The sequence below is a fragment of the Lissotriton helveticus genome, chromosome 1_1, assembly GCF_964261635.1.
Source record: "Lissotriton helveticus chromosome 1_1, aLisHel1.1, whole genome shotgun sequence".
Classification (NCBI taxonomy): domain Eukaryota; kingdom Metazoa; phylum Chordata; class Amphibia; order Caudata; family Salamandridae; genus Lissotriton; species Lissotriton helveticus.
In genome coordinates this window covers 1,399,398,120-1,399,470,208 of record NC_136057.1, presented here as the reverse complement: position 1 = coordinate 1,399,470,208, position 72,089 = coordinate 1,399,398,120, and the positions used below count along the sequence as shown (strand labels likewise).

Here is a 72,089-nt window from a genome sequence, read left to right as displayed (position 1 = left end):
AATATCAGCAAGCCAAGGACTGTAGCATTTCTTCTGAACCACCTGAGTTATATGCATACTTGAACAGAGGGTATGCAGACAATCCCATTTGGGTTCTTCTGTAAACCAAACAGGCCAGGTCGTCTAAATGTTGTCAACGAGTCAGCTTGAGAGAGGGCTAAATTTGGAGTTTTTAATCCTCACATATAAAATGATTTCGAGGTCCTAAACTCTGCTGAAGATCTGGACTGACTGAAGCCTAATAGGGATACTGGGGAGACCCATACCCCAATTATGCTAGATGAAAATTGTGGCCATGTTGGAATTCCCCATATAGATGACGTAGATACTAATACTAACCCCAGGGTGGGTCCTGCTGTGGGAGGTGGTGTTTCTTTCCTCTCTGAATATTGCTGGCGTGCACACCAAGCTTAACAATCCAGACTGCCTAAACTTAGTGAATAACTATGATTTAATATGCCTTCAGAAAACCTGGCTGCCGGCCCCCTTTGCTATGGATAGGTTTCATAAGTATTGCAATCCTGCTATACCATCTGCAGCTGGGTGAGCTCAGGGGCGTAGTAGCTTGGTCAGTAAGATTAAAGGGGTGAGAGCTTCATATTTCCAGACATCACTCTGACATATAATGTTAAAATACATTATATGACAAGCAGGGTGCATGAGAGGGACTTAAGAGGCAGTGAAGAGGGAGAGGAATGCGGATTGGTAGGAGTACAATGTGAGAGACACACAATATTTCGTAAACTAACATTTTTTAAGGCTTTCTAAACAGAAATGAGAGTGTGTGTTTGTGTGTTTTTGTCAGTGTGTGCATGCAAAGATCCCAGATGAAACTGACAGACGCCTCATCACACCTGACTGCCAGTTCCTGTACCCAAGTATTCATCAGAAAATACATTTATTAGCAGGGTGTGACACCCCAAACACGCCCCTGAAGCTACGCCCCTTGTTGCGCTAGAGGGGGGTTGGCAGTGAGGACGTCCGTGAAACTGACCTTCTTGAAGATCAAGAAAAAACATTACTCCACATGGTTTCAGATTTTACAAGTAACTTTTGTGAATTTGCTGCTGATTAATTTTTACTACAGTATCTGTGATCTTTGAGGCACTGAGGTTGTTGATGTGAACTCGACGAGCCCCTCACTTTTCTCTCCTTAAATTTGAATTGCCAGATTTAAATAGTGTGTGCAGGAGATTTTATTATCAAAGTTTCTAAATTCCGTGGATAGTCGGTCTGCGGTTATGAGATTATATCACTCACTTTAGGCATAGCCCCTATGGGGAAGCTCTTAATAGGATTCACATTAAAAATCATTTGTAATTTATAAAGGACTTGGGGCCAGATGTAGGTAAATGTCATTTACCGATTCTAAAATACCGAATTTTACCGAATCGGTATTCAAGAATCGGTAAATGATATGTAGGGAAAAAATCTGTATTTTTTACCGATTCGGTAAAAATCGGTATCGGATTTTCGGAATTTACCGAATCGGTATTTACCGATTCGGTAATTACCGAATCGGTATTTCCCATTCATCCCTATGGGCCAAAAGGCCCATAGGAATGCATTGAAATTACCGATTCGGTAAATACCGAATCGGTAAATACCGATTCGGTAAATTCCGAATCGGAAAGCAAGCAAAAGTGAAACTAATGAAAATAGCCAATCAGGTGCTACCACCCTCCCCCTCCCTACCAGGAAGTGGCTACCCAGGCAGCTGCAACTCATTAGAAGGTTCTGGAGAGGCAGTCAGAGCTGAGCAGAGACACAGAGCAGCAGGGAGAGTTTTTTGGGTGTTTTCCACAAGAAAAATGGCAAGCAGCAGTGAGAGCCAGAAGGCAGAGAGGAAAAAAAAAATTAAGTTCAGCAGCATGGAGCTGCAGGTACTGGTGGAGGAGGTTGTGAGAGTCCACAAGCAACTATTTGGCAGGCACTCCCTCACTGTACCTGAGTCTGCAAAACGGAAAATGTGGCTAGCGATTGGAGAAAAGGTCAATGCAGTGGGAGTCACAAGCAGGAACATTGAGGACCTGAAGAAACGCTTTTATGACATCAGGAGCCTCACAAAAAAGAAGATGGCAGAAATCCATAAGCAGGCTGGTGTCACCGGTGGAGGCAGGAACCCAGCGCCCCCCCCGACTGACCTTGAGGAGTTGGTGGCCTCTACCATCGAGCCAGACAGTGTTGTGGGACTTGGAGATGTGGATAGCTCAGCCAGAGCTGCAAGAAAAGGTAAGACGCATGCGCAGCATGACACCCCATAGCAACCTGCTTCCCTTTAGCCTCTGTGTACAGGCCAAGCCCAGTCCAGTACTGCTAGCACTATACAGGAGCAATGCATTATGGGAAATGTAGTCAGCTAATGTAAGACCATGTGTAACTGCACAGACATCAGCAAGGCACTGAAAGTAAATCAGAAAAATGAAAGTTAAATGTGTAAAGCATTTATTGTAGTGACTGTGACACAGTAGCACTCAGTTGACGTACGCTTATTTATACCTAGGGGCAACATCAGGCAGTCGAGCCACAGCAACAGAAGTAGTAGTAGTAAGTAAGCTTTATTCGATTTTCAGATAAAATCATAAAAGCACTACAAAAACATTTATATATACAACAAATAAAAGTATCATGTACATAGTTGATACAAAATAGACGCTTACTTTATCATTTAGAAAAAGTTCATTAAAAAAAACCAGAATAAAACACCAAATTATGAGCAATTCAATATTAGCAGAAAGCGATGTGCCAAGAGATAAACAAATTTTAACACAAAGTTTTTCTATACATTATTACCGTTTTTAAGAAACATGAGACGGCAAAAATAACATGGTCACCTTCTAGCTGTAACATTTTTAAGTAAGCTGGCCTACATTTTCGTAGCCCCCATCGTTTTAGAAGCGGCTTCAAAAATTGTTGTCTGGGATTTGTGTATAGTTTGCAAAAAAACATAATATGTATGTTCGATTGCACCGAGATATTATCACAAGGGCAAATTATTTTACTAGAGGACCAGTCATTGATGTTAGGTAAAGTAACCATACGGAAGAAAAACCCCAGGCGCAAACGGAGCACCAGCATTCGAAGATATGGACTATGTACCACAGCCAGGTAAGTTTGCAGACCCTCATTAGGTGTAATTTCCTGGTAATTTAAAACTGTGTGCCTTGATTTTTCATGGGTCCATCTAGCAGTTTCTAGATGGATGGTAATCATTTTTTTAAAGCTGATCTTGAGATGCCATCCAGGATTCTAGGGTTATCAAAGTACTCTGGGTGACCCAGATCAATAAACATAGATCTCACATACGATAACCATCTAAAATTGACCGCCCCATCTAATGCCAAACAATCTTCGATGAGATCTCTATTAAACCTAGCTTCATGTGTAACCCACACTTTATGCCAAAGCAAAATAGGGGACATCTTAATGATGTCATTAAGATATTTAACTCCTACCTCGATATGTGACATAAACGTGGAGGTACTTTTGGCCACTCCCAATAGATAACAGATAAATTGGTTTTCACAGCCCTGTAGGGAGTGGTCTTTCTCAGTACCCCATATGCCTGCACCATAGGTGGCTGTTGAAACGCATTTAGCCCGATAGATCTGGATCAGCTCCTTGATTGGCTTGCCGCCAGTTCTATCAGAGAAAACGCGCAAAGCGCCTATTGTGCGGCTATAGGCCAGCTTTCTAGCAGCTATCGCTGCCTGCCAGTGGCACCGTCTGTCGAACAGTACTCCTAGATAACAAAATTTATCTGTGGTTACAATTTTTTGTATATCTAGAAATACGGAGCAAGGGGCTCTATTGAGCTTTCGGGTACATGGCATAGTAAATGTTTTCAAGATGTTAACTCTGAGACCTCTGTCTCTCATGTAACATGCAAAATTGGTTACCGCCCTTTGTAGCCCAACTTGGGTCTGGGACATTATGGCCGCGTCATCGGCATATAATAAAATAGGAACTGGTATGCCTTTGACGGTTGGGTAGTCATTTGGTAGGGTCGAAAGATCCTGTCCAATTGAATTGATATAATATGTAAAAAGCCGCGGCGCCAAGATACAGCCTTGTCTCACCCCTCTAGTAATTGGGAATTTCTCAGTGCATTCCCCCTGTTTACCAAACCTCACTCTTGCCCCTGCATCTTTATAGAGCTCTTTGATAAAAATGATGATACGGTTATCAATGCCCAATTCACCCAGTGTTACCCACAACAGTGGATGGTCGACACAGTCGAAAGCGGAGCTTAGATCGATAAAAGTTATAAAAAGGGCTCCGCTCTTGACATGAGTATACTTAGAAATAAGGAGGGACAAATTTAGGCACTGTTCAATTGTCCCTATTCCTTTTCTAAACCCATACTGTAAATGGGAGACAACATTATGGTCTTCCTCCCAGAGTTGTATTCGCTTTAAGATAATTCTTCCTGCCACTTTCATTAGGCCATCCAATAGGGATATCGGCCTATAGCAGGTAGGGTCGTCCCTGTTACCCTTTTTAAATATAGGGACCACAATGGCATCCGTCCAGGTTTCAATGAACCCACTTTGGTTTCCCTTATTTAAAACATTTGTAAGCAGGGGGGCCCAGAAATCCGGCTCTGCTTTATATACATCTACCGGCATACAATCTGGTCCTGCGGCTTTGCCTGGTGCACTTTCCCTTATGGCATCATGAACTTCCTCAATGGTGAAAACTAGATCTATAGGGAATGGATGAATTGAGGGATGTTCGGGGCCACTATTGTATGCTCCATTTTCTGGGAGTGGGCACCCTCCTATTGGTGTTATAGTGTCCCTATTCATTGTGTGATTATACAATTGTCTGAAATGGGTTAACCATCTTTCACCTGTTATAGCTAGATCCATGGTGTTAACACTGTCCCTTTGCTGGTATAAAGATTTTACCGCCCTCCAGAAGAAAGAACTATTCTTCTGCCTAGAGGCCACCATCAGTGAATCCCATGCTTCCTTTTTCAAAATCAGCTTTCTTTCTTTAATAGCTGATTTGTATAGTCTTCTAGTCTCACGTATTAAGGGTGGGTTTTTCGGTTTTAAGGACAAGGCTCTTTTTAGATCTTTCAGTGCCTTAGTACACTTTCCGTTGAACCACCCTTCAGACCTTGTTATGTTTCCTTTAGGCACTCGAACCAGCATATTTTTAATGTAACACTGTATGTTTGAAAAGGCGGACATAACGTTCCTAGGAGCGCCATGTTCCTCCAGACAAACACCAACATCAACAGCACATTGAGTAAGCACATTCTGTAGGAACAGTTCGGGCACGATTTTTTCCCATTTAACAACGTATCCGTTGGTTCTAGTTAGATTGACCTTGTATGGATAAGTACATGCAGTCCCCTCAGAAGGGACTGCACCAGCGAGGGAGGAGAGTGAGGAGGCAGGGCCAAGCCATGTAGAAGCCTCGCAGGAGGAAGAAGACACGACTGCCATCACCCAGGAAGATGAGACAGTACAGACCCCCGTGTTTCCGCACTCCCCACACCTTTCACAATCCCCTCCATTGGTTTTCTCACCAGACACCTCCTCATCACTGTCCCTGTCTGTACCTGCAACCTCCCCAGCCAGAAGGAGAGTCGTGGCCCCACTGCCAGTAATGGAGGCAGCAGAGGGTGAGGCTCAAGCCACTGCACATGTGACTCCTGCTGCACTGCAGTCCACCAATGAGTCATTCACCTCACGCAGACGCCAACGCAGACCCAGCAGTGCAGGTGGACCTGGAGATGGCACTGTGTTCCGTGGGCTGGAGGGGAGCATGGTGCGCATACAACGGATGCAAGGTAAATCCATACAGGCCTGCCACCGCCAATTTCGGGTACTAAATGAACAAATAGGAGACATGGGGAAGGGGATTAGAGACATTGTAGAAACTAATAGGGAGGTAGCAAAAACAAATGCTGACCTTGCAGCAGGAATGCAGCAAATGAGCAATTCCATCACCCAGCTCTGCTCTAAACTGGACAGCCTGGAACACACAAGGCGCAGGGACGCCCGTGTCCACAATAGGGCCATGAATCGTCTGGCCACTGCCACATCCCAGCTAAGCCGTAGAGGCATTAATATGCAGGAGAGCCTCACACAGAACACGGCCGAGGTCACCAGGGGCATGGCCAGGATCACTAGTGCCCTAGAGGCTATGATCATATCACACACTGCACTGAATCCTGCCCTGGATGTGGCAGAGGGAGACGACAGCAGTAGCCGCAGCAGCTTGGCAAGCGCTGTAGTTGAGCCACGTAGGAGCAGCAGGCGCCCATCTGAGGCTGCAGGCCATGCGGAAAGCAGTGACCAACATCCCAGTGGCTCTGGGAAGCGTGGGTGCAAGTGACATTGCCGGTGTGGGTGAAGTAACCCGGGACATGCAGTCCCCACGTTTATTATGTTTAATTTGTTGCACTTCAGTGCATGAACATTGTGGCAACATTAAATTACGTTCTTCTCATTCACAACCTGTCTGTGTCTCATTACTTACTCAGAAATAGTTGCGTGTAATCTCCTCACGTCTGTATCTGCCATCACTTGGTGTTGTCACTCCAGCAGGTTGTGTTTCAGGCACAGCAATGTCGTCGTCATGATCCTCGTAGTCAGACAACTCCACCTCAGTACCCTTCGTAACAGCAAGGTTGTGCAACATGGCACAGGCAGCAATTGTCTTACAGCAGGTGATGGGGGTATACTGCCTTGCACCTCCACTCTTGTGCAAGCATCTGAATCTGCTTTTCCAGATACCAAAGGTCCGTTCAACAACATTCCGTGTGCTTTTGTGGGCCCGGTTATATCTCCTTTGGCTGGGTGTTGAGGGGTTGAGGTAGGGGGTGAGTATAAATGAGCGGAGGGCATATGCACTGTCTCCTAAAAGGAAAAGGGAATACATTACTCACATGCATACATGTACTTCTTACTGCAATAGGTATTATGGGGGTCAGACACTGTGTCTTACCCAGTTGGTATCCTTCACCAAATTCCCCTGCAGTCAGCCGTGCATAGATGCCGCTGTTTTGAAAAATATAGGAGTCGTGGGTACTCCCAGGGAATTTTGCCACAATGTCAGTGAGGGCGCACTTTGAATTGCAAATCACCTGCACATTGATGGTGTGGGTTGACTTCCTATTCCTGTAGATATATTCTGTGGCAGCAGGGGGACAAATGGGAATGTGTGTGCCATCTATGCAGCCAATTATATTGGGAAATCGAGACATCTGGTAAAAGTCAGATTTTGTTTGCACCAGTTCAGCATGGGTAGGAGGAAAATATATGTAATGCTCCATCCTGTGTAACATGGCATCAAGGAATTTGTGGAAAAACCTTGACAGGCTGCTCTGTGTCACCCCACCTACCACAGCAACCACGCTCTGGTAGCTCCCAGACGCAAGCAGGTGGAGGCTGCACAGCACCTGCACATGTGGTGGAATTGCATGTGCCCTTGGGGTAGTGTGCTGCAACAGTGGTTGGATTTCCCTGATGAGCTCCAAGATGGTGTCTGGGGCCAACCTGTACCTCTGCAGTATCTCTGCCTCTGTGAGCATGAACAAGGTGACCCTCTGCCTGTAGACCTACTCCTCTCTCTGCCATTCCCTCTCTCCTTCCTCCTGTAGCCGTAGCCGTCTTGCAATGACATAAAATGCCGCCATTGTGCAAACAGAATTGCATTTTGGGTCCATTTTTATAGGTTGCACCTGGTTACCACTTGATTCCAATCCATGGTAAATACCGACTCTTAAATACCGAATTTCAAGCAAATTCGGTATTTCAGAGCTTCCCTACATCTCAATATCCATTTTACCACTTCTTATTTACTGATTCGGTATTTTACCGAATCGGTAAATTTACCGATTTGGTAAATTTACCGAATCGCAAACCGTTGCGATTCAGTAAATTTACCGATTCGGTATTATTTCCGATTCGGTATTTTACCGATTCAGTAAATTTACCGAATCGGACGATTTTCGGTCTCCTACATCCCGAAAGCTCAATACCGGTCGGTAACGGCCGAAAATACCGATTTTCGGCCGTTACCGACCGGTAAAGGGCTTCCTACATCTGGCCCTTAATCCCTATGCACATTTCACTATTTCCAACTCCATCCATCAAACAAGTGTACAACAGAGGCACATTTAAATGTACAAAAACAATTAATTGCTACATAAACACAGCAAAAGAAGATCATAATATTGCACATTTTTAGTGCCAATATATCTTACCCTCAAGGGCCACCTCTCCCCACCAGTTGCTGACAGGTCTGGTGTCCCTGGCACTGAGCACGGCCCGGGCCCAAGCAGGTGACTCTTGAGAGGCCTGTGTGCCCAGACCAAGGGAACATAATGCTTGAATGAGGGTTATATGCATTGTCGACCGGTGCAGCTATACAGCATTGCTCACTGCTTCCATGACTGAGTGAGGCCACATCACAGTTACGGCTGCCCCCTTTCTTTAAAAAAACATACCATCCATTTGTTTACCTTTCGTTATTCCGGAACTGGCAAAGCTGGTAGTGGAAAATACTTGAATTTAATTGTTAGGAGTCTTTTGTAATATGGCAATCGTCCTTCTTTTTGCTCTAATCATTATTCTGAAATGATTTAGACAGCTCTCAATACTTTTTAAATTATTTCTTTTCTGTTTTACATTTCTATTTTAAAGGCAAAAAATACCGCAATTTCCAATTTTTTCCAAATCTTTTTTTAACAGGCTAAGACTTAAAACTACAGTTCAGGACAGTAAAAAACTGAACAGGTGGCATCCCTAGTCACAGTGAGCCATCTTTGATTAAGGCAGGCGAGTGTGAGAGCGACAATACATATTGAACACTGATCTGAACTCACAGCCGCACCGCTTGACCCTGATTGAGTTAGGCCACCTAATCTAAACTTTTTGAGTGCACACACATTGTTGGATCAAGCTCCATGTATCAAATGTATACTACTGTATAATAACTTAGTGTTTGCCTTTCAAGAACAATTGTCTATATTAAAGTTCAAGGCAAAAACGTAGTATACAAAAATGAAGACTTTAAAGGTTGTGACACAAATGTTGTGATGTGCCAGTATATTAATTAGAAATAATAAAATGTAGAGATAAAACATTTGAAATTTACCTCCTAAACTTCATGACTCCAATTTAGCCCTTACCTTGACCCCTCACAGTAACTTAAACCTTACCCCTTATTTGAGGCAGTAGTTTCCGGTGCTCAGCCCAGGCACTTAATTGCCAGCACTGGAACTTAATTGCCGGAACCTGCACTTATGACAGCTGCCACGAGGTGGTGCTGTTTGTGCAATTTAATGATGAGCAGAAAAACAGTTGTTTGGTAATTCAATATACATTAAAAAACAACTAACACCTGTCGCCCCAGCCATTCTTAAAGCTTTGGCTGCCTCGAACTGCCTGTATTGTCAACTCACAGCAGTGTTATGTTTAGCAGTTGTGTAAGTACAGTGGCAATGTGTGGTGCCAACTGTGATGGTCTCCTGATGAGGACCCCAGCACTTATTATTTTACAAATTAAGCACTGCCCGTACATGTATGTCCACACAGTAAATCGCAAGCTACCAGCAGCTCACAATAACCTTCCAAGTAGCTCCCTGCCTTGAGTTCATTTTTAAAAAAGAACTGCAATAAGTGTTGCAAAAGGCTATGTTTATTTTACGTTATTATCAAGCTGCAGATGGCAGAGCCTGATAACGAGCAGTGCTCCACTCAGGATTATGACCCAGGTGGGTCACAGAGGTTCAGAACTGAAGCACTGAGGTATTTAACTCTTAAATGAAAGTCTTTCTTAACTCAATATTGGAGCATGAGAACAAAATGATATTTCTGAATGCTTTTAAATGAGAGAAAATTAAAATGAAGACTTTAATTAATGATTAATTTTAATTGTGTAGATACTTAGAGGATGCCCCAAAAAATGAGAATGGGTTTGGGGAAAGTGGAACGACTTCAGAGGTAACATATGTGCAATACCGACTGGTGATTCCTTAATGGAGAATAGTGAATGAACTGTGAAATGTGCAATGACCTTAATTGTAACAACTTTTTTCTATCTAATATGGAAGAGCTGCCTTGTAGCCAGAGTTACAACTGTAACAAATGTGTAACAATGGTCTCAATGCTCAATGAAAACGATAATGCTATGCACCAAGTAAAACGAGTTTAAAAGAAAATAATTAAATTAACTTTTTTGCCCTTTTCAAGGTGTCACTTTTAAAAACAGCAGTCATCTTACTCCCACTGTCATATTTATAACTGAAAAATAGTCATTTTCTTTTAAATGGGAGAAATGTAAAGTGAAGAAACATTTTTCTATGAAACGTCTTAATGTCGTTCCCTACTTTAATTAAGCAAATTAAGTCCTAATGCTTTATGAAGCATGTTTCTTCATTTTATTAGACTCACATTTTAAAGAAATGGCTGTCTTTTTCTGTTATAAATATGTCACCATGCCTACCTACAGGCCACTGGGAGTAATATGCCTGCTGTTTGTAAAGACACTTAGACATGGGAGAACATTAAAATGATAAGTTTTATGTAATGCATATAAACATAAAGTTAACTTGTCAGTTGCATTTTCTCCCATTTCAAAGTGTCGCATTTACACACAGCAGGCATCTTTCTCCCAGTGGCTGTTAGACACGCTGCCATATTTATAGCTGAAAAATACAGCCTTTTTTTATATGGCCGAAATTTAAAGTGCAGAAAAATGTTCCTTGTTATGAACATTTTTGCAGAACCTTTTTCTGCACTTTAGATTTCGCCCATTTAAAAACAAAAATGGTCGTACATATAGGTGGCACTTATGGTGAAAGGTATAACCTGTGCCACAAGTACATACACAGAAGGAACAAATGATAAACGGAATGCTGAACAATGCAAACATTCACCCCCAGTCACAAAGATCTGGGTGTAATCCATCATGCTTTTTGCTCACCAAGCCACCCCACTTTGGACCCAGCCAAATGCAAAACAGCCTTGGGCTTTGCCGCATTGGTGCAGTCCAGCCTGAACTGCCAAGCCAGCTCCTTCCTAGACTGGAAACAAGAATCCTGTGACCAGTTTCGGGGCATCACCCGTTACCAGCCAGGCTAGCTTGAATCCTGTGGCGCAGTGAGCACGGGACCCACGTCTGGGCATGCCCTTCTCACTTAGGGCAACGAAAGCAAAAGGAACAAATAATGGACGGAATGCTTAACAATGCAAACATTCACCCCAGTCACAAAGATCTGGGTTTAATCCAACATTCTTTTGCTCACCACGCCACCCCCATTTGGACCCAGCCATATGCAAATCAGTCTTGACCCTATGCCTCATGGGAACAGTCCAGCCCGAACTGCCAAGCCAGGTCCTCCCTGGACCAGAAACAAGAATCCTGGGACAGGTTTTGGGGTATCACCCCTTATCAGCCAGGCTAGCTTGAAGCCAGTGGCGCAGTGAGCACAGGACGCACATCTGTGCATACCCTTCCCACTTAGGGCGACAAAAGCAAAAGTAACAAATGATGGACAGAATGCTTGTTTCCTGTCCAGGGAGAACCTGGCCTGGCAGTTTGGGCTGGACTGTTTCCATTGGGAGAAGTGTCAAGACTTATTTGCATATGGCTGGGTTTAAAATGGAATGGCATGGGCAACAAAACAACGGATTTAGGCCCAGAGCTCTGTACAGGGGTGAATGTTTGACATTGTTCAACATTCTGTTCATCAATTGTTCTTTTTGCATTTGTCACCCCCAAGTGGGACGGGTATTCTGAGACATGGTTCCGGTGCTCTCCGTGCCACTGGAGTCAAGCTGGCCTGGCCGATGAGGGGTGAAACCCTGAAACTGGTCCTAGGATGCTTGTTTCTGGTCCAGGGAGGAAGTGGCCTGGTAGTTCGGGCTGGACTGTTCCCATTTAGAGCAGGGTCAAGACTTATTTGCATATGGCTGGGTTTAAACTGGAATGGCATGGGGAGTAAAAAAACTATAATTTTAGGCCCGAATCTCTGTACTGGGGGGATTGACATTGTTCAACATTCTGTCCACCAATTGCTCTTTTTGCATTTGTCACCCAGAGTGGGACGGGTTGCTCAGACGTGGGTCCCATGCTCTCCATGCCACTGAAGTCAAGCTAGCCTGCTGATAAGGGGTGAAACCGATCCTTGTTTCTGATCCAGGGAGGACCTGGCCTGGCATTTTGGGCTGGGCTGTTTCCACTGGGAGAAGGGTCAAGACTGATTTGCATATGGCTGAGTTTAAACTGGAATGGCACGAAGAGCAAAAAACCAATGGATTTAGGCCCAGATCTCTGTACTGTGGTGAATGTTTGGCATTGTTCAACATTCTGTTCATCTTTTTGCATTTGTCACCCCGAGTGGGACTGGTATGCCCAGACGCAGATCCTGGGCTCTCCAGGCCACTGGAGTCAAGCTAGCCTTGTTGATGAGAGGTGAACCCCTGAATCCGGTCCTAGGATGCTTGTTTCCGGTCCAGTGAGGACCTGGCCTGGCAGTTCGGACTGGACTGTTATCATTCGGAGCAGGGTCAAGACTGATTTGCTATGGCTGGGTTTAAACTTGAATGGCATGGGGAGCAAACCTAAACGATGGATTTAGGCCCCGATCTCCGTACTGGGGTGAATATTTGACATTGTTCAACATTCTGTCCATCAATTGTTCTATTTGCACAAGTACATATACGACACAAGCTCTCAGTCACCCATACACATATAACCCATTCATTCATATACATGTTCAACATCCCCACAGACCATGCATTCACTCATGCACATGGCAGCCCTATCATAGAACCCCTACTCACAGTATTTTATTCAAACCATAGCATTGGGCTCTATAAACTAATCTGGGCGAGGTTGTGTCTGGTAACAATGTGCTAGTTACTTGGCCTTTAGAAGCTCATGAAGATTTTCACTGATCAGAAGTAGCTCTCAATACAGAAAAGGTTGGAGACCCCTGCCTTGCGCACCCCTAAATGTAACTAAGCCCTAGCTCTAAATATAAACCCCAGTCTATCCCATCCCTTAACATAGACTAACTCCATACCTCAACCTAACCTATTGCCTCACCTCAACCCTAAAGCCATTTATTAATCTCATTATCTACCCTAGTTCTAATGCTTACTCTAATCCTAATTTAGTACACATAACTAATAGACTATTTTATTTTGTATTTTATTTAAAATGCTGAAAAACATATAGAAAATAAGCCAGTCAGTCAAGTAATCTTTATTTCGGTCGGAGACAATAAAAGATACACAATAGCCATACATAACATGATAAAAAACTTAAACACGTGATAATAGTTATAAAAAATATAAATACATTAAAAAATACAGCTTGCATACTTTATAAATTCATGGATATGTACAACAGACTAGAAACAATTACTACAAAAAAGATCTTCTCCTGCGCCACATAGCATCAATAAAGCGAGAAACTGAGAATACAACCGGGGTGGAAGTATTACTTTTCAGAATTTTAAGAGCCTCTGAATGAAGTCTGAACCCCATGTTTTTGCAAAGTTGGATAAGCCAACGTTGCCGTATGTTTTTATAAGTAGGGCAGAAAAAAAGAACATGGGACTCGGACTCTTCTTTGGCGCCACACGCCGGGCAGTTAATTAGCTTAGTAGCGGACCATTTGTGGTAGAAGATCCTGAGAGGAAGTGTACCATATCTAAATTGTAGATAAAGTTTCCTCGCTGTGGAAGGTAAAATCTCGTCAAGAAAAGGCTCAATTATGTATTCATATTTTAGATTAAAAATCTTGACAGTAAGTGGGCCTAAGGTGGAATTACCAAGGATGGCCGAGATCCTGGACCGATGGTCTAGATTGACTAGCTCTCTACGCGACAACTGTGCGCAGACCACGGCTGGATTAGACCATAGACCGGGTATGTCCACTCTCTTACTTTCCCTTTTTAAAAAGGCGAACCAAGGCAATTTCTCAGACCCAGGGAGGCCCAATACCTCTTCCAATTCTTGTCTAAAACATGATAGTTCGGGGGTTACCCATAATCTGCGCCAGAAGATGACAGGGTGTAGTGCGACTACCTCTTGTATGGGTGTAATACCAAGGTCCATTCTCATAGGGATCAGGGGGGTACTAGGTGGGAGTGCCAGCAATGATCTTAGAAATTGGTTTTCGACTTTGCTAATGCCATCAACCGAGCAATGGCCCCAGAGTTCAGCCCCGTATAAAATTGCACCCCTAGCTTGAGCTTTATAGATTTCTATGATGGGCGCAACTGGTTTGAAAGTGGATTCTCGATGGAATTTCAGAATACCACCCATGGTCTGAACTAGTCTGAGTTTGGCCTTTGCAAGTTGAGGTGCCCAATCCATTTTATCCGTGAGGGTAATACCAAGATATTCAAAAACTGTTATCCAAAGCTATGCCATTTAGGGAGGGATTACTGCATCTGGTCTTTGTTGGGTTGCAGACCATTAACTTGGTTTTTTGAACATTGATTTCCAACCCCCTAAAGTGGCAAAAATTAACAAAGCTATCCAGGGCTCTTTGGATGCCCATAGGAGATTTCGACAATAGGAGGGTGTCATCTGCAAACATCAATGCCACCACCTGTTTGTTGTTCAGTTTGGGGCATCGATGTCTTTAACCCCCTTAAGGTGGGAAATCAGGGCATTGACGAAGAGACAAAAGAGTGTGGGCGCCAGCACACACCCCTGTCTGACTCCTCTGTTGACAGGGATTTTGGGTGTCAGACTTCCCCATTTACCACTCCTAATTTGGGCAAAGTTGTTGCAATGAAGTCGCATGATGATATTAAGAAGATAAGCCGAAACCCCCATGTCCTCCAAAACGGCTCAAAGGATTTTACAGGGCACTAAATCAAAGGCCGTCTTAAGGTCTACAAAGTTAAGTAGAGGCTGCCACCCTCTATTCTCACGGTCTTCCAGTAAAGAAGTTGGAGCCTTAATAACTGGTCGACCGTGGAAATCTTTTCCCTAAAACTGGCCTGAAAAGGGCTGAGAATCTGTTTTTCCTCCATCCAAATCTGAAGCCTGTCCAAAATAATACGAGAGAAGATTTTTTGACTTACGTCGATCAAACTGATCGGACGATAATTGACCGGAAGAAGTGGAGAACCTTTTTTGAACACTGGTATAATCTCGGCACCAACCCAAGTAGTGGGTAAGGTAGAGCCCTGCACTATAGCATTGAACAAAATAAATAGATAAGGAACCCATACTGCTATTTGATCTTTAAAAAAATCACCAGGGATTTTGTCGAGACCAGGCGCCTTACCCGATGGGAGCCTATTTATGGTGATTTCAGTGTCCTTCAATGTAATTTTAGTCTCTATAGATTAGGACCTGGTTACTGTTTGGCGCTGGGTCATATATGGGTATTTGAGCAGAAGTATCCACTGTAGGGCCATCTTCAATAGGGGAGGCGTACAACTTCTGATAATGTTCGACCCATTTCTCTGATGCGATGTTACAAACATCAACCTTACTACCCTCCTTGCTACCGGAGTGGACAATAGACCAGAATTCCCTCATGTCCCTACACCCAAGGGCATTTCTAATAGCGGACCATTTAGAGTTCTCCCAGGTCTGTTTGGCATCAGACTGTGCTTTATTGTACTTGAGCCTCCTGGTTTGAATTAAAAATCTATTCTTCGTTCTAATGGCAGCCAGGAGTGCCACCTTGGCTGCCTTACAATTGGCATCGAACCATGAGCTACCCTTACTATTTTTCCTTGGTTTACGCATAGGTGGATTAAGCAATTGCATAAGGCTCTTTATTAAATCTGAATGAATGTTATGGATTTGATTAAAAGTTACTTCACGCCCCTGTTCAAGCAGGCCACTTAGATCGTCAAGTGCACGGAAAACTCTTTGGTATAATAAACTCATTAATTCAAGGGAATTTTTAACAGAAAGCCATTTGGGCCTTCTCCTGTTATTAGAAATTAATGGAGACTCCCAATTGGTGTCTCCTTCATCCAAATTTATACCCAATTCAGGGAGGTTTAGGTCATGTACCAGGGCATTATGGTCGCTGTCATGACGAGGAAGAACCATGAAATCAATGTTCTTAGGCCAAGCACAGGCCTCGACCAGAATATAATCAATACGGGAGGATTGGGCTAGCCGATTAAAAGTGTACTTACCCTCTAGGTCAGATTTAGTACGACTGTTACATGCTCTCAAAGAATGAGCCAAGATGATTGAATTCATTTGGAGTGCTATTGGGGTCCAAGCCCTGATCGGGGGAATTTGCAGCTCAGGGATGGACCATAGAGAGTCCTCAGTACTAGAAATAGATTCAAGCATGCCCGGGAGCGGCTCATATTGACAGTTGAAATCACCCGCTACTATCATAGTGCTCTCACCCTTGACCTTTGAAATAAAGTTATCTAATATGTCCAAAGTTGGGGATTCTTTACCTGCCCTGGTAGGGCGAGAGTAAACATTAATGAGGGTCAAGGTAAACTTGGGTGTGAAGGAGAGTCTAATACATTGAAGATCTAGGGAAGGAGGATTTAAGTATGTCACTGTACAACCCAAATGGGAGCCTACAAGAATAGTCATGCCCCCAAAGGGTCTTCCCCTCTCACCGAACGAGGGCAGAGTGTTTACTGACAGAAATCCTACCCTATGGACAATTTCCCTGGCCCAAGTCTCTTGAAAGAGGCAGATGTCAAATGTATCTATAAAACCTCCCCAATCAGGGCTGTGCATTTTATTGGAGAGCCCTGCAACGTTCCAAGACAGAATAGAGATTTTGTTGCCACAACATTTCCCCCCCATCATTGCTACCAGGATCAGTTCCAGTCACTAAAGCTTGCTCAAGCAAAATACTATCATTAGTTTCAATTTCAGCGTTACTAGCTACCACCTCCAAGCAGCCCCTTGGTTGAGAGACTGGTTGTAAATGACCATCAGATGGGCCTGACTCTAGACGGTCCAAACTAACTAAGGAATCCCCACCTGAGATATTGGCATCTCGACCTAACTTTCCAGGGAACAAATCTTGGATAAACGTTGCCACACATGACTTGGGTTGTGGCACAGGAATATCGGGGATAACCTGCCCTCTCAGTGAGTCAACGTCCTCGAGGGGAGCAAAACGATTTGAGACAGGGAAACCAAGAAAAAAGGTGAATTTGAGTGCCAGGAAATAGGTGTATTAAGAGAGTTCTGGGCCCGTTGGTTAAAATAATTAGTGGGCTGGAAAAAGCCAACCCTCCCTGGACCAGGATAGAAAAAATCTAGGGTAAGAGCTCTGATAAACAGGGATTGGTTGGTGAGGAGTGAGACATATTAAACAAAACCATTTAAAATAGGGTCCAAGGGATATATATTTTAAAGACCCACACCTGATTTTATCCCCAGCACCAACTGAATGTCTAACACACGAAACACAGGGGGTCTAACAGCCAAATTGAGAGGCTACACTGTCGATACTGAGTCAACAAGATCTCAAAATATCTTTATCGCACACACATAACGTATTAATAAGGATAAAGAAGGAAAAAAGGCTAACACTACATGCATAGAGGAGACCGGTACATCATCGATTATTCGTAAAATGGCTGATTAATCCACAACAGATTGTATAGGGTTTCCATCAAATTAGACTCAATGATCAGTCCTATCATTTGGCCAAACCCATGTGCAAATGAGGCTGGTCCCCTGATCAGTGGGACACTCAGCTCCGCACCTTATTGTTGTATCAGGATTTGGTCCACCAAATACACAAACCGTCCATGATGACTGATCTTTTGATGGTAAAGTAAGAAGAAATAGTGCAACGAACAAGAAAGTGATTTAAAATAGGATGGAATGTCCTCCTTCTAAATACTTTATTCTGCGGACTGGACACGCCTCCTAATTAAAAAATAGAACAGTGCAAGAGAAGACAGTGACAATTATCTGTCTACATAAGGGCCAAATGATAGGACTGATCATTGAGTCTAATTTGATGGAAACCCTTTACAATCTGTTGTGGATTAATCAGCCATTTTACGAATAATCGATGATGTACCGGTCTCCTCTATGCATGTAGTGTTAGCCTTTTTTCCTTCTTTATCCTTATTAATACGTTATGTGTGTGCGATAAAGATATTTTGAGATCTTGTTGACTCAGTATCGACAGTGTAGCCTCTCAATTTGGCTGTTAGACCCCCTGTGTTTCGTGTGTTATACACGAGGAGTGAGACATGCAACATTATTCTTTGGGTGGTTTCTGGGTGCCTAAAATTAATAATTACGCAATCTTCACCTATGGACTTCTGAGTGGGACCCACCCATGCGACCCTCCTGACCATCAAAATCTCTCCTGCCATATCATACGGGAACTGCTTGTTATTCGTTAGCCAGAACAGAATCTTGTTACGTAGTTCTAGCTGGGATTCTTTATGAGCTTCCTTCAATTCCGGTATTCCTGCCGGAACGATCACATAGGGGAAAGCCTGAGGTGGCACATTAATTGTGGGTAGAGGGGGTTGACAAATCAAACCATTACCACCCCCTACATTCCCCTCATCAAGGGGCAAAGCATTTGAACCCCCGTCAGTTATATTTATGTCAGATCGATTTTTGTGTCCAATGGATGGCTTTAACAATTTGGGGATAGCTCCCTGGGAACCTAATACTGGTGCCAATCGAGTGGGGCCTGGTCCAGAAGAAGGCTTTCCAGTGCCCGTAGAGTTGCTAGATTTAGAAAGTTGGGGCACCTGTTGGTTGGGAGGTTTAGGTGGGTGAAAACACAGATTTGTAGATGAATCCTGGGTTATAAGAGACCCCACATTAAGTGAATTATCATCGAGATTGGTGGTTGCTTCCTTGTTAAGGTGTATTTGTCCCGGGATTCTAGAGGGTAAATAATTCTGTAAATGTTGGAGAATAGGGTGGATCTCTTCCCTTATCATCATTCTACATTGGTCTAGATGATCAACCATTAATGCCTGGGCCCAAAGGGGGTAGGTATGAACCAATTGGGGCTCACTAACATTAGACTGGGCAGCAACATTTTTAGTTGACTTTTCAGTACCACTTACCGCTCCCCCCCCCCTAGGTTTTCTAGATCTTGGGCCCCGATTACTGGGAATCCTCTAGCTTAGAGTCTGAAGCTGATAAAGGCATAGGAGCATTAGTAACTGAAACCAGATCCTGGAATCCAATAGACTCATGTGAACTTGTTTTATCAACTAGGTTAGGTGACGCTGGTAAAAAGCAATCAGGTGTGATAGAAAGGCGTCGTTCAGTCAATTCGATTTCGGAGGTTACCACACCAATCGTTTTTTGAAGCATTAAGTCTATAGCTGTAGGAAGTACTGGTGAGGGAGGATTAGCTTTGGGTGATGTACGCTTCTTTGCGCAAGCACGTTTCCCTTGTGCCCAAGAGGGAAGAATTAATGGGGCCATTACAAAGTACAATAATACCACACAAAGGATTTTTACGGAGAGTCACAGTACCTTAAGTTCAATAGTACAGAGCAAGATCCAAAGTTCAGAAATAAGCGATGTGGCCCAGCCCGGCCTCTTCCGGCCTCAGACGGCCTAGGACGGCCACGCCCTTGTCCCGGGCTTCTCTTGGTGCGTCCCGCGACATGGGAGGTCTCAGGTGGTTTTATGCGCCCCCGGGCGCTGGAACAACGTAGGCGGCGTCCTGGCCGCAGGTGTTGCCAGGAATTGCAGTCCCTGGCCGAGGCAGCAGCAGCGTCTATGGCCCAGTACTCCATGTGGTGACAATTGGCAGCGGTAAATGCCCCCTGTTTCGCTAAATAAGCACATTCTTTTATTTAAAATGAATATTCTGTAAAGTAAATTAGTACTGAACTCCATTTATGGCTAAAGTTCTACATACCACAGGGTTTTAACTACATTTTATTCTGTAATGCCCTGGAACAGTGATGGGCAGATTGGAAGGACAAGCTTGCCCTTTTGTCACAACTGTCCCAGGGTATTTTGAGTGACAGTCATTTGAGACTTTTGTATAGCTCTTAACATGTCACCTTCAGGCCACTGCAGATCAATTTAGGTCCATTCAGAGATTTAGGTCCCCAGTGGTGGCTCCGTAAAGGTGAACGGTTTGCTTGGGAGATGATAGGTCTGGGGTTCGTCTTTGGGATCTTGCTGAGAGATGTTTTGTAGAGAATGCTAGACTTATGAGTGTAGTTGTTGGGCTGCTCGCTTGTCAAGGGTGTGGAGGTAAGTTTTCTTGACTGATTTGTTAGGACATTTGCTGAGGTCAGAGAGCTCAGTTCAGAGGTTGGGCCATTTACCATTGCTCATGGTTGAAAGTTGGTCTTAAAAGTATGATTTTAAGTTGCTCTTTGAATATGCGACATTTGGTTGGTTCCTGAGCACTTTAGCCAGGTTGTTCTTTGGGCAGTACTTCTTCTCCACTGAGCATTCAGGAAAAGGCTGGATAGGTTAATGATGAGTATGTTTTCTTCATAAGGCTCACAGTGCGCTGAACAGCCTCTAGGCATTTATTCGCTCTCATTCATTGTACACGTGCAACTCAAAAAGATTCTCTATGCACAACAGGGGTTGGGGGTGCTGGGGCAGTAAGGTGAAATAGAACAGGAAATGGGGAAGTGTTTGGACTGCCTGGGCTAGGGCAAACATAGCCTAAGACAGGAAGCTGGGGCTGAGCCTCAGGAGAAATACACCTGCAGCAGGGACACTGGGGCTGTGGGAATCTGGATGGGAGCTATATGTATGTATGTATGAATGATGTAATTGTATAATTAAAACTTAGCCAAGCAGGATTGCCTGAGGCATGGTGTCTGGCTGTGAGTGTAGGGATGAGGCCTGAAGCAGGGAAATTAGACCAAAGAGTGGTGATCAGAGGGGATTACAGTCTGAGGCAGAAACCCAGACTTTGCCTCAGGGCAGAAGAGGCCCAACATAGGGAACTAAGCCTGAGGGGATCCTTAGCCTGCGCCAGGGCAAATTTGGCCTAGTATGAGGAGGAGAGAAGCCTGATGATGGGTCTGAAGTAGGGAGACGGGCCATGGGCAGAAACATAAGGCCTAAGATGGAGGGCAGGGTCGAATTTATGGATACATGGTCTGGACGGAAATAGGGTATTAGATGAGAAAGCTGCACATGGGAATGAGGACTGTGCTTGAGACAACATGATGGGCCTAAGAGTGGGGGTGTAAAGGACATATGTGCTGACAGTGGGAGGCTAAAAAGAGACTGTGCCGAAGGCAGTGTCTTCTAACTTTTTAATGATACACCCCCAGTATAAAAAAAATCATTGCCCCCCCCAGAATTTTTCATAATTATTCTATTAAACTTGCAATATTTAAGTATTTCTAAACTTATTTAAACAATACAGCTATGTTAATCCTTTTAAAAATGCAATCACATATGAGTGCCAAACATATTATTCAAATTAGCTATGCCTTACTAATGTGTAAAAGTATCCATTGTGTGACTATCGGAAATGGGGGTGGGTAGGTTTGAAGAATATTTGGAGACCCTTCCCTTTTGCCACATACTCCCAGCTAGATATAAATGACGGAAAATGTTGGCGATGGCCCATTACAGAGTGGCTAACTGCTGATCATTTATTTTCAGCTCAAAACAAAGCACTGCTATCAGCCTGATGCTCCTTTTACCAGAGCTTGGTGCCCCCACCCCTCTGGGGTCAGTTAAGCCCCCCTAGTGGGGTCAAACCCCAACTTGAAGACCCCTGGCATAAGGCAGCCTCAGCCCATGCAAGTAAGCACAGTGGGGTGGTGGGGCTGGGTGGAGGGGGATTTGGATGGACGATGGCGAGGGAAAATTAAATAAATAATTAATGTTCCCTCATCCATCAAAATACCCGGTCCCACAGCGCTTATCTGCATGGGCCACAGCTGGCCTAAGGTATAGCTTGAGTCGGGGAGAAGCAGAGAAGTGCTTGAGCAGAGAGACAAGATCCGTGGGAGAATATGCACATGGTGGGCAAACCTGACCATGAGTGGGAGGGGGTAGACTTGACTTTACATACTGGACCTGAAGTAGTAAGATAAGGTCAGAGAGCAGACCGTACCTGTGGGAGGCAGAGCCTTTGGGTTGACAGGGAATGAGAAAGGGAGATGGACCTGGAAGACAATGACCCTGTGAAAGGGAGAAATGTGCCAAATCAGGTACGAAAAGGAAGGACGCTCATGCCAAAAGTTCCAAAACAAAAGGCGGGCCGCTAGAGGAGGAGCGATTATTGCAATTTGCTTTTAGTAATGAAGGTTTATCCTGCGAAATGTGGGGCAGGCCTTTCAAATTATTCGGGCCAGTCCTCTTGTTGTGCTTCTCTTTATAACTTCTGCATGTCTTTTTACATAAACTGGACAGTATTTTGCCAAAATTTTGTGCGGACGTACATGGATGGCTCGACAATGTAGATGAAAAAATGAATTCACTAAGCTCACCTAAGCAGAGTCTTCAGTGTAACTGTCTCCCTATGAATACTACAAGCTCTGGTTCAGTGAGAAATAAAAATCACATTCCTGACGATCATGTTAAAGTTACTCAGCCATTAGCAGGTGAGCTGCAACCGATGAGCCCTCAGTATGTAAATAGAAGCAAACAATTCATAATGTAACATCCTTGTATAACAAGCCAAACACGGAATGCCCGCGAGCTACTATCCATAATGTTCACCTTCATTTACATCCTGCATGTACTCCATATGTCATTATTCTAAGGAATGTCCCTACTTTGGCAGTGGGTAAGCTCAAACTGGATCCAGATTTTAAAGCTAAAGTTGTTCACTGGTTGATGAAAAACTCGGTTGGTCTGAGGACTTGCATAAAGAAATCCTTCTAGTCCGAAGGGTCAAGTGGGTTGGCCAAGAGAAGGGCAATGCAATGGCGGAATGTCTAGTGGTAAATTTCAGAAAGCCAAGGATTGTAGCGTTCCTCCTGAACTGCCTTAGTTATATGCATACTTGCACATAGGTATTCAGGCTCTCCCATTTGGGTTCTTCTATAAACCAAAAGGCCGGGTCGTGTAAATGTTGTTCACCAGTCAGCTAGGGGGAGGGCCAATTTAGGAGTTTTTAATATTGAGAATAGGAGAGGATGTAGCCTTCCGGCTAGAGCGGTCGACCTCGAAGCTGGGGAACCGCGTTCGAGTCTCGGCAACGACACTCAACATCCAGTGATTCTGGGCAAATCACGTAATTTCCCTGTGCCTAACAAAAATGAATGTGTCCTTCTGTATCGAAACTGGTGCTATGTAAAGCGCTCTGATACCCGATGTCTCGGGTCTAGTTTGCTCCATATAAAACTCTAAAAAAATAATAATAATAATTGTTTGGAGGTCCTAAACTGGGCTCTGGGCTGGACTAAAGATCTGGACTGACTGAACCCCGATGGGGATACTGGGGAGACCTATACCCCAATTATGCTACACAAAAATTGTGACAAGAAAATGGGGTCACTGTTCCTGACAGAAAAAGTAGAAAGAGAGTTTAGGTACTGGACAGAGTGAAGGGGACAGTCAACATGTTTCTTGTTGCCCTCACTCATCCCTAGGGTTGTCATGCTTCATCATTGAGTGGGTTCTCCTTGTTGGGCCGGTGCTGCAATGTCCTACGGTCACAGTTTGATGAGTGCAAGGGATGTCGTAATGGGGTGGTGTAAAGTGTGTGACAGAGTGAGTTAAAGCCTGCTAGTGGATATCACCTCAGCCTTTAATGTATGGATTCCCATGTCAGATAAAAAAACTGATAGGCTGGTGCTACTAGAGGGGTTGCAATGTGCCCTCGTAGCTTAGTGTGTTTTCCTTAGTGAAATCAAACATGGGTCAACTTATTCTGCTCCACTACCGGTCAAAAGGATCTGTTGTGATTCTACTGGACCTAAAACAAGGGTGAGTTGCCTACCCCACACTTTGTTAGTCGCCGACTTGACCAATAGCACCCGCCCAATGATGAAGCATGACATCCCTAGAGATGTGTGAAGGCAAGAAGAAACAGTCTTTTTGACAGTCCCCTTCACTTTGTCCAGTACCTAGACTCTCTTTCTCCTTTTTAGGTCTCCCCTCCGTTGCAGCGCATGCGCTGCTACGCCTTGGCGAGTTCTCTAGTCTTTGCTTTTGTGTCCCGCTTCTTTGGAAGAGGGGTTTGTGTCTGCCCTGTCGCCCTTAGGCCTCGCCCACCCGGACTGGAGATTTAGCTTGCGCACGCTCGTGCACGGCGTCTCTTCCAGACACGCGTGTTTATATATACATCGCGCTTTCACTTAAGGTGAAAGCGCGGTGCATATATAAACATGCGGCAGACACGCGCGATGAGGTGCACGCGCATGGCGTCTCTTCCGTCTTGTTTTGTTTATAAAATTACAGCCACAATTTCTTCAAAAGACTGAACTGCGACCTGAAGCCCTTGAGTCAGTGCAGAACATGAGGACAGACACGTAAAAGGATAAAACAAACTAATGACCTGAATAAATAGTTTAAAGTATTTCACTCTTACAGACAGCACCTCCCCTCCCGGTCATCTGTTTCTTACGAGATATGCACAACCACAAGCTTACACCTCTGTGGGCGGCGCTATCAGGGTGGGAGATGGCACTCTGCGACGTCGTCGACTCCCATACAGGAGGCAACTAACTCAAGTTAAGGCTATCCCTGCTATAGCTGCATCTCGTTTGTGAGTGCCACAGCTTAAAAATACGGTAACAGCTCTGACAGAAACACTGAAAACAAACAGCGGATCTCGTCACCTGTACAGGAGTCGCGCGGCAAATTCTGCTGGGGCGGCGGTTGGAGCTGCGCTCTGCCTCAACTGGCTCGAGTTGTGTTGACTCTTGAAGGCTGCGCGCGTGCACTCTGCCGTTTGGAAGGATGGTTCTGGCGACCTGCTGCATGCCAACGGCGCCGCTGCTGCTTCCTGTGCTGACTAGCGCCCGCCGCCAGGGCAGGGACCTGCATTCCAGAGAAACACTTCCTGTCCCCTCCTACTGCAGTCTTGCCGGTTGCTCGTCCAAGCTCGGGTGTAAGTGGAGAGGACAACCGTCTATGTCATAAGCAGCTGTTTGTTTACGTTTAGTGTGTGTATTTCATTCTTTCAAAGGGGGAGGGAGGACTGTGAGCAAGTCTGCCGTAACGCGCAGTCAGCCTTTGAGGTGTTATGGGGCTTTTGAACTGAATGCACACCACCAGTCTGATCCGTCTAATAAGGGTGCCTTAAGTACCAAACCACTTCAACGAGATTGAATGGTTTGTCCAGCATTGCATTTATTTTGTAGACATGCCCGACATCCCAGCTGGTTTTCAGCTTGGAAGCTTGCAACGTGACCTCGTTTGACTTCCTGGAAGCGAAGCTGCTGAAGGTAATATCTGTTTTGCAAAGCACCAGCATTCCTGTGCAATTTACACACGTCCTCACTAATGCCACGATTGTATCCGTGTGGTTGCATTGTTTTTAAAAAATGCTGACCTTTGTTTTACTTACCTAGAAGGTAGGAAAAGAGCATGGAATGTTGCAAGACTCCATCTACAGAAATGTCAGTTAGAGACTCTAATCCAAGGTGAACTACTGTCCCTGGTCCCCTCTTTAGCCAAGTCTAGATAAGCATTTGCAATGCTATAGGTCTTGCAGTTACGCAAGTTTAAGCTATTGCCATTGTAAATGACAATGCCTTTTATTTATGTTTTTAAAACAAAAACAAAAAAAAGGCATTGTTATTTTCAATGTCAATAGCTCAAACATGCTTAACTGAGAGACCTAGTGCATTGCAAATGCTTGTTCTGTCAGGAACAGTGACCATATTTTCTTGTCTGAATTTAGGTACTGGACCTTTATTACCTTCCATGCTTATGACGAGTTGAGCTCGTCATGAGGCACAATGGAGCTGTGCTCATGACGAGCTGAGCTTGTCATAACTGCCGCAGCCGGCCCACGCGCGGCTGATTCCCCACCTGTGCGGGGATTCTATTGGAGTGGGCGGGGTCGTGACGAGCCCAGCTCGTCCTGAGCACAGCTCCACTGTGCAGCATGACCAGCTGGGCTCGTCACGAGCACCGCGCCGCAGTCTGACTGGGAGCCCTGGAAGTATTTCTGCGAAGTGGCTGCCTTAGGTGCTGGCAAAGTGAAGTGGTGCTGACGGCCTGCGAGTCCGCGACTGAGACGACGATAGCAGACGCATAGTGCCGATATCAGCCCCACTCACCAGCCCTCCCGCAGGAACATACAGGTAGCATAAATAAGCAGACAATACAACTTTTAGTTGGAGAAAATTGCTGCAGGTGTATTAGCATACAAATATGCCAACATGGTGGGTTATCCCCCCCACCAAGGCCGGCATTCCTACTACATCCTGCTATTTCTAGGGCCTCTCCCCTATCCAGCAAGAACCGGGCCATGCTTGTACCCGGCAGATATACCCCTCGTTCACAAAACACCCTGTGAATTTGGCGTGTATCACCCAAGTCTAATGAAGCCAAGTCTCCTCTGCCCAGTGAATTTACGCATCACGCAGAAGAACTTCCTGCGCACAGGCTCCATCGCCTCCCCTGTAGAGCTCCCAGCCACCGGAGCCAGGGGTGATTTCAGACCACTGAGATTACCTGTCCCCCACTGGTTGCTAATTTGCACCATGTGGTCATTGTGGTCTTCTTCTCTGGTGCATCCTTTGCCACATTGACCAGACAAAGTCATAGTTCTATTCACATTATCCCTGGTGCACATAGCAATGGTGTCACAACAGGTTAGAGGGAATAAGTGTATGGTGTCCGTCATTAGACACTGCACCATATCGTGAAGTGTCAAACTACACAGCCCACCCTGCTTGCTGAACCTCCGACTTTCAGAGATGCCCGGACCCTGCTTTCCACCTGTGACCCTTGATACTTACACCAGTAATGGTGTCGAACTACAAGATTGTGCGTCACATGTATCGCTATAGCCCTTTTGGAGGATCCGCTGGGACCCATCTGTGTCACTGCAAAGCTGTGTCACGCACTTCAGCCCTATAATGACCTTGCCCGTCCCTCAAAACACCTTACAGCCTGATGCCCCGCTGATTTAGTGAGGGGTTTTGGGCCCAGCACCCCGTCTACGTTTCTAACATTTATCTCCCTTACAGGCTCCAGCTAGTGAACATGACTATCCCTGTCCTGGCAAGGCATATCAATGGCCATTCCCCCCCTTTCAGTGACTATCCTGCCATGGGATATGTGACATAGGCACAGGCGTCCTAGTGTACTTGCCGTTAAAAAGGGGGGAACCACGTGAACGCAACACTTGTCCCTTTTTGGGCAGTCGTACCGCCAAAACAATCCTTCTTCAATCATTGTAGCCAAATTATGCTCTGACCCCACGTTCCCCTCAGGTTATTGCACCGCAACCCACAACTTAGCTGGCAGCTACCACCACTGCCTAGCTCCCTAGATCTAGCACAGGTGTTATTGTCTGTCTTGGATGGTCTTGGGAATCCATCCCTTGGTGCATGCTTGCAACCCTAATGTTATCACATTAGTTGTGCCATCCCACTGCCTGGCCGCAGGCTTAGCAAGCCCCTGCGGAAAGACCTGCCTGTGCATGCCGACCACGCTATCTCCCTTAGCAACCCATCCCTTTAACACAGGTTCTAGCTCTTTAGGCATGTCACTAATAGTCTCCAAATGCATATGAGGGTAGCTTGAGACCTGCTTAGACCACATCCCTTCTAGTACACCGTTCAGAGTGACTATTCATGTCTCTTGACAAATCGCCCCGAATGTGCATTTGTTAGACCCAAGGCAGCTCCTAACCAGCAACCTATCCAAATGTATATAACATGATACGCTAATTTTGGAGACTATTACTTCATCACTACGTCCTTCCCGGCAGGTAATACCGCCTAAGATCTGCACCCTTAGTACCTGAATAACCACTACTTAACATACTGTCTTCAGGTAGACAGATTACTAGTGCACCTAGCCAAGGTCCCTCCACTGTGTGTGAACCCCCGCTGTTGCGTTTTACTTGTTGTTATTTCCTGCCCACATCCGGATTCTACAAGTCCCACCTGTGACACCAATCACAGGCCCTCCTGCTAAGACACCACCCTATATGGCCATAACGTGCCAATATGCGTCCAATGATACTGGGCAACAAAATTTGAAACAACCGTTAAATCCAAAGGCAATAGTCACCTATAATCTAGACTTGCTCAGTGCTTGTTGTAGTCGTCCTCTCAGAAAGCCATCTAGTGGCCGACAGTCAGAGGTGCCAGTGGTGACCAACGAAGGACGGTGGAGCGCACCCGGAACCCCCCCCGACACATTGAACCCAGGTGAACTAAAGATATAAACAGCGTGCATGGATTCTACAACCGATATTCTGGGCAGAAATTTAAAAAACTTTAAATTCAAGGATTAAATGAATGTTGTATCAGGCAGACAAACAGTGGGGTCATACCCGAATGGACCTTGCATAGGCCAGCATGGAGGAGTAAATGAGAGGCCACTGCAGGCCCGAAGATGTGCAGTCAAACCCCTGAAGCATCACCCGTACCCTAACACTTGAGCGGGGTGGCGATACAGTCTGGTCCAGGCCCGCAAAAGCTAGTAATGTCTTGGGCAGCAGCTGGAGTGGGTACTTGCGAGTGCCACAGTACTTATTTCTAATTCAATTTAAAGCCCTGCATTAAATACCTAACACCTCTGAGGTAAGAACAAAGGCGGAAAGTATTTCCCTACCTATCCTCCCTCTAGTGTGATGAAGTCAGCGGCAGGTAATACAGTCCTGTGAAATGCTGGAGTGTCCAGAACACTGGGCACCTCTCAATCCCTTTGTATTTCACACAAGTCCCCAGGCAACCCCGCTGGTTACCCCTAACACAATTAAGTAGCTTGTCCTGTGCGTGCTGTGTGTAAGGGAGGGAGACATGCATAGGTGAATAACATATAACACGAATGCACTCAGGACCCATAGCCGTGCGAGTGCCACTTAATTTGCGCTGGAAAGAGCAGGCCGCTGCTAGCCCAGCTTGAGTGATCTTATATATAATATTATCCCCCTATTCCAGAACGGAGATGACCGAAACACCTCAACCCTACTGGACTCCGGGGCCTGTGATGCTTAGGACGTGGGAACGCTGTATAAAAGGTGTTGGATATAAAACTGTAGCCTGCCTTTAGTACTTACAAAGCAAGCTCCCGGTCCCTCTCAAAGAGGCATCCGCACTCGAAACTGAACACGAGTGTGCAGATACCAAGCCTGTAAGAAACGCGACCAAAATATCATGGCTATTGCTATAGCTTTAGAGACATAAGTCTCTGGCTTACCCATAGTGAAACAAAGAGCGCTTACATGGGCACCAGCTAAAAGTTAAATAGCCTGGTGCTAGGCTTGAACAGCCTCCTCCTGTTGAGTAAGTGCTACTATGACCCTTCACTGCCCTCGTGTTGAAGTCCCTGGTGTAACTCGGTCGAAAGCCCCCGTGGCCTCGAGCCCAAACTAATTGCTCCGCTGCGGACTCCCTGCACAGAAATACCCTCTGGGGAATGCGGGCAATGATCCTGCTACCTCTCGCATGATAACCGAGCGCATTAACAACCGAACAAATACCCTGTCTCCGAGGGCTGTGCTGGGCCAGTGGTCCGGCCCCCCTGCAAGAACAAGTGACCATGGCCGTACCGCGGTCCTCGAAGACGGAGATGCCAAAAACTGAGGGCCGCACAGGAGCAGGCCAGCCCTACGAACTGAGCCACCCGATTCCCTGAGGCTTTTCCCCTCCGAGCCCCTAATACCTCCAACATATCAGACAAGCTGATTAAGTATTTCTTCCGGGTGGGGTTTCCCCACCAATTCCTAACTGACCAGGGTACACCCTTTGTGACCAAGCTCATGTCCCAGGTCTGTAGGTTGCTAGATGTAAAGCATATTAAGACCTCCATCTATCATCCTCAGACTCGCTGACTGGTCGAAAGATACAATGGGACCCTTAAGTTGACATTAAAAAAGATGCTTTTGGGTGAAGGGAGGAACTGGTATGCGCTTTGCCCCATCGCTCTCCTCGTCATACGGGGACAGGTCCAGAGTAGTCTGGGCTGCTCTTCCTTTGAGCTATTGTATGGCCGACAACCGAGGATCATGTTGGAGATGATTAGGGAAGCGTGGGAGAAGGGGAATGAAGATACCAGTGACCTCCTTGAGTATGCCCGACATCTTTGGTCAAGGTTTGGTAAGCTGCAGGATCTTGCCCATGCAAACCTTGAGAAAAGCCAGAAGGCCCAGAAAACCTTTTATGACTAGGGACAAAAATGGAGGGCCCTTTGGGTTAATGACTGAGCACTTGTTCTTCAACCCACCTCCCTTGCTAAAAGCAAGGCGGAATGGAAACGCCTGTTCAAGGTAGTAGCTACCATTGGCAAAACCACCTACAAAGTCCAGCTCAACCCCAACAAATACCACATCAATCTGTTAAAAAAAATGGTTAGGTCCTCTACCTCAAAATAACCATTTGGCCCTAGCCCCTGTGGTCGGCCCCTGTATCCTGGAGGACCTAGTGGTTAATGAGTCTCTAACAAGAGAACAAGAGACGGGTCTGTTGGACCTTCTGGAGTCCTTCTCTCCTCTCTTTTCCAATCTACCAGGAAGAACCTCCCTAGTGGAACATCGAATTGAAACAATTCCAGGGAGGTTAGTCAAACAACAACCCTACAGAATACCAGCCGCCCGTCAGGAGGCTGTGTCTGAGGAAGTTAAAAAAATGTTGCAAATGGGAGTGATTCGTCCTTCACGGAGCGAGTAGTCCTCCCACATTGTAATGGTTCCAAAGTGGGACGGGTCCATCCGGTTTTGTATTGATTTCCATCAGGTAAACGCCATATCCAAACTAGATGCTTACCCTCTGCCCCGTGTGGATGAGCTCATTGAGCGGTTAGGGGACACCCAATACATCACCATGTTGGTCCGTACAAAGGTATATTGGCAAGTGCCCTTGTGTAGAGCCAATCAGGAAAAGACCGCCTTTTCTACCCCCGATGGTCTCTTCCCATTCACCATGCTCTCTTTTGGTCTCCACGGGGCTCCAGCAACTTTTCAAAGGCTGATGAATACAGTCCTTCGGTCTCATCAGGCATACTGTTCGGCATATCTGGACGACATTGTTATTTACAGTCCAACGTGGGAAAATTACCTTGTCCATTGTCGCCAGGTACTCCACCAGCTGCAAGCCCCAGGACTGCATATTAACATGAAGAAATCCTGTGTCGGGTTACATAAGGTAAAATATCTGGGATACCTTTTCAGTAACGGGTGTATAGAACCCCAAGAGGAGAAGATAAAGGCCATCATGAAAACACCTCTCCCCAGTACAAAAAAAAGAAGTGAGAGCCTTCCTAGGCCTCCCAGGTTATTACAGGAGATTTATTCCTAACTGCTCCGAACTAGCCGCCCCCGCTTACAGACCGGCTGAAAAAGGACACCTCCAGAAAGGTTCTGTTAAATCCCCCCTACACCTGTTCTTTAAGGCGTTCCACCAACTAAAGGCCGCTATAACTAGTATTCCAGTATTGGTCTCCCCAGATTACACCTGGCCCTTTGTCCTGCAGACCGCTGCGTCTGAGGTTGGCATGGGGCAGTTCTTTCGCAGATGTCAAAGAATGGATTAGAACGGCCTATTCTGTTTGTTAGCCGGAAACTCTTCCCTCGTGAACAACACTACCCTGTAATTGAGAAAGAGTGTTTGGCCGTCAAATGGGCTATAGAAAAGCTGAGGTACTACTTGAAGGGTAGGCCGTTCACCCTTTACACTGATCACGCCCCTCTCACGTGGATGAGTAGGAACAAGGGTAACAGGCCCAGAGTGATGCGTTGGTTTCTGTCCCTCCAACCGTATGTCTTTGAGGTCAAACACAGGAAGGGTGCCCTCAATTCCAATCCTGACTTCCTCTCCCGTGTCCCGTTCCTCCCTGATCGGGAAGACTCTTGGGGTGGGGTGTGTCAGGATGCATCCTCCTTGGACCCCGATCCCATGGAAAAGAAACCACCTCAATGGACCGCACCTCTCTTTCCCTTGCAGCCTCCAAGAATTGAATACGACCAAGGTACTGAAGACGATATGGAAATGACGTTCCGCTGGCCCTTTAAGACTCGGAGAAAGGAGCAACAAGCCCTGACCCCTAGAGACGGGGTTACAACATGACAGAGAAAGATAAGGAGCAGGAAGCAGAGGACATGGAGGAAGTCCTTGGGAGTAGATGGGATGAGACGCAGAGCGAGGTCCCTCAGCTAAGCAGAATCAGAGAGGAGCCGGGAGATACACGAGATGCTGACAAGCCCTGCTAAGGAAAGCCAGGAGGCCACCGATATGCTGAAGCTCTCACTACGTTCCTGGAGGGACGTGGCTTGCACAGGTACGTGCAAGGTTCCTGGGACTGGGGAGGCAGGCAGGAGCAAAGTCCTCGGGAGGCGAGGAGGGAAACGTATAGTAATTCCCTTAGAGAGTCTGTGACTGTTGTTTCCTTACGGCTGCATCCTCTATTCCTCACGGTGACGGTCTCCCTATCCCCTGCACCCTGCATCTCCTCTGATTGGGTTTGTTATCCCGCACTCCCTTCCCACCGTGTGAGTTTGGTATGTCCCGCTAACAGATATGCCTTTTCTTATCTTTTCGGTACCTTGCGACGAGGCCGATCCCCACTATGTACCACCCCTGAAGAAAGACGTCAAGGAGAAGAAGATAATTCCCCTGAAAGAACGTCAAGACCTTTGTTGTATTTTTAGTTTGATGCACTTGTTTGGTCTACGTAACAAGAAATAAAAGAAGTAGACAGCATACATGGTTGCGTGATTCCTGCCCAGCGTGACATAGGGGGACTACGACAGTCATGAGGGTTGGTGCTCTGGGGAGGGTACGGGGGTTTATGCTGAGAGATGGCAGTGATTCTAGCTTTGCAGAGGAGTTTAAACTTCTGACCTGGAACATCCTGGGTATGGGCTCTCCCTCCAAACGCTACAGTATCCTGGATTATATACGGCGTAGGGGAGCCCATGTAGCAATGCTACTGGAGACCCACCTTACGGAGGGGGAAGTGGCTAGGTTGCGGCGTAGATGGCGAGGACAGCTATTTGCAACTACTTACTCTGCTTTTGCGAGGGGGGGTGCTTGTGTGGATCAGGCCTGGGGTCCCCTTTTAAGTCTCCCGGAAAATAATGGATACAGAGGGGAGATTTGTTGTGGCCAGGGGCAAGTTTAAGGGCAGGGAAATAACACTGGGGAGTGTTTATGCACCAAATCGTGATCAGATCTCCTTCCTCAAGCTGCTTTCTGGAACACTGGCAGGGGTGGTGGGGGATGATTTGATTCTGGGGGGCGATTTTAATTGTGTGTGTGTGACATAGGATGGGATAGATCTACTCCACCACTGAGAGGTACGGCAGCAGTCACTATGGCTAAGGGACTTAGGAACTGGTTTGCGGGGTGGGGGTTGATATATGCTTGGAGATTGCACAACACACAAAAGAGAGAATATTCCAACTATTCCCCGATGTTAACTAAGGCTGAACACCTAGGAAGTTCCCTCTCTGATCACAGTCCCTTGCTAATGCGAATCGCCCCCACCCTCGAGAGGGCCTCCATCCCATTGTGGTGCCTAGATTCCACCTTACTTCAAGACGAAAGCTTTAAACAATGCCTTTCTGAAGCAAGGGCCACTTATTTTGAGAAAAACCAAGGGACCGCTAGCTCCCTGTGGGGAGGAGGAGCAGGAGACCCCATATGAAACGGAGCAAACGCGGACTTCCTGGTTGCCACCACTAAAGAAGCAGGAAGTGAGTGGCGGCGCTCTAGCGTTCAAGCGGCTGGAAGGGGAGGAGTCGCGTCTGACACCGGAAGAGAGAGGAGTGAAAGCAGGGATAAGAGAAGGAGGTGGAGAACGGACGGTGTGCAGTGAACGCGAGGAGAAAGCGGAGCACCTGGAGGAGACCGGAGCGGAGAGTCAAGTTGAGGAGGAGGACCGAAGAGTGGAGAACGAAGAGGACGGAGTGGAGAGTTGAGCTGAGGAGGAGGACCGAAGAGTGGAGAACGTAGAGGACAGAGAGGAGAGACGGCGAGAGGAGGAGCGGGACGGCGTACTGACGGAGGAAGAGCAGAGGGCGAGCCAAGACAGTGTTCTATACACCGCTTCCATACCCGGTGGGCTGAAGGAGGGAGAAGACGCCACGGGTCCCTACGCTACGGTCCGAGAGGCGGGCCGTAGCACAAGGCAAGTTCCTTTACAGGGGGCATTTTGGTGGGGTGTGCGGGGAGGTGGGAGGTAGTGCTTTATTGGGAGGGGCACGTCAGGAGGTGCAGAAACTAAAGAAACCACACAAACCCCCCCCCCCTTTTCACAGTTTATGGTGACGGTAGCACAATTTTTAAAAAACGGAGCATCTATATTAATTCCTGGTTCCCACCTATTTTATATTATATTTTATATTATATTATATTTTATATTATATTCCCACTAATCTTCCCTTCTGAGGCTCAGAGACACCGGGATCCATAAGAGAGGCAAAACGGGAGCCCCAATCAATCCAGAATTCGTGGACCAGACCGGACAACCCTACGCCCTGCAGCACAAGACCCTGTTCTGGACTTTCCTATACCAAATAAAGTAACCATACAAGATAACACACCGAGGCCTTGTGCTCTGTACCCCACAACCCCCACAAATTTGGTGTCAGAAGTGGGATATTACAGTGACGGCATGTCACAGCCCGTGCCTATCCCGGTGGAAAATGTCATCAACCCGCTAGCGGAGGGTCAAAGGCACCTTCAGATTATTTTCGAACAACAGCTGCAAACAGCCAAAACGGAGAGGGAGGCTCTACAGGACGCACTAAAAGAGCAGGCCACCCTCCTTACCACGAACCAACAGATACAGGACACTGCCCTTCTGCGTCTTACTGATGCCATAGCCAACACTAGAATCCATCCCAATGTACCTAGTTCGGTGTTACAAAAATTCCAAGTAGGTGACGACCCAGATTATTTTTTTACCAACTTTGAACGGGTCGCAACTACAGCTACCTGGCCCAGAGAAAGATGGAGCCAATACATAGCTCCCCTCCTTTCTGGCGAGTTACAGGCCGCCTATCAGGCTGCAAATCCTGCTGGTAGAACGCCCTACGGTGACATAAAAAAAGCCATACTCGAGAGACTTGGTTGCGATCAAGAGTATTACAGGGCCAAGTTCAGGAAAGAACGGTGAAACCCTGGGAACAACAGCCGAGCTTTGTACTATCAGATACGTGATCTAGGCACCCAGTGGCTGGCTCCCCATGAGACCACCATAGACGACCTGACCGCTAAGGTCTATTTAGAGCAGTTTTTGGATGCCTTACCACCCACCACTCGCTCCTGGATCAAACAACATCCCAACCTCAGCCCCGCTGTAGCAGTAGATTTGGCCTGCGCTTATCATATAGCACCCGAATTCCGAGCTGGCATAACCAGAACACCCGTACCCATCTCAAGACCAGCAAATCCCAGGCCACAGAGTAGAGCCGAGCCCCAGGCTCCCTTCCTTCCCCGTGTTCCTTTTAGACCAATGTCACCCATACCTGGTCCAAGCACCCAAGTACCCCAATGCTACTACTGCTCCGAATGGGGTCACATAGCCCGACAGTGCCCACATAGACCGCCGCCAGCGGAACCAATGGAGATAGGATACACCAAGGGGCGTGTATATGTCACAGGCAAAGGACATCACCAGTATAAAAGAGAGGTGCTTCTAAACGGAAAGAAACAGCAGGCATTTTTGGACACAGGTTGTCATGTGTCCATCGTAGACAAAACCTTAGTGGCCCCACAACAACTACAAGAAAATGAGACAGTGTATGTAACCTGTGTCCATGATAACACCATAGGGTATCTGGTAGCGGAAGTGTTACTGGATGTTTCTAATAACCTTCAGTTGCAAAGAGTGGGTGTTATACCCTCTTTACCAGAGGCTGTCATTATAGGGACGGATCACCCCCAATTTGATCAATATATTGACGAAACCAAGAATGGCTCAACAGGAGCCAAGCTCGCGAGCGTAATGGTCGCCTTGTAGCTCGGCTCCGTCAGCCCTCTGGCCTGACTCGCCTATCCTGTTGTATATCCTGCCCAGAGACGACACAATTCCGAAGAAATAGCAACGCAACGTTTCGCTCTTACTCACCGTTTGGCCTGGAGACTACGGCGTGCTGCGGTTCCGAAGTTGTGCCCCCCGAAGGGACCTGGGCCCTCGTGGTGTTGAGACCGGGGCCTCGCCTATCGGATCCGGCCTGGCGTTGTGGTGACCGTCGGCCCCGGCCGAGAGACTGCGCCACTGGTGAGAGCCGTTGTGAGAACATCCCGGTGACCCTGATCCGGGCCCGCCTTGACGGCCGTGAGGCTGGTGCGGGGCGCGGTGCTCCGTGGACTGATCGTGGGAAGGGGTCCCCCCGCCGCTGCTGCGTCCATCGACCCTGGACCCTCGTCTTCGGACTCTGTTTGAGAGGAGCGCCAGCGATATTGCAGACGGCCCCACGCCTTGGGCGAATCTCCTTTTTTCACCGAGGCTGCCATTGCTGGGTCCCCCCAGAAATCTGTAAAGGCCCGCATTTGTGAACTGTTCCGAGAATCGCGGAGGGTGGTGAGGAGGCTGAATTCACAAAATGGCTACCGACGACCTGTGCTGTGGGTCTCCTCGTGATGACGGCCTTGGGTTGCTGGACTGCACAGGGGCCTGGACGTGTGTGCGTGAGCCTACGATTGGAGACGTTCTTGATGCCTTACGATCCTTACGCGCGGCCCTGGCCCCAGGTGCTCCGGAAGACTCGATTCGTTCCACCGCCATCTTGGGTGAACGCTCCTTGATGGTCGCCTCTTGCCTCAGTGATGCCACCGCCTCGCCAGGTTGCTACGAGGGATACTGTCGCTATCCATCGACGGGTCTGCTGGCCGGTGGATTTGGAACCTCCTGCTCTTCGATGTTTGGAGTTTGGGGACTTGGATGTCGTGCGGGATCCGATCCTCCCCGGGTGCCTGAGACCAATGGTGGACCGCTGCCTGTTGTTGCCTTGATGAGGTCGTGTTTCTATTTTGCAGGGAAATCCCCGCTTTTCCTAACGGCGAGACTGAACTCCTGTCTATTATTGCCCTTGTTGCTATTGCTGAGACATTTGAACTGCCTATTTGAACTTTTGCCCGCTTGCTTATTGATTGCCCTCCCTGGCCTACGTTTTGCTCGTACTCTCTTTCAATTGTGTGCTTGCCTCGCATCGTGTTGTTTACCTCACACTGTCCTGTGGTGGGTGGTAACTGTGGTTAGGAAGGGACTGGGGTGAGATGCACGGCTCCCGGTGGTTTATTGATGTACGGATCTGTGGGGACGTTGCTCATAATTATTGTGCTATGGGAGACCCCCCCCGTACGTTTTTTTGGCGCTCGAGATTGTGTCGTTCTGGTTCACATGTAATATGACTGTATGGTTGGGTGGAGGGCTGTAGCCGACCGTATTTGTTTCTGCCCTTTTGCTCCTCCCTCCCATTTATTTTCTTTGTTTTGATGTCCTTTTTTGTCTCTATATTCTTCCTTTCTCTTGTCTCTACTACATTTCGGGTTCTGGTTTAGGGCGACAGGCGCGCTGTTTGGAGGGTAGGCCGTAGCCTTCTGCAGGGGTGCTGGGTGGGATGGGTGGGTTGGGTCTTATTTGATGTTTTATTTTCCTCAGTTCTATGGCCCTTTTGTATCTCTTTATTGGAGTGCCGCGTCTGTCCTTGCCTTCCGTGGTATGATTGGGGTGGGGTCTGTAATGTCGCTGTTCTTCTTTTTGTATTTTTGCTGCTTTCCATTGAGACTCCCATGCCCTTCTCGTTGTTGATATTGTTGCTCTTTTATGTGTTCCTTGCTACGGGGCGCTTGTTTAGGCGCGGCAGTCTTCTCTTTCAGTTTGTGTTTTCCTTTCCCTCTCTTCTTTCCTCTTCCCCCCCCCCCCCCTCCCTCCCTTTTTCCTTCTCTCCCAAGGTTAGTATGACGGGTTAGTCTTGGTGTTGTCGCTATTCCGGCCCCTTTGTTCTGTTTCCGATGTGCTACTGGGTGGTGGGGATGCAAAGTTGTTCTTAATTATATACTGACTTGTGTTCACGGCCCTGTTTTTATACTGATATATACAGTGCTGACATTCCTGCATGGCTGCCCTTTAGCCGTTCTGTTACCGATGGTTTGATTTGGGAATCCGGATTCTTCTATATTGTCGCCGAGCCTGTCATACTCCTTATCGCCCTATTATAAAAAATAACCTTCTTTGCTCCTGTTTGCTGGCCGTTTGGATCCTCTCTCCTCCCCCCCCTTTTTAAGATTGTATTGCTTACGTTTCTCTATGATTGATTCTGTAACTCCATTCTGGACTTCTTGACTGCTTTCACGTATTATGGCCGGCCAGTTTGGTTGTAGGCCCAGATTTGTATATCCTGTCTTTACCAATAAAGGTTTACAAAAAAAAAAGAATGGCTCAACAACCTGATGGAGGGAAGCCCCTTTTAGAGACAGTGAGGTGGAAGGGATTGTGGGGAAGGACCGAAGAAGTAAGAATGAAAAGTGGAGAACCAAAACCTTGTTTTCACAAGCAACACGGCAGTCACATGCTTAACCTGTGACCCTTTGAGATGCGGTGGAACCTGCCCCTAACTTCCGGTTAGCCCAGATGGACAACAATACCATACTCCATGCACGGGAACAAGCTCAAGAACAGGACAAGGACAAGGTAGGACCCTATTTCTTTGTACAACGCGGGTTGCTGTATAGAGCCACAAAAAAGGGTGACACAATACCCACCCAGCTCCTAGTACCCCTGTCCTTTCGTAGACATGTATTGGAAACTAGCCCATAATTATACCGGGGGAGGGCATTATGGAAAAGAACAGACCCTCACATACTTGTTGAATAAATTCTATTGGCCAGGCGTCTACAAAGACGTTGCAAAATATTGTGCGGCATGTGCACGATGCCAGTACTCCAATCCCGCTGGAATAAAAAGGGCCCCCTTTTACCCCTTCCCATAATCGATGTGCCATTCAAGCGTGTGGGCATGGACCTCGTGGGCCCCCTCAGTCCCTCAGCTAGAGGTCATAAATATTTGTTGGTGGTTGTCGACTACGCCAGTAGATACCCTGAAGCGTTTCCCCTTTCCTCCATGACTACCCCTGTGATAGCTAGAGCCATGATCACCTTGTTTTCACAAGTAGGATTTCCAGAGGAGATCCTCACAGATCAGGGGACCCCCTTTATGTCTCGCTTGATGGCACAAATATGTGGGATCCTGGGTATTAGACAAATACGAACAGCTGTCTATCATCCCCAAACAGATGGCCTTGTGGAGCGATATAATAAGACCATAAAGAACATGCTCCGCAAGGTCATCTCAGACACAGGAAGGAACTGGGATCAGCAGCTGCCCCTCATACTGTTTGCATAAGAACCCATGAGCAAAAATCCACAGGATACTCCCCGTTCGAGATCCTCTTCGGTAGAAAACCCCCGAACCCTGCTGGATATGGCTGCCGAGCAGTGGGAGGAGGAAGAGGAGGAAGGAAAACCTCTCCAACAATATGCGGCAGACTTAAAAAACTCCATTACACATATCTGGGGTATGGTCCATGACCATATGGAAACGGCCCAAATAGCTCAAAAACTCCTCTATGACCGTAACTGTCAGATCAGAACATTCCAGCCAGGGGACAAAGTGCTTTTGCTCCTCCCCTCCTCTGACAACAAGCTGTTGTCAAAATGGCAAGGGCCCTACGTTATAGAAAAAAAGGTATCCCCTGTCACCTATAGCGTACTCCAACCCCTGCATCCAGGTGGAAAACAAATATATCATGCCAACCGTCATAAAAAATGGATAGAACCCCCTGAGTCTAAGAGAGAGGGTCAATCTTCCCTTCTGGTTAATACACAAAAACCCTTGAGCATTCCCACGATCCCCACGGAGGCATCACAAACAGAGGAAGCCCCCACAGGTGATATAATAACAACCTCCCAACGAGCCCAGTTAAAGGCCACCCTTGCCTGTTTTCCTGGTCTCTTTTCCTCTACTCCTCGACTATTTTCGTTAGTACAACACGATATCGTAGTTTGAACAACACCATTGTCAAGCAGAAACCTTATCGCATACCTGAGGCCAGGAGGGAGGCCGTAGAAAAAGAGGTATCCGCCATGTTACAAGCTAACATTATAGAGCCCTCTACCAGTAACTGGTGCTCACCCATAGTGATCGTACCGAAGCCAGACGGAAGCCTTCGCTTCTGTATTGACTTTAGACAGGTAAATAATGTTACCAAGTTTGACTCCTACCCGATGCCGCGGGTCGATGAGCTATTAGAGAAACTAGAAGCTGCCACCTACATGACAACCCTAGACCTTACGAAAGGTTACTGGCAGATCCCCTTATATCCTCAGGAAAAAGAAAAAACAGCCTTTTCCACCTCCTCTGGTCTCTACCATTTCTGTGTATTGCCCTTTGGCCTGCACAGGGCCCCCGCAACATTTCAGAGGCTCATGGACCAGCTCCTTCAGCCTCACCAGGAATATGCAGCTGCTTACATCGACGATATCGTGGTATTTAGCACTACCTGGGAAGACCATCTAAAGCATCTCTTTGAGGTGTTTTCAGCAATCCAAAACGCAGGGCTTAGAATCAATTAAAAAAAATCATTGCTAGCGACAGACTCCATACATTACTTAGGATACACTATTCAGGGAGGACACATAAAATCCCAGATGAGTAAGATAGAGGCAGTGAAGGCAATCCCTAGTCCTAAAACAAAAAAAGAGGTCAGATCCTTCTTAGGGTTCATAGGCTATTACAGGCGCTTCATCCCACATTTCTCCACTCTGGCAGGCCCTCTTACCAACCTCCTAGCCAATACCCAACCGACTCAAATTAAAACATGGGGATCACAACATGAAGAGAGCTTTCAAACCCTCAAAGCTGCGATCTGCTCAGCCCCCATCCTACGTTGCCCAAACTTTCAAAAACCCTTTGTCTTACAGACCGACGCTTCAGGAATAGGTCTAGGTGCCGTCCTTCAACAACCCAACTTGAGCGGAGAGTTGATACCCATCCTGTTCATAAGCAGAAAACTGTTCCCCAGGGAGGTCCATTACTCTACAATTGAAAAAGAATGCCTAGCGATCAAATGGGCAATTGAAGCCCTGCAGTACTACCTCTTAGGGCGTTTGTTCACTTTATTGACGGACCATGCCCCTCTGGCATGGCTAGCATGAAACAAGGACACCAACCAGCGTATCCTTTGATGGTTCATGTCCCTTCAACCTTTTTCGTTTCAGACACTGCATGTTCCCGCTTCCAAACAGATCTGTGCAGACTATTTGTCCCAACATCCCTACCCTGAGTGGCCGCCCCGTCCGTTCCTACGGGGGGAGATATGTGGGGAGGAGGAGCAGGAGACCCCATATGAAATAGAGCAAACGCGGACTTCCTGGTTGCCACCACTAAAGAAGCAGGAAGTGAGTGGCGGCGCTCTAGCGTTCAAGAGGCTGGAAGGGGAGGAGTCGCGTCTGACAGCGAAAGAGAGAGGAGCGAAAGCGGGGATAAGAGAAGGAGGTGGAGAACGGACGGTGTGCAGTGAACGCGAGGAGAAAGCGGAGCACCTGGAGGAGACCGGAGCGGAGAGTCGAGTTGAGGAGGAGGACCGAAGAGTGGAGAACGAAGAGGACGGAGTGGAGAGTCGCGTTGAGGAGAAGGACCGAAGAGTGGAGAACGTAGAGGACGGAGCGGAGAGACGGCGAGAGGAGGAGCGGGACGGCGTACTGAGGGAGGAAGAGCAGAGGGCGAGCCAAGACAGTGTTCTATACACCGCTTCCATACCTGGTGGACTGAAGGAGGGAGAAGACGCCACAGGTCCCTACGCTACGGTCCGAGAGGCGAGGCAAGTTCCTTTACAGGGGGCATTTTGGTGGGGTGTGTGGGGAGGTGGGAGGTAGTGCTTTATTGGGAGGTGGGAGGACGGGCACGTCAGGAGGTGCCGAAACTAAAGAAACCACACGAAACCCCCCCTTTTCACAGTTTATGGTGACGGTAGCACAATTTTTAAAAAACTGAGCATATATATTAATTCCTGGTTTCCACCTTCTTATCTTCCCTTCTGAGGCTCAGAGACCCCGGGATCCATAAGAGAGGCAAAACGGGAGCCCCAATCAATCCAGAATTCGTGGACCAGACCGGACAACCCTACGACCTGCAGCACAAGACCCTGTTCTGGACTTTCCTATACCAAATAAAGTAACCATACAAGATAACACACTGTGGCCTTGTGCTCTGTACCCCACAACCCCCACACTCCCTCTTGGTAGAATGGGATGCATTTAAGGTGGTAATCCGAGGACAATGTCTAGGGCAGGTGGTGGGGGCCAGACGGGAGATTGCCCGGAAACCTGAGGCCCTGGAAGCTCAGATACTGGCTTTGAGTAGAGAGATAGAGGGAGGGGCTGAAGTGCAGAGTCGACTAGCAGACATGAAGAGTCTTTATAACTCCACGTGGGACAGGTTAAGGACAATGGATTACAGAACATATCAAGAACTGCAACATGTAGAAGGGAATAGAGCGAGGAGGCTATTGGCCTGGTTAATCAGACCGGAAAGCAGGGGAACTCCAATTCCCGGTATCCGTGCTATAGATGGGCACGTACTTTGCTCTCCAAGGGACATCAATGACTCGTTCCGGGAGTACTATGAGAAATTGTACGGGGCCCCAGGGGATGTACGGGGAGATTAATTAATTAAATATCTGGAAGGGCTAGGACTACAGGGATTAGACCGGACTCTCCAGAATCAGTGGCACTGCCTGTAAAAGCGGGGGAAATCAGAGCAGCCATCAAAGACCTGGTGGAGGGGAAAGCACATGGGCTGGACTGCCTCCCAGCTGAATTTTACTCCTCCTTTGTAGATACACTGGCCCGAGGTTGGAGCGGGTATATGTGACTGCCCTAGGGGAGAAACGTCTACCACCATCGATTAGAGAGGCGCTAGTGATTCCTTTACCAAACACGAAGAAAGAGGTAGCATATGTAATGGAATTTAGGCCATTTTCAATGTTAAACATTGACTTTAAAATCTTAAGCAAGGCGCTGGCGACTAGGCTTTTGCCACTGATGCAGATATTGGTCCATACAGACCAAACGGTTTTATTCCCTCCCACTCCACATCCAACAACCAGATGAGATTGTATAATGTTCTGTTTCATAGAGACTTGTTAGAGTATCCCGAAGTCGTGGTAGTAGCTGTGGATCTGGAAAAGGCCTTTGATTCCCCGAGATGGGACTTTTTACTAGCAGTAATGAGGAAGATGAAGATGGGTGATGGCTGGTCAAAATGGGTCTGCCTCTTGTATGAGAGTTCTAGGGCTAGAGTGCGCACAGGCAACACGGTATCTGCCCAATATTCCATAAATATTATCACTATACGCAGACGACATACTGATCTATCTACGCAATGGATCTCATGAGATCCAGACAGTTTTGCGCGTATTACAGGAGTTTGCTGAGCTCTCTGGACTATGTATAAACAAAAAGAAAACATGTGTGTTCTCGTTGAATCCTGCCCTTGCCCGACCACCGAACTTCCCACTGGACCTGGAATGGGCATCAACATCTTTCAGGTACCTAGGAATACAGATTTACCATCGTCAGGTGGACCTGCTTGAATGGGAACCTTGGAGTTGCCCTGAGAACATTGCGAGCAAATGTGTCCTTCTGGCGTTCACTCAAATTGCCGATAATGGCTAGGGTGGCATTGTCCAAGAAGGTTGTACTACCACGGCGCTTATATTTCTTCGTTAACCTGGCTGTGGTGATCCCGAAGAGTTGGTTTAAGACCCTGGACACATTACTAAGAGATCTGGTGTGGGATGGCAGCTGTAACAGGGTATCCCTGCAGACATTGCGACTTCCACTCACAGGGGAGGACTGTGTGCTCCCGATTTTGAAGCTTACTACTTGGCAGTACAGCTCCAGTGGTTGGCCAGGTGGCTCGATGCTAGAATGCTCAACCATCACCAGAAGATAAAACACATGGGGACATTACTCTCAGTGGCAGTAACATGCTGGGATAGATGTATGGCAAGAGCTAAAGATACACCGCTTTATGCACCAAATATTCCACTCACTGGATTACCGCAGGTAGGGATAGGTCCACCTCCTACTCCGCGGCAATTGCAGGGCTGGGAGGAAGCAGAAGTGTTGTTGGTCAAAGATTGCTACCGAGATGGTGAACTGCTTCCGTTAGATGAGTTCCTGGAATATCATGACCTGCCACTGGGACAGTTTTTGAATTATCATAAAATATGGGGGGGGGGACGCTGACTGAGCTGCGGGGAGGTGACATGAAAGAAACTGTCACTCATGCGGCCCTTCAGGCGATGGTGACTTTGGGGTCTGCAGGACACCTGGTAAAATAGCTCTACCTGGCAATAACGGAGATGACCCACCGGCCTTTGCCTCGAGTACAGGAAAGATGGGAGGGCACCCTGAATAGGCAGCTGACTGAAATGAATGGAAGAAGGCTCTGGGAAGCCCCCCAAAAAGTGCCTAGGAATGCAGCCTTTAAACTCATACAGTTTAACATACTCCATAGAACCCACCTCACCCCACACAGGTTCAATGTAGTGTTCGGCAGCGATTACCAGGCTTGCGCCAGTTGCTCACAAAAAGACGCCGATTTGGACCATACTGTATATTCCTGTCCTGGGCGCAAAAATTACGGGACCACGGTTGTAGACCCTGTAAACAGGGTTTTGGCACAAAATATGATGCGCCCCCCCAGAGGTATGCCTTCTAGGTCTATTCCCAAGACCCAAATCCAAGAGAATGGGTCATAGGTTTGTAGACCTGGCTTTCCTCTTGGCTAAGAGGAGAATAGCTCTCAGGTGGAAGGCAAAGAGGAATCCTTTAATAGTAGACTGGGAAAAACATGTTTCCTGTTGGGCTAGAGCAGAGGAAAAGGCCTTGATCAGGGAAGATAAGATTATGAAGAGGCGCAAACCCTTGGCAGAACCATGGGCGGACATATTAAGGGCATTGCACACACGAAATACACCTGACCACTCTCAACGCACTCAATGCCGGCCGGCCCCACACCTGCTGCCGAGCCACCCCGAGACGCACCCACGGACCCTTCACCTGCTGCACCTGCAAGTTCACCTGCCCCGCACCCGCCAAGACAAACACCAGCAGCAACCACCTCAAGTGCATCCTGATCAACACCCGCTCCGTCCACAGATACGCCGTGGAACTCTGGAACCTCCTCGACGCTACATCACCGGACGTCGCCTTCCTCACGGAAACCTGGATGAACGCCTCCTCTGCACCCGACATCGCCATCGCCATCCCGGACGGGTACAAGATCATCAGGAGGGACCGCATCAACCAGACCGGAGGTGGCATCGCCATCGTCCACAGGAACACCATCCGCATCACGACCGACGCCAACGACTCCTTCGCCGCAGCCGAACATCTCCACTTCCAGATTCACACCGACCCTAAGACGACCCTCAGAGGCACCCTCGTCTACAGACCCCCGGGACCACGCACACAATTCAGCGAAGACATCACAGACTTCATCAGCCCGCACGCCCTCCCCTCCACCGACTACATCTTCCTCGGGGACCTCAACTTCCACCTGGAGAACAACAAGGACCGCAACACCACCGCCCTGCTGGAAAACCTCGCCAACCTCGGACTCAAGCAACTGGTCAACACCCCCACCCACTACGCCGGCCACACGCTTGATCCCGTCTTCTCTTCCAGCAAGTACATCACCTTCAGCCACGCCACCGGACTCCACTGGACCGACCACAGCTGCGTCCACTTCAGCTTCAAAAGATCCACGACCCACCACCACCCGCAACAGGTACCTCACAGGAATTGGAGCAAGATCACCGCAGACCAGCTCACCACCTCCCTCAGCCAGAGCCCACCCGCCAACACAACGGACCCCAACGAAGCAGCCCGCAACTTCACACAGTGGCTGACCGCCTGCGCCGACGACCTCGCGCCACTAAAGAACCCTCCCAGCAGACCCAGAAGCAAGAAGGCATCCTGGTTCACCGACGACCTCAAGGACTCCAAGAAGACCTGCCGCACCCTCGAGAAAGCCTGGCTCCTCGACCGGACCACCGACAACATGACCGCCCTCAAACACGCTACCCGCAAGCACCACCAGCTCATCCGCACCACCAAGAAGAAATCCCTGAAGGAACGACTGGACAACAACGCCCACGACAGCAAAGAGCTCTTCACTATCGTCAAGGAGTTCTCCAACCCCAGAACCGGCACCAACGACATCACTCCGTCACAAGACCTCTGCGACTCCATCGCCTCGTTTTTCCACCGCAAGATCGCCGACATCCACAACAGCTTCGGCGCCCCACCCACGCACCCAACCGTCGAACCAACGCCCCCCACCGCCACCCTTCGCACCTGGACCACGGTGACCACCGAAGACACAGCCCGCACGATGAACACCATCCACTCCGGATCACCGACCGACCCCTGCCCACACCACGTCTTCAACAAGGCCGACTCCACCATCGCACCCCAACTCCGGAACATCATCAACGCCTCCTTCAACACCGCCACCTTCCCGGAGAGCTGGAAGCACGCCGAGATCAGCGCCCTCCTGAAGAAACCTACGGCGGACCCCACCGATCTCAAAAACTTCCGCCCCATCTCGCTCCTCCCTTTTCCTGCTAAAGTCATCGAGAAGATCGTCAACAGACAGCTGACCGCCTTCCTCGAGACGAACGCATCCCTCGACCCCTCGCCGTCCGGCTTCAGAGCCAACCACAGCACCGAGACCGCCCTCATCGCAGCCACCGACGACATCCGGACCCTGCTCGACAAGGGGGAAACAGTGGCCCTCATCCTCCTAGACCTCTCCGCTGCGTTCGACACGGTCTGCCACCGCACCCTAGTCCAGCGCCTCAGCAACATCGGTATCCAAGAGAAGGCACTGGAGTCGATCATCTCGTTCCTCGCCGGAAGAACACAAAGAGTCCGTCTCCCCCCGTTTCGCTCCGAGGCCACCGAAGTCATCTGCGGCGTCCCGCAGGGATCTTCACTCAGCCCCATCCTCTTCAACATCTACATGAAACCTCTCGCAGCCATCGCACGCCAGCACAACCTCAACATCATCTCTTACGCCGACGACACCCAGCTGATCCTCTCCCTCACCAGAGACCCCGACACCGCCAGAACCTGCCTACACGAAGGGATGAAAGACGTCGCCGAGTGGATGAAGGACAGCCGCCTGAAACTGAACTCGGACAAGACGGAAGTCCTCATCCTGGGATCTTCGCCCTCCGCCTGGGACGACTCCTGGTGGCCCCCAGCCCTGGGCACCGCACCCAAGCCAACCGACCACGCACGCAACCTGGGCTTCATCCTGGACCCCTCTCTCTCGATGACCAGACAAGTCAACGCCGTCTCCTCATCGTGCTTCAACACCCTGCGTATGCTTCGCAAGATCTTCCACTGGATCCCGACCGAGACCAGGAAGACTGTCACCCAGGCACTCGTCACCAGCCGACTGGACTACGGAAACGCCCTCTACGCCGGAACCACAGCCAAGCTACAGAAAAGACTCCAGCGCATCCAGAACGCCTCCGCCCGACTCATCCTGGATGTCCCCCGACGCAGCCACATCTCCAGCCACCTAAGGAACCTGCACTGGCTCCCCGTCGACAAGAGGATCACGTTCCGGCTCCTCACCCACGCACACAAGTCTCTCCACGACCTGGGCCCCAAGTACCTCAATGACCGCCTGACCTTCTACACGCCCACCCGCCAGCTACGGTCCACCAGCCTCGCCCTCGCAGCCGTACCACGCATCCGAAGAGCCACCGCCGGAGGAAGATCCTTCTCTTACCTGGCTGCCAAGACTTGGAACTCCCTCCCCATCCACCTTCGGCTGACCCAGGACCATCTCGCCTTCAGGAAACAACTCAAGACCTGGCTGTTCGAGCAGTAGCATACCCCTCCCCCCAAGCGCCTTGAGACCCTCCCGGGTAAGTAGTGCGCTATACAAATGGCATGATTGATTGATTGATTGACCAGGAGTCACAGAAGAGCACAGCTGACTCTGAGGGACTAGGAGAGACACATACCCCCCTAATCGTCAGGTGACTATTGCAGAACATTTATGCGACTCTGGGACCTCGGGGAGAGGATCGGATCAGCCTACTACTTGGATGACCCCATTCAGTAGGTTGGCTGCCGGTTCTTGCCCTCATCTGCATAGGGCTCACCTTGCTTTACCCTCACATTTCCCCCTTTCCTTCGGGTCCCCGACCCGATGGAAGCACCATCCAAACTGTTTCTGATGTATCTACTGACTGAGGACCCCTGGTAGATTTATATAAGTTTTAGTTGAGCATCTATTTTATGGATGCACTGAGTTTGTTCCTTTTTTCTATTTTCTGAGTTTCTGTATGGCAGCCATATAAGCATTTTCAATACATGTACATACGAGACTGTTATTGCTGATGGCAAACCCAACCACTCACAATATTACACTCTCCCATAGCGGGGGGTTTACTAATTAATAATGTAAAGCAAGAGGACGATTGACACTCTAGAGAAAAATAGTACTGGGAACAAAGATGTGGGGCGCAATGTTTTGACTTAGTGGCATATAAATAATGTAACATGGAGAAGGATGTTTGATAATGTCCTACGAATTGTTTTTTTGCTGTGAATAGGAAACTGTATTGATTGTGACAATGTTAATTTTACTAATGCCAATAAAACAGATATTAAAAAAAAATCAATAGATATACTACCCTTTTTCAAAGGATGTCCAACCTTTTATTAGCCGGAAATTCTAAGAAAAACCCTCCAATATGCAGATGGTTTGACACCAAATGCTCTGTTGCTCATCGCAACCTTAAAAAGGTGCTGAAGGCTAGTCTCAGAGATAAGGAACTTGTCAAATTTACCAGAAGGCCCTATAAAGAAGCCCTTACCCACAGGAAGGAAGAAATTCAAAAAGAGGCATGGGATGACTTGGAAGCAGCTGTGAGGATGAATGACCAAACTTGGTTTTGGGAAGTGGTGAATAGCTCCTTCTTTATTGATCATAATGCTCCCAAGGTAGAATGTCTAATTTCCGCTGGCTCCTGGGTAGCGCACTTTTCCCAAATCTTTGATTCAGGTAATGTCTTCAACATTCACCAAGAGGAGAACCAGGAGATCACCATAGATGTTACAGCAGTTGTCTTATTGAGTCTATCAATAGAGCTTAAAGAGGTGGCCACTGCCATTTACAATAGACCAGTGGGTAAAGCCCTAGGCCCAGACGGTGTGCCAATGGACCTCTTCAAGGGAAATATAGATTTATGGGCTCCTTTGACTACAAATATTCTTCGTGCATCAATCACTGGCCCCAGAGTGCCATCTGGAAAGGAGGAGGTTATTGTTCCAACCTATAAGAAAGGGGAGAGAACTGATCCGAGCTGTTACTGTCTCAACTTATCGCTCATAATGGGAAATATGCCAAAGCCAGGAGAGATGCCTTATATTTAGCATTTATGGATCTCTCCTGCTCTTTTTGTCAATAGTTTCAAACTATAGAGCATGATGGAATACATTAAAGTTGAGCCGGCTCTTGTCATTCTGCTAAGGCATTTGCATTGTAATACCTCGATTAAAATACGCTATGGCCGAAATGGGGAGTGTACTGCTCCAATTAACATTTATTATATACATTATCTATACATTTTTTATGCACTTTTCCCACACAGGGTACCTGGTTTAGTTCCCTCCCTAAATGCCCTTGCGATAATTTGTCCTCCCACAGTACTATACATTTTATGTTATTTTGTACTATTTATAAGTCCCTGTGTTTAAAAGTTTTACTCTCCATTTTATGGGTTATGAATATTAGACATTATTTACCTGCTTTAGCTTTTTACAAAAACTCGGCTCTTCTGAAATATGTTATGCAGTGTTGAATTACATTAGGAGTGCACTAATTGTTAGGGATAGATATAAGAGATTAACTCCATCGTAACCATTGTTTCTTTTTGCTACCTTATACTGTATATGATTAACTTATTCGGTGGTAATGCTTTTAGAGTCATTTATTGTATTGGAACTTTTTTTATTTGTCTGTTATGTTTTATTATCTTTTTGACTATAAAAGGTTTTAATGTGAGATGAATTTTAATGTGCTTTTTATGGTCTATATTAGATCGAACTAAAGACCTGAAATTGAAATTGAATTGAGTTTTACTCACAACACATTCACAGTAATTGGGCTGAGCGTGTATACCAACAATGTCTGTCTACAGCTAGAGTAAGGGACACTGGGGTGGTTATACGTGAACACTTGAGCACATGTGTGCGGACTGCATGTGTGAGACTACTGTTGTGTGCAAACTGGTATCAGCACACAGGTAGCTTGTCGCAGATGGAAATCTGCAAGGATTGATACTGGCATCCCGTTCCGGAGTCCGCGCGAGAGCCACCGTCAGGGAGCGCAGGTGGTGCGCGCGCACAGAGCCCCTCCCGCGCCCTCCCCGGCCTTGGAATGTAAACAAGCGTCTGCGAGTAACGGTTAGCGATGGTTTGCGCCTGCTGACGGCCCCTCACCCCCCGCCCGACCATGGACTTCCAGCAGCTGGCCGACGCGGCGGACGTCTGGTGCTCCGACACCCCCTTTCAGCTTATCGCCGCCGAAGAGACGGAGCGGCGCATGGACTTCTACGCCGACCCAGGCGTCTCCTTCTACGTGCTGTGTCCGGACACCGGCGGCGGGGAGACCTTCCACGGGTGGAGTGAAAGTGAGGACTGTTTGCCATTTCTGCAGCTTGCGCAAGACTACATCTCTTCCTGTGGCAAAAAGACACTACATGAAATACTGGAAAAGGTCTTCAAGTCATTCAGACCGTTACTTGGTCTTCCAGATGTAGACGATGATGCACTCCAAGACTATAATGCTGATGTTGAAGAAGATGAACCAGAAGCAGACCACCAACGAATGGGGGTCAGCCAGCAGTAAACACCAGAGGATCAGCAAATATTATTTAAAAAGTACATATTATCTTCTTGATGAGCTTGGCTATGAAGTGACTTGAATTTCACTACAAACCTCTGAAGTTTCAATGGACCTCTACTGGTAGCATTCCATCGTTTATTAAAGCGAGAGAGACTGCACTTAGTTAATTACATTAAAAAAATCACACCAGTTTCCTTCCATAATTTGTGGAAGTATATTTTACCTGGAAGTTGCAAAGAAAATAGCACCAACAACTACAAACACTGCCTCGCCAAGTTCCAAAAGAACAGAATACTATTGCATATTGTTATCTTCAGTGCATTTCTCAACAGCTTTTTAGTATTGGTGAAGATAATATGGTGTTGGCAGAGGAATGTCTTGTGTTGTGATGTGTGGTATTTCAAACTGCCATTAAATTTAAGCAAAATGAGTTATACAGTATTTAATGGAAAACGTGTGAGCATGAGTTAAACATTTGCTTTGCTGATCATTTGCACCCGGCACCAATGTTGACCAACATGAAGGAGATGGCACCACATACTATTTTGGTGAACCAAGTACCTGTGTGCGTGGCAATAATGGAAGATTGCTAGGATATGAATACTGCCAAGCAGTCGCATGTGGCTACATTGAGAGAAGAAAAATACTGAGATAAAATGTCAATTGTAGTGTCCTTGTTTTTAATAAATTTTATTTGAGCCACTTAAAAAAAAAAGATACTGGATTTGGATAGCCCCTATAATATGAGTGGGCATTCAAAGAGTATGTCTGTAGTGCTCACAGGAAAATGTTTTCACATGTATAATACATATAGACGAAACCTGCCCTAAAGTACAGTTTCGCTCGACATAGGCCTACAGGGCCCAGCAAGGTACCAAACTACGACGAACATACATGCCAAGTTTGAATTTGCGGTTCCCAATAACACACATCCACATCTAATGGGATTGAAAAATTTCCTAGTAAGCATGGCAGAAAGTTTCAATTCTATTAAGGACACAGAGGCGAGGATTATGCTGTAACTTTCTTTATTCCTAATAGCCAGCTGTGTTCAACTTTAACCTTTCTTAACAAAAAACTAGCACTCCCATGGTGCTTCACATAGTTCATGTACAGTCCACCAATCAGCCGCCTCTGTTATCCCCGAGGGCGTGTGCTTCCTGTGGCAACTCTTCTTTCTTGACTGCGAACAGAAGAACCTTGTGCCGTTTCAATCATTCTTGGAACCCTCTGAACCGGAAACAGGTCAAACATAACAAACCATGATTCTGTTCCCCGTAACATCTAAAGTCAACTCAACTCTACGGTTTGAACAACAAGTAAGAGAACATGATAACATGCAAGATAACACAAACAATCTTGTGCGCCATAAAAAAGAGAAAGCAAACTGAAGAATACTTATACCATACAACAGAACTTTCTTTCGACCGGTACCATCTTGTGTCCATACCGGGTGGTAACCAAGGAGATCGTCAGAGCCCTGGGAGGGGATAATCCTCGTCTCTGCTTCCTTAATAGAATTGAAACTTTCCATCATGCTTAATAGGAAATTTTTTATTCTATGTCAGGACCGGAGCCAAGGATTATGTTCGTGACAAAGCTTATCCACCACCAACAAGCCATGTTTACTACTGGTTTGAAGTAGAACCTCTTGAACATCGAGTCTGATGACCAGTCAGCAGCGTTCAAAATGTCTTCCAGCTTGGCTCCCAGGGAGAAAGCTTTTGAAGCCATGGCTCTGCGAACTGAAAGGGCACCGAAGTGCGAGACATTTATGCCCGCCTCTTTCATCACCCATCGGATCCAGTGTGCTATAGTCGGCGGTGCAACCGCCTTGAAGGGCTTCTGTAAGGAAATCAGCCACTGACGCTCCCCAGAAGGGCTGGTCTCTTCTGTCATGCTTTCGTATTCCTTAAGGCATCTGTCTACACACAGTTTGGGGGGAAGTATCAAAGGCTGGGTAAGAGATCACTCTGGTGTCCGACTTAGTTCTGCGGACTATGTGGAAGGTGAAGCCTTGCAGGGTGTAAACCCGTCCAGAAGTGTCTAGTGCTCTAACGTCTGTCACTCTGTGGCAGGAGATGAGGCACAAGAGTATCGCTAACTTTGCTGAGAGCTCTTTACGGGACAAATATCTATTGGACTGCCGGAATTGAAACAGGTGGAGCACCTTATTAATGTCCCAGAGAGAAGAATACCTGAGTTCTGGGGGGAGTGTAAGACATATGCCTCTCAACAGCTTGCACATCATTGGGTGTTCCCCGACTGGGCGTCCTTGGATCGGTGTATGTTCTGCCGAAATCGCCGACCGATAGGAGTTAATTGTGAGGTACGCCAGACCCTGAGATGCCAGTGATGCCAGGAAGTTCAGGATTGCTACCACTTCACACTTCATGGGATCCTGATTGTTCCAAACACACCAACTGACCCATCGAGATCAAGCTGTTGTTGGTGGTGTCTGCCCACGCTGCTCCCAGCAGCTGCTGAGCCTCCTTCGAAGGATAGGATTGGATTGTCATTTTTAAAGCACTTGAATGCCACTGCGTCTTGGAGCTAGGTGTGTACGGAAGGAGACTGTGCAATAACACCAGAAATTACATTTAAAGGAAACAGCCAGGACTTCAGCGTTTTCCTAAAATCAGCCGGTTAGGTTGAAGTCGCATGGTAGAAGGCCTTGGACTTCGTACCCCCTAGGTGGTTGATGTAACGCACCCCCGAGATATTGTCCATCTTCAACAAGACGCTGCAGGACACCTTGTCCTTGGTCCAACACTGGATCGCGAAGGACCCCCGCCATCAACTCCAAACAATTGATGTGGAGATGACCTTCCGCGGCAGACCACTTTCCTCCTGTAAAGGAGTTCTCGCAACGAGTTCCCCAGCCCAATTTGCTGGCGTCCGAATCTATTACTAAGTCTGGATCGTAACCGAATATGGCTCTGCCATTCCAGGCCTTCATATGGTCGAGCCACCACCTCAACTCTGAGGACTTCCTCTGTGAGGGAACCTTGTCTGTGTACTGAAGGCCCCTGCGAAGGTGGGAGGCCTTCAGACCCTGAAGTGCTCTGTAATGGAGCAGTCCCGGTAATATTGCCTGAATCGATGAGGCCAAGAGACTCACCAGTTGGGCTATCTGCCGCAGCGAGGTAGAGGAGAGAGCTAACATCCTTCTCCGCTCCCTGCGGATCTTTGTAATCTTCCTCTGAGGAAGGCTCAGGGTTCGAGCTACCGAATCTATTGTAAACCCCAGGAACGTCACCTGTCTGGAAGGGATCAGCATGGACTTTTTGTTCTTGATGACAAATCCCAGATTCTGGAGTAGATCCATTATCTCTGAGATGGGTTACTAGGCTTATACGACACTGCTTTAGGAGCAAGATATCGTCTAAATAGATGGTGAGACGCAGACCTTTTGCCCGAAGCGTTTCCACGACTGGTTTGAGAACTTTCGTGAAGCACCACGGGGCTGACGAAAGGCCGATGGGAAGGGTTGCGAACTCGTAGACCTGGTTCCTCCAGACAAACTGTAAGAAACGCCTGTGCGTGGGAAGACTGGTACCGCTAAATACGTGTCTTTTAAGTCCAACCGGACCGTCCAATCGTTGGGTTGCTGGAGGTCGCGCAAAAGATGGATTCCCTCCATATTGAAGTGACGGTAAACCAGCCACTGATTAAACTCCTTGAGATTCATCACCGGACGCTGACCTCCATCCGTCTTGTCTACAAGGAAGATGTTGCTAAGAAACCCTGTTGGATGCAAAAGAGAAGGCACTATGGCTCCTTTTCGTAGAAGATCTGCTACCTCCTTGTCTATAAGCAAGTCCTTGTCTTGTGTGAAAAACAGTGGTCTGGGACAGATGTCCTGATCGAGGGTGCCGTAAAACTCTATTTGAAAACCTCTGATGGTTTGCAGTACCCAAGCATCTGAAGTAATGGCTCTTCAAATGTGTTCGAAAAACGCCAATCTGCCCCCCACCTTGAGATGTTGAAAATGAGAAAGGCTCACCTGCTGTGGCCAGTGGTTGGCCTCTGGCTGCTCCTCTACCTCCCCGGCCTTTGAAGCCTTGACTAGACTGGAAAAACTCTTGCTTGCCGGGATCTGTGGCCTTCTTGACGCCTCCATGAGGGCCTTGGGTATAAAATCGGATGGCCGAATGCCCTCTGCCACAACCGGTTCTGTCAAAAATACGAGGGTTGAATACCTTTTTGATTGATGTTTGAGCCTTGTAGAGGGACGTGAATGTGTAAACAAACGTCAACTCCTTGATAAAAGCGTCCCCAAAAAGACCACCCTGCGCCCCAGTGCCCGCCTCTGATAAGCCAGATCTCCAAGCTTGAGATCTACCTTAAGGAGGAATAAGCATCGCCTTTCGGTAGAAAGGGCGCAATTAGCATTTCCTAAAAAGACTATTGTTTGCTGAGCCCAGTTGGAAATCCACTCTGGCAATAAAGGGGTACCTGCTTCCTTGGCTTCCTCTGCCAATTCGAGTATCTTGGTGAGTAGTCCTGTGATGTTCAGGAGTTTGTCCTGGTAGGACCTCCAGGACAATTCGATGAGCTTTTTTGGGTCCCTGACATATTTCTGAAGCATGGTCGCCATTTTAGGGTCGACCACCGGCGTCGTTGCTACCTTGCCCGGGAGGGCCGGGCGAGGGCACTCTGCCTTAATGCAGGCCCTAACCTCCTTTTCTAGGGGATTGCGTAACCTTCCCGCAATGAATGCCGTTACCTTTGGGGAGGGAGTCCACTCTGAGGACCGCGGGTGGATTAAGTCCTCTGGGACCAACATGTCAGAGGGTTCCGATGTATCCTTTGAAGTACCTGGTGGGACACAGTAGGGTGCCAGAGTCTAGAGGGGCCTGCCTTATCTGGAGAATCCCCCAAAGATTCCTCTTCGTCATCCTGACCATACTCTGGGGTGTCAAGGATGTCCGGGGTAGTATCCTGCTCTAATGGAACTGGTCTTGCTAGGAAAGCCCTTTTTAACCGTTCAAGCGCACCCAGGTCGACTGAAGAGGTGCTCTTGCGTATGCATACTGCATGATGCAGCGCTCAAAGAGACCCATAGCTGCCTCCACTGCCTGATGAATGGATGCATCCATGGCGTCGCAAAACTCGTCATCGAGGGGAGTGACCTGCAGGGATTCCTCCTCCATGTAATCCACCTCCATAACTATGAGGATATAACTGGTACAAGGGTGGAAGGGACCAATACTGTACTCGTGACCCCTAATGGCAGCAAAAACGCTCTATGCGTTAACAGGTAATAGACTGATATTAATGTCAGATTTTTGGCAGTGAAAATCACTTAGAGTTTGGACCGCTGTGAGGCTGGCAGGAAAAAGGCCTGACTGGGGGCGACTAAGCCTACTTTATACTGGGTGTCGGTTAGGTCTGGGCCCGCCCCCCACCGCAGCTATTACGTTTGAGAAAAGGGTTGAGGTAGTTTAAGTATTTCCAAAATATAACATAAAATCTACCACAAAAGAATTTCTTTGTTACTATAAATTTATTAAGTAACACATTTGTCAAATGTTTTTGATTAAAAACATAAATGAGAAAAATCTAAATCATCATCAATTCGTACACATATTGAATGCTTTTCAATTCAAAACATTAAGCTTCTTCATGTGTGATATTATACAGTGTTCTCAGTGAGATAGAAGGAAAAAACTTGGTGGGAGGAAAGGGGGTGATTAGATGGGTGAGGGATAGGGTAAAGGTGTTGTGACAAGCACTATAGCAGATATTTACAATAGAACCTTTACGGTCTTAGAAAGATCCACAAGTTCTCCTAAAGTCATAACACATAGGACATGAGTGGTTCATTGATTTGGGTCCCACGTGTTCGACGGTGTGTAGAAGTCTACGTTTCGACCCCTTAATATTCAAGGGCTGGTGTATCCTCATGTTGGGGTCTTCATCAGGACAGTAGGTGTCGAGGAGCACCTAAGAATAGTAAATATGTTTTAGTGAGTGGAAAGTTAAGTGGTAGATTAACTAACCATAGTAGGTAGCCGTGGGTACCTACTTGAAGGAAGTTCTGTAATTGGACCTTCCTTATGTGGCAGCGAACCGCTCATCAAGATCTGCAAAGAAATGGACAATCTCTTTAAAAATTGGACAATTGTGCATGCTAATCTTCTGGGAACTCTTTGGACGGAAGAGACTCACCCTAAAAATCGTGGGTGCTAATTTTAACCACGATGTGTTGTGTTCGTCTAGCGGGTGTTTGAATCGCCCCGGTCCGGGGTAGCTAAACTCCCGTGGTTACTTGATGGCAGCGAGGCGGAATAAATCTGTGGATAAAAGAGCGAATTGTAAAGTTGTATATGGCGCATACACTCGACTCGGCAGCTATCTAGTGAGTGGAATAGGAAGCTTGCGGTGATCGCAACGTGGATCAATGGCTTCTCTCGGTACCTATGCCTATTGATGTGTCCGCAGTGGTTCGAACATGCGATTTCCAGCTAGGGTGGCTAATTGCTCTATGCGGGCAGCTAGAAAGCCATGAAACCGGGAAAAACTCCGGGATACACAACCCGCGGTTCGAACAAAAACTGACAGAGGTAAATGCTCACTGCTTAATTTCGAGCGTGAGTGTATGTTTACTCTACATTGGATCAGGATTATTGAAAAAAGGTGCACCTATCATGGGACAATAACTGACACTGCTTTGGGAAGAGATCTGCGGGAGTGTGGGCGGCTGATTTTTCTGTACGGGCACGGCGAGGTAAGAACCCGGTCTCCTCCTCTGGAGCCGGCGGCAGATCTTTGACCACACAGTGTTAGTCATTATCCTCAGATGCGAGCCATTAGATGGTGCTATATTACTTTTGCAACAGTCCAGAGTTATTGCGATCTCTTTTTCTAGTTGCTTGCACACGAACAGTTAGTCACTCACGCTCCAAGCTAATTTTAGCCCCGGTTTGAACAGCGGTGCACATACCTACTGGCTGTGTACCCCCTTTCAGAGCTGCCCGTACAGAAAAATCAGCCGCCCACACTCCCGCAGATCTCTTCCCTAAGCAGTGTCAGTTATTGTCCCATGATGGGTGCACCTTCTTTCAATAATCCTGATCCAATGTAGAGTAAACATTCACTCACGCTCGAACTTAAGTAGTGAGCATTTACCTCTGTCAGTTTTTGTTCGAACCGCGGGTTGTGTATCCCGTAGTTTTTCCCGGTTCCATGGCTTTCTAGCTGCCCGCATAGAGCAATTAGCCACCCTAGCTGGAGATCGCATGTTCAAACCACTGCGGACACATCCATAGGCATAGGTAACGAGAGAAGCCATTGATCCACGTTGCGATCACCACGAGCTTCTTATTCCACTCACTAGATAGCCGCCAAGTCGAGTGTATGCGCCATATACAACTTTACAACTCGCTCTTTCATCCACAGATTTGTTCCGCCTCGCTGCCATCAAGTAACCACGGGAGTTTAGCTACCCCGGACTGGGGCGATTCAAACACCCGCTAGACTAACACAACACATCGTGCTTAAAATTAGCACCCACGATTTTTAGGGTGAGTCTCTTCCGCCCAAAGAGTTCCCAGAAGGTTAGTATGCACAATTGTCCAATTTTAAAAGAGATTGTCCATCTCTTTGCAGATCTTGATGAGCCGTTCGCTGCCACATAAGGAAGGTCCAATTACAGAATTTCCTTCAAGTAGGTACCCACGGCTACCTACTATGGTTAGTTAATCTACCACTTAACTTTCACTCACTAAAACATATTGACTATTCTTAGGTGCTCCTCAACACCTATTGTCCTGATGAAGACCCCAACATGAGGCTACACCCTTGAATATTAAAGGGTCGAAACGTAGACTTCTACACACCGTCGAACACGTGGGACCCAAATCAATGAACCACTCATGTCCTATGTGTTATGACTTTAGGAGAACTTGTGGATCTTTCTAAGACCATAAAGGTTCTATTGTAAATATTTGCTATTGTGCTTGTCACAACACCTTTACCCTATCCCTCACCCATCTAATCACCCCCATTCCTCCCACCAAGTTTTTTCCTTCTATCTTACTGAGAGCACGGTGTAATATCACACATGAAGAAGCTTAGGGCCAGATGTAGGTGGCCGTTTCAGGCCATTTACCGACCGGTAAATGGGTTTTCGGTATGTAGGGGCAATTTTTTACAGATTTGGTAAATTTACCGAATCGGTAAATTTACCGATTCTGTAAAATACCGAATCGGTATTTTTACCGATTCGGTAAATCTGAGATGTAGGTGGGACTCTTCTGAGTCCCAAAAGCCTTACCGAATCGGTATTTTACCATCAAATCCAATTTGATGGTAAAATACCGATTCCGGTGTGCATGCACATGTGTGCATGCACACCTATGCCATATGACAGGCAGACCTGCCCTTAGGGCATGTATGCCTGCCACATGGCACCCGAGCCTGTTTTGGGGGGGCCAGAGGGTGTCAAAGGGACACACCCTGCACCCTTGTGAAAATCGGTATTTACCGATTCGGTAAATACCGAATCGGTAATGCCCATTCATTCCTATGGGCTTCAAAGCCCATAGGAATGAATGGGCATTACCGATTCGGTATTTACCGAATCGGTAAATACCGAATTGTTCCGATTCGGTATTCCAGCACATCTGGAATACCTACATATCCACCCCTCAGATTTACCGATTCTTAATTACCGAATTGGTAACATTCAGTAATTTTCGGTAATTAAGAATCGGTAAATCTATTCTACCTACATCTGGCCCTTAATGGTTTGAATTGAAAAGCATTCAATATGTGTACGAATTGATGATGATTTAGATTTTTCTCATTTATGTTTTGAATCAAAAACATTTGACAAATGTGTTACTTAATAAATTTATAGTAACAAAGAAATTCTATTGTGGTAGATTTTGTTATATTTTGAAATTCTATTGTGGTAGATTTTATGTTATATTTTGGAAATACTTAAACTACCTCGACCCTTTTCTCAAACGTAATGCTGTGATAACCCAGGTCGGGTAGTTTTATTTGGGTGAACGCCGTTAAAACTCAACACCCCCCCCACCGCAGCAGCTAGCGCTTGAACAGGAGAAAAAAGTGCGCTATGAGAAAAATCGCCTCACTGCGATGGTACGGACCTGCTTTCGTCGCAGGCGTCACGATGTGGGAAAATTAATGTACAGACCCGCTTAGCAGGCGTCAGGATTGCCAGACCGTTGCAGGCTGAAATGGCGGGTCAGGTGAAAAAATGCGGCCCTGCGATTGAACTCGCCGATCCCACTACAGAGAGCGGCAGGGATCAGTGAGTTCGATCATGTGCTCCCCTGCGATCCGACGCGTACTGCACCCAAGCCTGCGAAGGGGGGCCGAGAGCGGACCTTCAGCAGTGCTCCCGCAGCCCCAAAGAAGAGAGAACAACCAAGGTGATAATTAGGAGCGGAAAACAGAAGTGCTACGTCGCGCACAGAAGCCCTGAAAAGTAAAGCAGTCAAAACAAAATTACACACGAACAGGGCAATATGTTTTTCCCCCCGCACCGCTAAACGTGGAGGGGAGCATTAACTGGCAGCGCAATTAATATAATGAAGCTCACAATTTAAACAACATTTAAAGCATAATGATATTCCACAGAAATACTGAGAGAAGGTAAAAAACAACATAACTGCTGGAAGCAGGAAAGAAAGAGGAGTTGCCACAGGAAGCACCCGCCCTCGGGGAAAGCGGAGGCTGCTGATTGGTGGACTGTACCTGAACTAAGTGAAGCACCATGAGAGTGCTAGTTTTTTGTTAAGAAAGATTAAATTAAACACTGCTGGCTGTAAGGAATAAAGAAAGTTACAGCATAATCCTCGCCTCTGGTCCTGACATAGAATTCAGGATTGGTCATATTTCTCTGGCTCAGCTCATAATCAGATTCAAGGCCTTTGTCGATCCCCCCCCCCCCCCCTCAATGGGTCAGGTCTCCCCTCCAGAGGGAGCGACGGAATACTCTATTCACTTTTCACGCTGCACCTGGCACGGGACAGCCCAGGTCTATAGAAAAACAAGCATTTGCAATGCAATAGGTCTCGCATTAGGAAAGTTTGAGCTCTTGGTATTGTAAATGACACATTTTTTATTTATGTGTTGGTTTTGAAAATAGCGAAATTAATTGCTTTGTCATTTACTATGCCAATAGTTTTAACTTTCACAAATGTGACACCTATAGCATTTGTAATGCAATATGTGTTGTATTTACGTGACTTAGATGTATTGATATTACAAATAACAATGGCTTTTTTAAAATTAATTAATACTTAAATAAAAGCTATTGTAATTTATAATGGCAATAGCTTAAACTTTTTTAAATAACTTTTGTGAAGATTATGTTCAGTGTATTTTATTGTGACGAAAATCCAAGAACAGAAGTGAAATATTAACATCTTTTTGTGACATCTGTAATAAAGCTTGAAACATTGAGAGAACATATTTGAACCAGTTGTTGAATGGTTGCACAGATTGATGCTGTGGTGGCACTGAGTGAAGTGGTGGCGACGAGTGATGCTGTGGCGTTCAGCGATGCTGTGGTAGCGCATAGTGATGTTGTGGTGCCCCTGAGTGGTGCTGTGGTGGTGCTGAGTGATGCTGTGGTGATGCGATAGAGTGAGGGCGATAAATAGAGGGAGGGCGATAGATAGAGTAAGGGTGATAGACAGAGTGAGGGCGATAGATAGAGTGAGGGCAATAGATAGACAAATAGAGGGAGGGCGATAGATAGATAGATAGATAGATAGATAGAGTGAGGGCGATAGATAGATAGATAGATAGATAGATAGATAGATAGATAGATAGATAGATAGATAGATAGATAGATAGATAGATAGATAGATAGATAGAGTGAGGGCGATAGATAGTGAGGGCGAGGGCGATAGATAGAGTGAGGGTGATAGATAGAGTGAGGGCAATAGATAGACAGATAGAGGGAGGGCGATAGATAGATAGATAGATAGAGTGAGAGCGATAGATAGATAGATAGATAGATAGATAGATAGATAGATAGATAGATAGATAGATAGATAGATAGAGTGAGTGAGGGCGATAGATAGAGTGAGGGCGATAGATAGATAGAGTGAGGGCGATAGATAGAGTGAGGGCGATAGACAGATAGAGTGAGGGCGATAGATGGATAGAGTGAGGGCGATAGATGGATAGAGTGAGGGCGATAGATGGATAGAGTGAGGGCGATAGATGGATAGAGTGAGGGCGATAGATGGATAGAGTGAGGGCGATAGATGGATAGAGTGAGGGCGATAGATAGATAGAGGGCAATAGATAGATAGATAGAGTGAGGGCGGCAGATAGATAGAGTGAGGTTGACAGATAGATAGAGTGAGGGCGACAGATAGAGTGAGGGTGTGTAACCTTAGGGGTTAACAAGGAGGGAAGGAGACGATATTGAGGTAATGCAGTTTTATTCGTGCTGAATACAAAGCATTTGTCCATAAACTAAGTGTCCTTAAAGTAAATGTCCCGGCCTTTGAGGATACTCGTCTGGGTTCCTCTTCTTTTGTTGGGCTCTTCTGGGTGGGTTCCTCGTCACCGTCTCAGCCCCGAAAACAAAGAAAGGAAAGTGGCTATTAGGTCACTGATATTCACAACTCAACGGAAGGGAAAGGGAGTGAGGGTAACGTCGTGTGAGGGGAAAGTATCGACACCAGCTTGTCCCTACTAAAGCAACTCATCACCCGGGGGTTGTGGAGTGAAAGTGCACAAGGAACGGAACAACGTGCCCAATGAACCCTCCAGATTCCTCGTTACCCCGTCCCACCTTTAAAGGAAAAAAGAGCTTGTATTTGGCCCCGTACCTTGCTTAGCCACGCTTCTTCCTGAGCGTGGCTGGGTGAAGCGTAGTGTTGTTGGCCTCCTGGCTTTTCCTTCGGTGCTCCGTGGCTGCTGGGTATATCCTCGTCTTCTCGGCCCGTCCTCACCTGGCCTTCCCGAGCTGGAAGTCCTCCGGGGTCGTCTTCTGTCTCCTCTGGTCGATGTCTTGTCTTTTCCTCCGGCCGGCGTCCTTCTCTCCCGATCTCGACGACGGGTGCTTCCGTGTTCCGCCTTTCATGCTGTAAAGTCGCAACTGATAGGCCCACCAGATCTGACGTCACGGAGGGGGGCGTTGTTTCAGGGAAGTCCAGGCTTCCCTTAAAGGGCCCATTCCAGTCCTGCAGAGGTTATGGAGAAAAAGTCACGGGGGATAACACAGGCGATCCCGTGACCTGGCGACAGGGTGACAGATAAATAGAGTGAAGGCGATAAGATAGAGTGAGGTGGCTTCGTGGTGGACCTGGTGGTGGTGGACGTGGTGGTGGTGGTGGTGGACGTGGTGGAGGTGGGTGGGTGCCGCAAGCATAATTGCTCCCTTGGGGACCCCATCTCCTTGAGGGTCAGCACAGTAAGATTGGGACCCCTGGACCTCATCCCAGGGCCCCAATGCAAAGGAGTGCCATCAGAGCTGTATTTCCCCCACCCGCTGCAGCAGGAGTGCAGGCAGGGAACATACTAGAGGAGTTGCTCCTGCGCAGCTGGAGCAGATCTCAAGATCCTGGATACTGTGCACTGGAGTGCAGCGCATGCGGGGAGCTGGCAGAGTTGTAGGATCTTGGAGCTCTACATGGGGCCCCCTATGACCGCTGCCACATGTGGGTGTCCCGAGTAGGACTGGGCAACTCGGAAAAAAAAGAAAGAAGAAATCTGCATTCAGGGAAAGGGGCTCAAAATCAACAATATTTGCTCTCCTTGGTGCCCAAGGAGGGGCAGTTGTACTATCTGCATTTTGGGAAAGTGTTATGAGGGCTGCAGGGAGTTCAACAGCCCCCCCAGTTGTGTTTAATAAAGCACAACTCTATGTCTCCTGGCACTTAAAAATTCGGACCCCCCAAAGACAGTTGATTTTAAAGTACGCTCAGAGGTGGAGTGTGTACTATTATGCTCTGGAGTGCAAGGATCCTTTGTAGTTGGTCCTATGGTGACATTATGTGGCCTGTAGCGAGTAAAGGAAGACTGAGACACACATGTTTTGATCAAGTGCTTTAGTGACAATTATGGTGATTGAACAGCTAATGTTTGGCATTATAATGAATGCCTATGACAATGTGTATTGTTTACATTGATTTCAGTGGTGATGTAGTGTTGAATCATGACTTGTAGCTGATTCAATAATGTGGAGCCGTTAGGCTGAATTACGTATGTTGATACATCTGTTCCCTTGGCCAAGTATTACATGTGGTTAATATTATTACTGTGGGGACCTCTTGACAAAGCCACTAGGCCTGCCTCCTTTAAAATGACACTTCCTTATTTTGTTATGTTGCATCCAGTATAGGTGGGGAGGGACTGTGATTATGGGGTTCAGGACCCACTAGAGGTGAGATGTGATATGAGGGTGTCACCAAAGGTGTTTCCATCTAAATATTTGTAATTTAATGTATTTGTGATTTAATGCACAGTATTTAGTAATGCGTGTTTAATAAAAGTGTTCTTCCTTGTTATTAGAAAAATCACTGACTGAACAATAATTTATTGTGTTGTTGTTCCAGGCTAGCGAATTGGGATTGCTAGCCCACGCCACATCCCTTGAGTAGGCCTTGGACTGCTCTACTTCACTACCCTGTGAAATACAAGTGCTACAACGTGGGTACTTTGTTACCAATAAATAGACAATTGTGGACTTATTACTTGTTAAGAACTCAAACCATTTCCAACTAATAACCCGATTTCTAACAAAACCCTTCAGTAGTGTCTCTCATTGGTAGCGATGGTGTGCAGTCACCAGGGCCGGACTAAGAATACAAACCGGCCCTGGCAATTGAGTTGGACTGGCCACGGGCGGGGGAGAAGTGGGGGACCGCGAGGAAAACACTGCAGCTGCTTTTGGTACAGGGGGGCCGGTATTGTTGCACTGCTGCAAAACCGGCCACCTGCACCAATAACAGCCACCATCGGTCCCAAACTGGCCCCACCCTTCTGGCCCACTGGTGAAACGCCCGGTGCCCGCAACGGCCTGTCGGCCCTGACAGTCACTGTGTTTTTCTGGAAGACAGTGTGGAGTCCTGAGCTCAGCACTCAAAAAATACACATTAATATAATGATCGTCCAACTAAGTGATTGACTTCCATGAAGAAAAGTACTTAAATGCACTAGAACTAAATACTACACATAGGAAAATGTTCCAAAGAAAGACTGGTCTGTTGATCATAACACAAAGCGCTCGCACTCCGGGATTTGCTTTCAAAACAAATTTAATTAGGAAAATGTACACTATGCAGTTTAGTGTCCTGGAGGTAGAGCCTCTTCCCGCTATTGACACCATTCACCCTTGATAGGCCCGGTGGTTCCTCCCACCAGCTCTGGCGATACAGTGATACGGCAGAGCTGCTGGCTGCATATTACCTCCGTACTCTTGTATTTGTATACATCTTTTTAACTCAGTTCACTGATTCTCACCCAGCAAGTATCTTTCAAGATGGTGCTTCTAGGACAGTCGCCCAGTTCCTCCCATGCTTGGCCACCCTCTTCTGGGCTGAGTGCACTTCTCCAGTCCCTCTCAGCCTCCTCAGCGGTCGTCCTTAGGTAATGTGGCTGCTGTAGGGGACAGCTGCTCGGGGAGTGATGGATCTTCTCACAGTTGGTCTGGCAGATGCTCAGTGCAGCCCAGCTTGGGCTGTTTGAATGTGGCTCGAGCAGATGGTGAGGCCTTGCACAGGCCTCGATGTTGACTAGTGGACCACAGCTTCAACCATGCTGAGGACTCAGGTCACACAGTAGCTTTGTCACACTGTGTCTGAGTGCAGGTGCAGTGGCGTAGGGCCACGCTTGATTGTACAATTCCTGTGCAGTAGTTTAACTCACACCACAAATTCACAGATCGAGCTCTGCAACTCATGTCATACCACAACTTCACGATTCCTCAAGGAATCACACTGGCAAATTAAAAACCTGCCGACATAGGGCACACAGATGGTTTTCTACAATTGTTTGATTCTGTAGGTCCACGGCATCAGAGTAACATTGCACTTTGCTCCTCTGGACATTCACTTCTCCTGCAGGGTTGGTAGGCTCCTTCCCTCCCTCAGCAGGCAGGCTGGCCTCTAGAGTCTTCAGGACAGGTAATCGTCTTTCGCAGCAAGATGTGGGAGCAGGCGTTACCACCTCACTCCTGGGAAACTGGCTGTCCTGTATATACAAGCTCTGGTTGCACAGTCTTCTGACTACTCTGCAGAGCGTTCCCTTCCTTGATCACGTAGAGAACTTGGAACTGGAACCGCAAGTGGGTTAGTGGGTCCCACTTTTATTTAGTCCAAGCAGGCAGGAGGTGTGTTGCAACCGTCTGCACTTTCAGACCTGATTTGGGTTGGTTCACCTTTCACCTGTCCTATCCGGGCGACTCTTCAGATACTGCCTTTGCGTAGACTGATGCTTCTCACAGCAGGGTGGCCTCCAGCTTGGAGCACCCGCAACGGGCCACAAAGAGTTGTGAGCTTTCTGCATCTGGCTATCATCAGCCACAAAGAGTGATCAGTGGAAAGACAAAAGGTGGCCTCACCTAAGTAGTCCCTTTCACTTAGAGTAAGAGAGACAGCAGTCCCACCTTTCACCTCAACATCTACCAGATGGCAGTTCTTCAGAAAGACTAATCTACAGCTTGACCCAGTAAAAAGCCTAATTGAATTTCTAAAGATACACTGTCTCCTCTTCCCCACTTCAGTGTCTAGGTCTCCTCTCTTTTGCTTTGGGAATGTCAGCAATACACTTTTACTGTCTGGGCAAATAAACTCACCCCCATCTTGTGCACAAGTCCATACTTGTTCTTTCCTGAGGCATCATTACTCTGATTCACTTACACACACCATGCATGTATCCAACAGGCCAACTACACAAACATACACAGTATAAACTTCTGTGATGTTATCGCTAGGATATTGGTTAGCGTATAGAAAGCAGAACGTTTCAAACGTGGGCCAGTAGGCCTCCAAAACAGTGCTACAGATAAAAAGGACTGGCCACCACTATAGATTTACAAAACACGGCACACTGCCGCCGCCACTCTATATACTACACTCATGACAGAGCCAGTAGTCCACTGTCTGTACAATAAGCACACCTAGGTCACGAGGCAAGTTTAGGACATCACTCACGTCAAGTGCAAGGCCTAGACTTGTGCGCACACATTAGATTAGGGCGAGGCTAGGGCCCAAAGCAAAAACCATACCAGATACATGCAGTCAGGGCAGGGGAACATGACTGTAGACCATGCCGGGGCATTCACCATCCCAGCAATGGGTCTGTAAGAGACAGGACCTGATGCACAGATGACAAGTGTTGAGGCCTGGGGATACAGACAGGTCCTTGGGGGGAGGGGGAGCCCGAGGTAGGGAAACTAACTCTGAGACGGGAAAATGGACCGAAAGGAGGTAGGGAATGAGACCGCTGGGCTATTTATGGTACATGACGTTTATTCATTGCAGTGTAGAATCCATATTTAATAATAGAGCAGAAGGACAAGGCAGGTGCGGCATCTCAAGAATGAGGAAGATGAGCATTGGGATAGGAGGAAGTGCCATGACCCGGGATTAAGGTGCAAGGTTTGCGTGTTGGCCCCATTATAGGAACTGCAGGAGCTGCAGGTCAGGATTGAGGTGTCTTGGCGAAGCCAGAGTGTGCTCGCGTCAGGGCCGGGGTAGCACAGCAGTCTGTGCGCGTCTCCTATACTGGAAGAACACAGGGGGTTCCTTGCATGCCCGGACTGAACCGTCAGATTCGCTCTGTGAGACTGCCGGTGCGTGGCAGGACGGAGGCCCGCCGCACAGCGGCTGCCTCTTCCGCCCGCCGAATATCTGTGGGACTCATCTGATCCTGCAAGAAAAACCGGCTGGGCCTCCTGCTTGTGCCAGCTGCCAGCCCTGGGCGCTCCCTGGTTGGTGAAGGTGGAGTGAGGATACAGCATTGCCGCTTACCCAGGGGCCACGGAACAGGAACGTGCTGTGCTTACTTGGGGTCACCGCCAGAAATGCCAATTATTCTGTTTTTCTATTCAAACGATGCAAACTCTTTCTTACCAAGTCTTGTGATTTCATCTTGGTTTCCGCTCTCTTTTCACACAGTCATTTCTCGGGATAAAAAAAACCACACACACACCAATTCTTGGAGGAGACGGTCCCTCCTGTAGACACAATCACCATTCTTCTACTACTGGGGATGGTGTTGTCTGTCGCTTCGCCTGCCTCCTGTTTTCCTCACTAGCCAGCTGCTCATGACGCCTAGAGAATCAGGAGTCTCCTGATGGTGGCTAGCGTGTCTCCTTGTTCCACCACGAGTCTCCTCCTCGGCTGCACTCCTCTCCCAGCCAACAACCAGACTCTTGATGTTGGCGCTGGAAGTGTCTCCTGCTTTCACCACGAGTGCTCAAATCTGTTTCTGGCAGAGAGCCCCGTCTGTTCCGCTCTACACCCGGAAGATGTTTTATTTGTTCTTCATCATTAAACTTAGTGTTGTGTACATTGCATTATTAATATTGTTAGTTGTGAGGAGGTAGCTCATGACAGTCATAAGATTGGTTTGGACTAGTTCCTGCACGCTGTGCTTGACTTGGCCCTCTCTTATTGCTGATGTGTTACACTACATTTCAGTATACCACCAGTTTACCATATTGTTAGTCCAAAAAAGAAGTCCGAATCCATGACCAGCAGAATTTTTGCCTCACAACCGGCACTAATCTCTAATCAATGGTTGATATTTATTGTGTTATGGGTGTGACATGTGCCTGCACGGTCACTTGTAGCGCATTATTAGATTGAAGTCTGCTGTCTGGTTGCTAAAGATTTCTTGCGCTGACCTAAGAATGCATTCTACCCACTGCTTACCATTGTCTTTGTTGTTTGTAATGCAAAAACAACAGTTGATGGACAGAATGCAGAACAATGTCATACATTCACCCCAGTACAGAGATCTGGCCCTAAATCCATCGTTTTTTTTTGCTCAGCATGCTATTCCAGTTTGAACCCAGCCATATGCAAATCAGTCATGACCCTGTGACTCATGGGAACAGTCCAGCCCGAACTGCCAAGCCAGGTCTTCCTGGACTGGAAATAAGCATCCTAGGTCCGGTTTCGGGGTTTCACCCTTCTTCAGCCAGGATAGCTTGATTCTAGTGGCATGGAGAGCACGGGACCCACATCTGGGCATACCCGTCCCACTCTGGGTGACAAATGCAAAAACAACAGTTGATGGACAGAATACAGGCCAATGTCATACATTCACCCCAGTACAGAGATCTGGGCCTAAATCTATCGTTTTTTGCTCACCTTGACATTCTAGTTTGAACACAGCCAAATGCAAATCAGTCTTGACCCTGTGCCTCATGGGAACAGTCCAGCCTGAACTGCCAAGCCAGGTCCTCCCTGGATGGAAACAAGCATCCTAGGACTGGTTTCGGGGTTTCACCCCTCTCTTCAGCCAGGATAGCTTGATTGGTTTGTAACTTGAGCTCAAGCACCCTATGATATCATTAGAGGCATTTAATTACATCAGGTTGTGATATTCAGTAGCTGAATAAATATTCTCCATGACATTTCCTTCTAGTGGCGTTCATATTATCCTTTTCCTCTTTTCAGAGCTCATATATAATATTATATCCCTTCGATATACATCGCCTGTATTCCATATGGTTACATCCCATCACTTTGACGGTAAGCCTTATATGAGCGGGTTGAAGGATTGAATTCCACAACAATAGGAGTTAAGGAGGTTTTATTTTATATACACGTCGGGATGGTGTTCCCAGGGTCAGTGGCGTAGCTAGAGCTTCTGGCGCCCGGGGCTATCCCTCAAATTGCCACCCATGTCCGGTAGCAGGGGAGGGGGTTCTGGGGAAAAAGGACGGCGAGCAGCGCGGGTGAATTGGCAGGGTTAAAGTTACAATGCCACTCTCTACTCCAATGCAGGAGAAAGCAAAGGTCGGAACAAACAGAGGTGCTGCATGCCCAACACTAACCTCTCCCAGCTCCCAGAGAACACCCGCTTCCATGGCACACGTACTCAGCTGAGTAACAACACTTTCGATCGAGTGGCCTGGAACCTCACACTTTAATGTACATGCAATGGAGGGAGATAAAAGCACACAGCTTGTTATCTCTTCACAGGTACTTGAGAGGCATGCTTTTGACATTGTTGGGTCCCTTTATGTAAATGGATGAACTGTAAGAATGTCAGATGTTTTAGTCTGTCCCAGTATTTACACACAATTTAAATAGCACTATTTTATTTCTTTTATAGCGCTACGCATCCCAATGCAGGGTGTCAGACCGATTTACATAACATACAGACTAACAATAAATCATGCAAGTGTGTAAATAAGTGTACAAGATGTGTTGCATGAGTCAGTGGAGGTTAAAAGGTGTAGCAGTCACATATCCTACATAGCTCACTGTGCTTTATTAAAAGGCCTACTATTTATGAACTGCAAGTAATGAAAGGATCTGTGTTCAAAGCAGTAACCTACTTACCTAGCAACAATAAAAAAAAAATCTGTTACCTGCATATTACATGCTTTGCAGGACATTAACCTTCTATGCTACTTTGAGTCAGATCTGGGACTACACAAAACAGAAATCTCTCCCAAAAATACTTTAACCTCCTGGGCTATCTCACTGATTATTATTCCCTGATATTTACTGGGCACCTCAGCAGCAGACGTCTTAACCCCATAAAAATATTAGAAAGCACAGACTTTGTAACCAATTAAGCATAAAAGATCTACCAACATGCTCCTCCGTGTTGCCAATTTTGTTTGTGGCAGGGTTTTAAAAAATGTGTAAAATTAATTGAGGCCCAGATTTTACATCAGCAGTGCGTCACATTTTTAGCACAACCCCAAAGCAAAATCTAATTTGTTAAATCTCATAATGCGCTGAAATGCACTCCTGATATGTGATGTCACTTACTGTGATGCCACGTGTGATGTCCTGCATTGTGACATCACAGGCTGTGAACATCACAATGGCACTGCATACTGACTAACTAGGTTAGTCCCCTACCCCCCCACCCACGTGCTAGAGCTGCAAGAATTAAACGCACACTAAACAAACTTCCAAGAGAAATGCAACTGGAAGTTTATTTGAGGTGTGTTAACTTTATTGAAATCTGCATCCTGCAAACAAATTTCACATCCTGAACATTTAGCTCTGTGCCTGTGGTATGTTAAATTGACTTTCCTTGGAAATTGAGAGGGTATTGTCATTATACCTACTGTTTCCCTGCACAAATATACTGCAAGGACACTCACATCTCTGAAATACAGGAGTGAAAAGTCTAAGGGGAACTGTAATGGTGGGGATGTTTGACTGGCCTTTTAAAATAATGATGTTTCTCTCTGCTTTGTAAGGGTGGAGGAAGAAAAATACAAACTATGACAGTTCTGTGTCTGGGTGTTTTCTTATTTAGCGCATGTCTGATAGTTACTTTTATGACTTCTAAGCGTCAGTATTCACAACCATCGGCATTATCAAAGGTGAACTGAAATGTTCGTTGTGGAGGCCTGTTTGGCTGGACATGACAGGTGCTATTGGGAAAGTTGCCAGTTACTGAAGAAGCGCTTACTTTGGATTCTAGAGCGGAATCAGCGTTTACCACTTAGTAGATTATAGAAGTTCTAGTCACAGCGTTATGAAATGTGCACAGAGTCTTTCACATAAACCCTTACTGAGTCCGGTTTAAAAATTGTGTGCCACAACACTTAACACAATAAATCTAGACTTGAAAAGCTTTCTATGCTCATCATTTATGATATTTCTCCGTTCCTGTCAGGGCCGGACTGGGAACTGAAATCGGCCCTGGCAAAGTGCTCAGCCGGCCCCCCCTCTCCCCTGGGGGTGCGACCGCACTCTTTGCTAGGGCCGGTTTTCGGCCGATTTTGTTACAGGGCCATTTTTGCAGCTATGCTGCAAAAAACGGCACTGTAACAAAAACGGCCCCCACCCATGCGGCCGACCGGGGGATTGTCCGGTGCCCACAACGGGCCTGGTTCCTGTTCTAAAACATTCCTAAGTAGCGTACAAAAATACAAATTTAATT

The 72,089-nt window shown here is 47.2% G+C and overlaps 1 pseudogene; it reads left to right on the top strand.

Annotated features, from left to right (window-relative positions):
• The first annotated feature begins 50,522 nt into the window (after positions 1 to 50,522).
• LOC144773123 (maturin pseudogene) lies at positions 50,523 to 51,730 on the top strand (annotated as a pseudogene).
• The last annotated feature ends 20,359 nt before the right edge of the window (positions 51,731 to 72,089 follow it).